The following is a 72089-nucleotide window of genomic DNA, read 5'->3' as shown; positions in this document are numbered from 1 at the left end:
CACACACAAGGAATTAATCATATCCTTACCATATCGATTCGGTCTACTATCAAGCTACTCCATCTATCAAAATTTCCTTCTTATTCATCTTCAACTTGATATTCTCTCTTGCTGTAGCACCAAAATTCCTCAACCCAGGATTACCACACGAGACCCAAGCATACAACTACACTGTCTAAGACTCATAAGCCGTTGAATACTCTCTAAAATATTCCCAAAAGCACCACATTTGAAATACTTTGCTCTGAAGAACTTTCTGTGAATCTAAATCTATTACCTCCTGATACTGATACATAGAATCCCACAATTAATATAGAAAACACCACAAGTCTTGACATCTTCTAATGAAACGCAGCTTCTAACCACATATGCGACTTTGGAATACTCAATTGATATAGGCAGACTCTTGAACACATTAGAATCATTCTCGCAAGTCATCCACTCTCCTCAAACCGCAATTAGCCTGATCAAACGAACCGATCAATCTGTGCCTCATTAGCACTCCAACACCGCAGAATGTGACATCATTCCATTACAACCAAGCAACTTCATGCTCTTTGCACCGAGCATCCTTTACCAATAACAACTCAAGACATTCCGTGATTCTTACACACTTATGAAGCATACTATATACCTTGTTAAGAATTTTTTTTTTCCTTTACTCGAGCCATCCTCGGTCTCAATTCCTGTAGGCCATAACTGATTCACCCGCACGCCTCAAACTAGAACCAACATAGCACCTAACCGTGCAATCAACTGCTCACAGCAGATTCCCCCACTTGGCTTGAAGCCATAGATCAAATTACACTCAATAACTCATAACTTCTATATTACATTGATGCCACAATGCTATAGTGAGATTAAACTCGAATCCTTTGTAAGCTTGTGAAAACACAGATCATCTAGTACTTAAATCTTCGGCAAACCTCGCACTCATTCTTGCAATAGTTAAGCCCACTCTCTTAAGCGACCCAAAATTCAAATTTCAACACTTACATTTCACTTGCACATGAGATCTTCTAACAGTCACATAAGGGTCACACAACCTCAGAATTTTTCTCAAGAGATAACCCACCTGTTTTGCCTTCAATTAACATTTTTGTACACCTTCCACCGTCATAAACTGTACGCAGTCACTTAGTCTTCCTCAGTCTGAACTCATACCGCAACATGAAATCTACTCCACTCCTAACTAGAAGACACGATAAGATTCTTCACACACCCATAGTTCGGGCTACACCTCGAATCACAATGGAATTCAAGCACCTAATAGTTCTTCTATCATCCAGCAGACCCCTCTCGTCGCTTCCGAAACATATGGATACTTCTCGAAGTACTAAAATAGTCATCACATAATTATCCAGCCGTTACTTCCACTAATTGTGACAATACTGAACATATAAGTTCGAAACACTCGCTTACACAATCAGCACCTCGGTGCTTAAGCCATATGCAAAGATCCAGCCTCAAGTCTTTCAGACTGGCCCAACATCAAACTCACAGAGATCACATCTCGCCCCTCGATCAGGGAATCACAAACCATCAAGGAACATCTGATACTGAGTGCTCATGCGTGCATGCGAACGCGTGGGAGGAATTTCAAGAGTTACTCTTCAAGCTGAATCAAGGACGCACGATAAGAATTCAAGAACGTGAAGTTTTCCTAAAGGTTCTACAGCCTCTCGAGGATAAATACAAACGTCTCCGGTACCGATACGCGAGACTCTACTAAACCTGCTCATGACTCATGAGACCTAAGTAACCTAGGCTCTAATACCAACTTGTCAAGACACAATTCCTGAGCCCGGTCGTGATGGTGCCTCTCGTGAAGACAAGGCCAGCCAGACTAAAATGGAACACTTCTTTTCAATGGTTAAATATCATAAACAGTTCTAAACATGATATAATAGCCATAATTTGCGGAATATAACAATGACAGAAGAAGAAACCATCCCGACACAGCCCAAACCAGGGTGTCAGAAGTCACGAACATCTATTAGGGTATAAATACGACTACAAGGTCTAAATTATACGAAACAGGAATAATGAACAAAGGGGAGAAAAGAGGTGCTGTGAACGCTGGCAGCCACCTCACTAAACTCCGATAACTCTGCCTCTGATAAACCAAAACCCGCTACTGGGTGTATAAATCTCTGCATCTGCACACAAGGTGCAGGGAGTAATGTGAGTACTCCGACTCAGTGAGTAATATAGGTAAATAAAAACTTAGCGGTAAGAAATCACGTAAAGCAACCAACATGCTGTATAGAAGCAGTGAAAAACCCTTTGAGAAAAATAGTGAAGCTGTGAAATCTTTAGAAATATCTTAGCTCAGTTTAAACCTCTTTTGAAAATGACTTTCTCAACAGTTACGCAAATGAGTGCAAACAAATAGTGCAGATAAGCACGAAAATCCGCCCCTCGGGCAGAATACTTAATTAACAGATAATGCCAGGCAATCAGATAGATATCACATGAAGTAGCATAAACAACAGATAATGGCAGACAAATGAAATAAAGTAAACACATAAAACAGTACCAACACCGCTGCGGCGTGCAGCCCGATCCATATATTGCTGCGACATGCAACTCGATCCATATATTTCGTCGACGACACTCACTGAGGGTGTGCAGACTCCGGGAGGGGCCCCTTACGGACCAAACGCAATATCAAGCCATCTCGTGGCGTATATATCTCAAGCTCTCGGCCTCATAATCAATCAGTATCTCACTGCTGCGGCGTGCAGCCTGATCCAAAAGTACCCTCACAATACAGGCCCTCGGCCTCACTCAGTCAAAAATCACATAAGCCTCTTGGGCAGTAGTAAAACATGATGCTCAGCCCAAAAATATTATTGGAAATATCATTTCAAGTGTTAAAGCGAAATAAACATGGCTGATTTTTGAAAACAGTGGAAAATACATGACTGAATTCAAGTATAAAAATCAAACAGTGAGGAAATATCAACAACAGTCCCCGAAGGGTTCAAATAACTGGCACGAAGCCCAAATATGGCAATCAACCCAAAAACATAATGATAACAAATAAGTCTCAGTCAAATACGCGGTAAAATCATCAATCGGGATGGACCAAGTCATAATCCCCATTAGTAAAAAACCACACGCTCATCATCCAGCGTGTGTCTTGCCTCAATATAGCACTACGATGTGCAAATTCGGGGTTTCAAACCCTCAGGATATCATTTACAATCATTACGCACCTCGAACCGGCTACAACTCTAGCTCGCAATGCCTTTGCCCCTCGAATCGGCCTCCACGCGCGTCGAATCTATCTAAAAATTAGAACGAATATATCACAATATGCTAAGAGAACAAAACCTAAGCAAAAACAATCGAAAAATATCAAAAATCCCGAAATTAGCAAAACCCGAGCCCGGGGCCCACTTTCTCGAAACTCAAAAATTTTCACATCATTAGATTCCCTATAACCCCACGAGTTCATAAATACCAAAAGTTCTCAATTCCGACCTCAAATGGTCCCTCAAATCCCAATTCAAAAGTTCAAAATCCCAAGCCCTAGTTCTTCCAATTTTAGCTTAAATTTCATGAATTTCTAGGTAAATTTCACAATAGAATCATGTTTTTGATTCATAAAATTTACCTCCAATCAATTATCCTTGAATCCCTCTTCAACATCCCTCAAAGAGATCTCAAAATGATCAACTATGGTGGAAAAATGGCTCAAAATCGCGGAGGAAATGTCTTATAAACTTTCTGCCCAGTTCTGATAATCCTTCTTCGCGAATGCGGTCAACATTTCGCGTTCGCGAAGCATAAAATTACATTGACCAAATTTTGCCCTACGCGAACGCGTCACCCTATCGCAAACGCGATGTTTCATCCTCCTACACCTTCGCGAATGTGACAACCTTACGCGAACGCGATGAACAAAATGCCTTGGACGCCAATTTGCTCTACGCGATCGTGAGTGCCTTATCGCGAACGTGATGCACTGCTTCCCATCCTTTTGCGAACGCGAGGCACGTCTTGCGAATGCGAAGGCTTAATTTTGGCCTTCCTAAAATCCTTCTACGCGAAAAGAGAAAATTCTTCTGCAATAGCTGAATAGCAATTTCTGCAACTCTCAAAGCCAAAAATAGTCCGATTGACCATCCAAAACTCACCCGAGGCCCCCGAGACCTCAACCAAAAGCACCAACACATCTTAAAACCTCATTCAAACTTGTTCCAATCATCAAAACACCTCAACAAAACACCAAATCCACCAATTCACATCGAATTCAAGCCTAAGTTTTTCTAAAACTTCTGAAATACGCTTTCGATCTAAAACCCAATCAAAACACGTCTGAATGACCTAAAATTTTTCACACACATCTAAAATGACATAACGAAGCTACAAAAACTCTCAGAATTCCATTCCGACTCTCAGATCAAAATCTCACTTATCAACTGAAAATCGCCAAAATACAAACTTCGCCAATTCAAGCCTAATTCTACACTGGACCTCCAAAACCACTTCCGATCACGTTCCTAAGTCAAAAATAACCCAAAGAAGCTAACCAATCATAAAATTTCCGTTCCGAGCTCATATACAAATAAGTCAACTCTTGGTCAAACCTTTCAAATTCAAAGCTTTCAACTGAGATTGTTCTTTCAAATTCATACCGATTTCCGTGAAAACCAAAATAAATGATTTACATCAGTCATAATACATCATACGGAGCAAGTCATGCCCGAGAACTGGCAATCAAAGTGTAAAATCTCAAAACGACCGGTCGGGTCGTTACACTTTGGCTCGAGGTCGATATTGCCTAGCAACACTGATTTGGTTTACTCATTCCTTTTATTTATACGTTATACTTCTTGATTATTAATTAGTATTGAACTAAATCACATATCTTTAAAACCAAAAATCAAATTTAATTGTTACTTATATTTTCGAGGTAAATAGTTTGGCGCCCACCGTGGGGCTAAAGATAATAGTGGTTAATCTAGTACTGATTCTAATAACACGTGTTATTTTCACACTTGTTCTTGTCAAAGATTCTTTGTTTTCAAGTTAAAACATGTCAAACTCACAAAACGCGCCCGTGCACAGCGATGACGGTCTTGGATTTCATGGGAAAAATGAAAATGTAGCTGCTTCGGGAGTCGGTGTACCACCAATTAACCTAGGAGAAGTGCCAACTGTGAACTAGTTGATTTTAGTTCACACATTGCTTTAAATGCATATTTAGGAGCAGACCCCGGGGGAAGTGTACGCAGGGAAGTAAGATCTGGTGGCCAAGGAACACAGGGTATAAGATACGGGGAAGTTAGCCTCCAAGTAATATTCGAGATGCTACAAGCTCAATAGATTTTCATCGCTCAACTTCAAAGTCAGAATAAAACTCCAAGTGTGGTCGAACCAGGGAACACTCGACGTACTGAGCCAGTGCTAGAGAGATCAAACAGTAATGTCTCAGGGACTAACCCCACGATTATGAGGATGCTCGAGGAACTCACAGAGAGGATTGAGTCCGGAGAGAAAAAGAATGAGGATAACGACAAAAAGTAAAAACATACAACTCCCGGGTTGACCAGATACTAGGGGCACCGCCGATATTGGAAGGACTAGATTCTAAAAAGTTCGTGCAAAGTCCTTTCCCCCTAGTGCGGTTCCGAAGCCAATCCCCAAGAAGTTCCGTATGCCCGAGATTCCCAAGTATAATGGGACGACCAATCTGAATGAACATGTCATCTTGTGTACGTGCACCATAAAAGGAAACGACTTGGAAGATGACAAAATTGAATCTATATTGCTGAAGAAGTTTGGGCAGACTCTATCCAAGGGTGCCTTAATATGGTATCATAAGTTAATCCCTAATTTTAGTGATTTGTTTGCTATGCTTGCAGATTCTTTTGTAAAAGCACATGTCGGAACCATTAAAATTGCAACGAGAAAGTCCGACCTTTTCAAGGTAAGGCAGAAAGATAATGAGATTCTTAGGAAATTCGTATCTCGGTTCCAAGCGGAGAGAATGGATTTTCCTCCGATCACCGATGACTAGGATGTTCAAGCTTTCACTCAAAGTCTCAACACTTGGAGTTCCATAGCTTCACAGCAGTTGAAGCAAAGTTTACTCGAGTACCCGGCTATTACTTGGGCCGACGTACATAACCAGTATCAGTCGAAGATTAGGGTCGAGGATGATCAACTAGGGACTCCTTTGGGGTCCGTTTATCCTAGTAGTCCTATGGATAGGATCAAAATGGACATAGATCGAGAGTCAAGGTCGAATAGAGATCGATATCAACCGTATAACGGAGACCGCAGAGGTAGTGGGTCTGGGCAAAGCTTCACGTTAAATGAGAGGAGAAATGATCGAGGTCAAAATTCATGGCGGTTTGATTCCAAGGAAGATCACATTAAATATCCAATATCTGAATAAAGGTACTAACCCAATCCAATCTTTTCTATTTTTTCGACTAACACTTGCAGGTTTTCGACAAGGATCGGCACAAAGCTTTGGACCTTAAAGCACGCGTTGCACTCTTTTTCCCCTAGACTGGTTTTTGTCCCAAATGTGTTTTTCTAGCGAGGTTTTTAATAAGGCAACCATTGTTCATGTTAACTTAGAGCAATTCAATAGTATCCGAGGTCCCCAGCAATAAGCCACGAGTACTAGAGGGCATTGCCCTCGAATGTCTACTTTGTTGCAAGGAAATCACTTCGAGACATCGGGTCTCGATAGGAAAACTTTATAACGGGCCAAACGGTCAGATGAACTATGTCCGTATAGAATAGTTGAGCCCCGATGACAAAATATGTACGCATATATCAATTATCCAAAGAAGCATTCTTTCTATATCAAAACACTTTGTGTCTCAAAGAAACTTGCTACTATATGAACATCATACTTGTGATTCCACGAGAAACGGCTCAAGGGCTGAAACGCAAATACACCTCGAATAGTCGGGGATTATCATCGACAGTCAACACATTCAAGTATCTAAACTCAAATTTATAAGACCTCAAAGATGCATCCTTCGATACAAGGGCCAAGGCCATCATACTCGGGGACTAGCCTTTCGGACAAGTTCGAAAGGTTATCGAGAAACAAGTCCAAAAGACACACCCGAAGGTTACAGTCATATTAAAGACTACGGTTATATAAAAAAGGCTACGGCCAAAATCTTGCGGCTCGGAGATGTACGACTTCCGCCATAAGTTAAAGGCCTTCAAATACTTTGAAAAAACGGTTAAACAAGGATACCCTCGGCAAAAGCAAATAAAAAAGGACGTCGATAAAATCAGCCTTCGAATAATTTAAAGGCTTCGATAACATCAGCCTTTGAAAAAGCCTCAAGAGGTATTAACATGAAAGGGTTCTGATTGATTGAACCCTCAAAAAACCCAATGGGTTCAAAAAAACACATGCTAAGGCATAAAGAAATTTCACTAGGTCATTTAGCCGAAAAGAGGGAAAATTATAGCCGTCTTAGAGGCTGAATTGGACCAACTTAAAGAGCCTAAGGGCCAATATAAGAAATCCTAAGTGCTAACTTTACTTCGAGTTCGAGCAAATACTCACTCGACTACTAAGCCCAAGGGCTACCCGAGTTCGAGAAAATTCTCACTTGGGGACTATCTATGAAACCTAAGGGCTAACTCTACTTCGAGTTCGAGCAAGTCCTCACTCGACCATAAAAACCCAAGGGCTATTTATCCCGAGTTCGAGCAAACCCTCACTTGGGGACCATCCATAAAGCCTAAGGGCTAAATTTACTTCGAGTTCGAGCAAATCCTCACTAGACTATAAAGCCTAAGAGCTATTTCATTTCGAGTTCGATCAAGTACTCACTTGACTATTTATAAGCCCAAGGGCTACTCGAGTTCGAGAAAATTCTCACTCGGGGTCTATCTTTCGAGCCCAAGAGCCACCTCATCTCAAGTTCGAGCGTGTCTTCACTTGGCCTAAGGGCTATTTTCATTTCAAGTTCGAGCGTGCACTCACTTAACTATCAAACCCAAGGGTTACCTTACCTCATCGATTGTTGAGCCTAAGAGCTACTCAAACTCAAGTTCGAATGGTCACTCGGAGTCCATTGATCGAAAACGTTCGAAGGCAAAACTTATTGTCGGTCATTACCATCTCAAACTTTAAACATTCAAAAGGATTTTTATGCTAAAGCACTTTGACCCGCACAAAAAGAGTAACAGATTCAGAAGCCATGGAAGGAAAAAGGCTTTGTATAAACCTTTTTACAAGAGCTATAGGTCACGATCAAGAGTTCCTCGCAAGGGCCGATCAGCCTCAAAAGCAAAATTACTAAGAGCATAAAACCTAAGCATCACGGTCCTTATCGGCAGAAGTGTCTTCGCCCTCAGAATCTTCTCCGCCACCGGACTCGCTGAAGTTCTCGGAGTTTTCCTCGGGAAAGGACAACTTCCAAGCTTTTGTTTCCTATGTCTCTTACGTCAGGATGATAATGTTGTGGCAAATTGGGGTAAAGATCAAGGACTCAACTCATTTCTTGTTGTTATACTCTAAGAAATGCGGGGACTATCTATATACGGTCGAAATCAGGTATGCCCGATTTCACGGGCTTGAGGGATCGCCTTAAGCCAGAGTTCAGAATGAGTCGAGTTCTAGCTCGATGGACCAAGCTCGAGCCCGATGACAGAGTACAAGGTTCGAGGATCGAAGTATGCAATGAGTATCGAAGGTGAGTATACCCAACCCCGAGATGATGCCGTTATGGGTTTGTAACAGAATAAGCAAGATTCCTGCCACATCCCTAAAATCATGGCATAAATCCCGAGATAGATTTGTACAAATTAGTATTAATCCGTACTAGGCAGTTAGATAGTTGTCCCAATAAGATTCTTTATTGTAAATAGAAATGTACCTTATTTAGGATTCTCCTATTATATAAAGGGGACCCCAATCATTTATAAAGATCATCTAATCATTAGCAAAGAATATACTCTCTTACTTTTTCGCTCATTGTTCATCAGAATTATCCTTTAGCTTTGTTATTCTTGTTTTATTGTTCTTGATCCATCTCAAGGTCACTTTGGCTCGAGGTCGATATTGCCTAGCAACACTGGTTTGGTTTACTCATTCCTTTCATTTATACGTTATACTTCTTGATTATTAATTAGTATTGAACTAAATCACATATCTTTAAAACCACAAATTAAATTTAATTATTACCCATATTTTTGAGTTAAACAAATATACACATGTATTACAAAAAATTATTTAAATTTACCTTTTGTTTAACTATTTGGCTTATTCAGGTACTACCATTGTACTATGGCACTGATATGCCCTCTAATTTTGACTGAGGGATACATGGCATTTCATAAATGAATAACCCAGCCCCAATTTAGATACCCAATTCTAATAAAAACCCACCCCTAATAGAGTCATTACTCAACCCAGTTCCTTCCAAGAGCACGTTCGTGTTCAACAATATGTTCTTTATTGTAAAAGAATTCTATAATTATATATTAAAGCTCTAGAAGAGAAGATAACAATAGACAGAGGAGAAGGGTGATTTTATTTCTTTATATTTCCAGTTATCTTTCGCAAGAGAATAGCACATTATTTATAGGTTACAAAGAGTGTCCAAAAATTACAAGAATTGAATGGATTTATTCATTTGGTACATGAATTGCCAAAGTGTTACAAAATGGACATCCATATTCAATGGATTTATAACACTCCCTCTTGGATGTATAGTGTACCTTGTAAAAACCTTACTAGGAAAATCTGAAGGAGAAAAAGGCTGGTGAAGGAAAAAGAATACACAGATCTTCTAATACGCATTGTGTGCTGCCTTATTAAAAATCTTTCCAAAAAAATCAATTGGAAAAGACCTTAGTAAAGCGAAAAGAGTACAGTGCGTATATACTCCCCATTATGAAAACTTCATCTAATATCTCAAAGACGATACAGTCCAATCTAGTATCTCAACTTCTCAAATGTTGATGTTGCCAATGCCTTTATGAACAAATCCGCCAGATTATCACTTGAAGGGATCTACTATCTCCCAATTCTCTTGAGGAACATGCGTGATGGTGAAATGTGTTTTGTTCTATCTTATTTAATGCTTTCTTGTAACGACCCAACCTATCATTCTTAATATTTGCATTCCGTTTAGTTGTTTGAAGTCTTGAGTTGATTCATTTGATGTAATATGACTTGTGTGAATCGTCGGTTTTGATTTTCAGGTGATATGGTATTTATTTAGAAGAATGATTCTCAACTTGGAAGCTTTAAATTGGAAGAGTTGACCAAGTTTGATGTATACGACAAAAATCGGCGGTCCGATTTTACGGTCACCAAGGCGCCTCAAATAAACTACCTCCCAAAGGCTCGAAGCTTAGCTCGGGGTTCCAGCCTCGAGGGTTCTCAATAATCTACTTCGAGCAATGGTCGGCCTCGAGCCAGGGTAAATCGGGGGCGTCGGTGGATCGGTGTGAGGTTCCCAAGACACGTGACTAGAACTGACAAAGTCTATTAAGCTAGTCCAAACCTGTACCATAGCATGAAAAGTTTGTACCAGCCTCATATCTTTGTAATGTTGGAATTCCCCCTAATATAAAGGGGATCCTTGTCATTTTGTAGACATCTGATGCTCAATATTAAACACACAAGAACATTCTCTCTGCTCTCTAACATATTCTCTTGCTCTTATTACTCCCATTTATTGCTTATATTTATTGTGTTCTATTTATTATTCATCATTTATTGCTTATCATTGATCATAAAGAGCCACCGCCATAGCTCTCACAATTGTTAATCTTCCCTCGATTGCTCTAAGCCGGCCACCTGACTCGACCTCGAGGCCCCATATACGCAAGCTCGAGGCCCAGATCTCCAGCCATTTGGTTTGACTATCATATCGTTTTAAGCTATAATCTTGCCTTCTAATCTTTTACTTAGCATTCATTGCCCAACAACTAGCATAAATATAGATCACGTATTTTTATAACCACAAAATCAAATTTTATTTGTTATTACCATTTTCACGGTAAACAGTTTGGCACCCACCATGGGGCTAAAAATAATAGTGATTATTTTCTTGCTGGTTTAACTACGTAACGCGGGTTGCCTTTCACATTTTTTCTTGTCCAAGATCTTTGATTTCAGGTCGAAATGTCTAACTCAGTAAACAATAATCTTGAAGACCATGGAGAGAATGGTGTGGATGTTCCAGGTGTTGGTGTACCACCACGAAACCCTGAGAATGCACCAGAACCAATTCCTGTGGACGCGTTCTCACGCGACGCCCAACACGTCGATATAAGCTCTCACACTAACAAGAGAGTACATTAAGGAGATCAACAAGAATCCAAAAACACCCCAGCTCTGGAGGAACAGTAGGTCAGTCTTCACGTTATTTTTGAGATGTTGCAGGCACAACAGCTGGCAATCGCTCAGCTGCAGAGCCACCAAAGAACCCCAAGTACAGTAGCCCCGGGAACAGCCCATCGGACTGAACAGGTACAAGAAAGATCAAGCAACAATGGGTCGGCAGTCGACCCCGCCATCGTAAAGATGCTCAAGGACCAAAGAGGATCGAGTCAAGTGAGAAAAACATAGAAGCCAACGACAAAAAGGTCAAGACCTACAATTCCATGGTCAACGAAATTCTGTGCGCACCCCCGATCCTGAAGGGTGTGGATTCAAAGAAGTTCGTATAGAAACCGTTCCAGCAGGAAGCGGCTCCAAAACCCATCCCGAAGAAGTTCAGGATGCCAGACCTTTCAAAGTACAATGGAACCTCAGACCCCAACGAACACGTTACTACTTACACTTGCGCAGTGAAGGGCAACGACCTAAACAACGATGAGATCGAGTCCATCCTACTAAAAAAGTTCGGAGAAACGCTTTCAAAGGGGGCAATGATGTGGTATCACAACCTAGCCCCAAACTCAATAGATTCATTTGCCATGCTGGCAGATTCTTTCATAAAGGCATATGCTAGTGCCATCAAAGTAACAACAAGGAAATCCGAAGTTTTCAAGATCAAGTAGAGGGAGAATGAGATGTTGCGAGAGTTCGTATCTCGCTTTCAAATGAACGAATGGAATTGCCACCCATTTCCGATGACTAGGCAGTGAAGGCCTTCACTCAAGGTTTGAACGAACGAAGCTCGGTGGCTTCGAAACAGCTGAAGCAGAATTTGGTTAAATACCCCGACGTGACTTGGTCGGATGCCCACATACCGATACCAATCGAAGATCAGGGTTGAGGATGACCAATTAGGAGCCCCCTCGGGCTCGGTATACCCAAGCAGGTTCTGGTGAATGAGCCAAAGCCAAACAAAGAAAGGTACCAACCATACACCAAAGACAAGAGAAATGCCCCAAGGCGTAACATACCCTGGAATGATCGAAGAACAAACCGAGGGCAGAACCCTCGGGGACTCATCAGCAGAGCCGGGTTTGATAGACACGCAGGGCCGATGGAGGCACCCCGCTTGTCGGAATACAACTTCAATGTCGATGTTTCAGACATGGTATTCGCCATCAGTAAAATCAAAGACACCAGGTGGCCTAGGCCTGTACAATCAGATCCTTCGCAAAGAAATCATAACATAGTGTGTGAATTTCACAACACGCACGACCACAGGACCGAGGATTTCCACCAGCTCCGGGAAGAAGTAGCCTGACTACTCAGCAAAGGTCACCTACGAGAATTCCTCAGTGATTGGGCCAAAAGTCAGTTCCGGGAAAGAGAGGCGACCAAAATAACGAAACAAATGAGCCACAACATGTCATCCACATGATTTTGGGAGGCATCGATGCCCCACAAAAACCCATGATCAGAAGAACAAAAGTATTCATCACCATGGAAAAGCGAACTCAAGGTTACATACCTGAGGATGCTCTTACATTTAGTGACTAGGACATCGACACCTTGTGTCAGCCTCACAATGACGCACTGGTAATCTTTTTCCTTGTAAATACATTTCAAATTAAACGTGTACTTGTGGATCCATGTAGCTTGGCCAACATTATCAGGTCGAGGGTGGTAGAGCAGCTCAGACTGCTTAACCAAATCGTGCCCGCCTCTCGAGTCGTCAACGGATTCAACATGGCGAGCGAAACATCGAAAAGGGAAATCACCCTCCTAGTGAACGTGGCTGGCACAACCCAAAAGGCCAAATTCCATGTCATCAAAAGAGACATGAGATACAATGCGTTGCTCGGAAGGCCATGGATGAGAGCAGTACCATCAAACCTCCATCAAATTATGAAGTTCCCAACAAAGGATGGAATAAAAACCGTATACGGGGAACAACATGCAGCAAGGGAGAGTTCACAGTACACGACGTGGCGCCGATACCAGTACTTCCACCTTCGAAGGAGCCAAAGGATAAGCAAACAGTAAAATAGCGATAACAAGCTACACTCTAGGCTACCCTCGACTAAACAAAATAAAGGATCGTACCGAGTCCTCATAACAAACGATTGAATCGTATCAAGATCCAATGTGCCGTCAGCACTAAGGTATGGCCATCTCCCTTTTTAGTTACATTTTATGCTAACCTGAATGTAGGTATCCGATCGAAATGGCTGAAGCACTACCCAACTCGAAGGTCTTAGGTTCCAAAAGCATGTATTGCACTATTTTCCTTCAACTGGGTTTTTATCCCAAGAAGGGTTTTACCGGCAAGGTTTTTAATGAGGCAACATCTATATGATACCTAAGGAAGACTCAACAAGTATTCAAGGCTTCTTTTGCAATCAACCTTGAATACTGGGGGGCATCCCCCCGGAAGGTCACCTACTTAGAGAAGCCAAGATGCACTAAATGGGGTCTCGATAGGAAAATAATGTACCGGGCCAAACGGTCGAACGAACCGTGTCTACATAGAACAACTGAGCCCGTAACAACAAAAACGTGTATGCTTGTACCAAGTAATCAAAGAACACTTTCACCTTCATCAAAACATTTCTCATTTCAAGGAAGCTCGGTATTTTTTGCAAAAAATGGCCCCAGAGCCAAAAAACGTCCCGAATACTCAGGGAATGGCGTCAAGTCGTTTGACCCCCGGGTCGAAGCTTCAAACTTATAAGCCCTAAATAAGGCAACATCAAGATCACAAAACGGCTCCAGAGCCAAAAATGTCCCGAACACTCGGGGACTGGCATCGAAAACTCAAGGCCACATGACCTCCGGGTCGGAAACTCCGAAATCGTAAGCCCTCAAAGAGGCAATACCAAGTTTACAAGTAATGGCTCCTGAGCCAAGAAACCCTCAACGACTTAGGGACTTCCACCAATCGCCACCCCCTTCGACTTATCAAAACCCAAGGTCATAAGACAACATGCGAGCAACCTTGGTCTCGTAAGACCTATGTAAGGCAATAACAATATCTGTAAGACCTCAAGAAAGGCATGAATCACACTTGTACCAAGTGATAATATATGTAAGACCTCAAGCAAGGCATGAACCACACTTATCCCAAGTGACAATATCCGTAAGACCTCAAGCAAGGCATGAACCACACTTGTACCAAGTGACAATATCTAAAAGACCTCAAGCAAGGCATGAACCATATTTGTACCAAGTAGCCAAAACTGTAAGACCTCAAAGGCATGTAAAACTTGTAAGACCTTACTAAAGGCATAAACCTGATCTCAAAGTTAAGGCTATATATCGAACTTGTAAGACCTCTAAAAAGGCATAACCTCGATATAGACGTCGAAACTACTTCACTCGGGGATTGAAAGGCTCCATCCAAACACAAATTACTATGGTTACAAGGTTGTACCAGCCAAACTAACACGACTCGGGGACGCCTGACCATCGCTATAAAATCACAGGCCTTCAATTACTTCAAATCGGTTAAATATGCTACCCTCGACATAGGCAAACGAGCTTCGACAATGTCAGCTCATAACTATAGGCTTCGAGATACTCAGCAACCGAGCCAAACCTCTCGAGGTGCTCGATCATCACCATATAATGACTCACAATTGAGTTTTTAATCGAACTGTCGAAGAGCCAGGCAAAAACAATTTCAAAAAGTCCTTAACGAGGGAAAAATAAAGCCTATATAAAAGGTCGTACCGACCCAATACGTAAGAGCCACTGTCGTCAGCCCATACAAAAGGTCGTACCGACCTAATGCGTAAGAGCCACTATTGTCAGCCCATACAAAAGGTCGTACCGACCCAATACGTAAGAGCCACTATAGCCAGCCCATACAAGAGGTCGTACCGACCCAACGCATAAGAGCTTAAGGGAGAACTTGAAATTCAAAAACTTGAGGTTCGAATGATCTCGAGTTGATACCCGACTCGGAGACTGAACCCAAAATAGTTGATTAAATATGCCTAAGAGCGAAAGCATAAGAGTTCAAATGCTGGCTTATACTAAAAGGTCGTACCGACCAAACGCATAAGAGCCTACGGGCCAGCCCAATGAGCCCCAGGGCCATACCATGAATCTAAGGATCCCTTTTAACTCGAAGTCCAGTTCATCTGGCTAAAAACAAGGCAAAGGGAAATGCATGAAAAATAAAACTGCGAGGCTTCCTTTTATACACATATGTGAGAGAATACAAGCTTCATTTACAAATTTCTCTGAAAGCACTCTACGCAAAACAAGGAAAGGCCTAATCTAATCTATGTCCCCCTCAGGAACTATGGTCCGTCAGCCTCTTTCTCGCCATCTTTAGCATCAGATAGAAGGAAATTAGCATCATATTCTTCCTCCTTCGCCTGCTTTATCTCTTCTGATAGATCGAAGCCCCTGTCATGAATTTCCTCGAGGGTTTCCCTCCGAGATTTTCACCTCACATACTCTTTACTCCTACTACCCTGGTCGGGAGCCCCCCTTAGCTCAGCACAAGCATCGACAGCCTCCTTCAAATAGGCAGCCACCTTCTTATTAGCGTTAGCTCGAATTATTTCGGCTTCAGCCCGGGCATCCATAACTTCGGCCTTCATCTTCAAGAGCTCTGACTCGAGTCTTGGAATCATGTTTGTTCAAACCAAGTTGTTCGTGAGCATTGCGAAGTTGCACTTTGAGGGCGGAAGCCTTGGCCAAAGTATCTTGCTTAGTCGATATCTGGGTGTCCCCCTGAGCCCTTAGCTCATCACGCTCGCGCTTGGCTTGACCAACTTCGTTCCTAAGGCGTTCCGGATCCTCCGTCTTTTTCTACAGCTAAAGTAAACGAAACATTAGCCTTGGAGGATAGAAGAAGAAACGCGCACTCCCTTAAAACAGAAGTTACCTATTCCTCAAGGTAGCTTTCATAGTTCAGTCTGCGACTCGCCTCATACCGTAAGTGTGCCAATTCGTCTTCCCTTTCATCGCAAAGAAGCCTAAGGGATTTCTCCCCATCTACGGATTTTTGTAATTCGACCTCACGACAAAGCAGATCAGATTTGAGCTTGTTAAAAGCCTGTGGAAGAGAAATGCGGTAAGAAAGTGAAAATTACAAACTATAAAACCCGTACGAATGGCTAAAACCTGCCTCCAAGTAAAGCCGTTGAGCTTCTTCGAAAGTTGAGTGCACATCTACTAGTCTGGCTCCATCTACCCCGATAGAACCGCCCCGATTTAGGACACGATCGCCCAATATACGCGCCCCTTGGCGTCGAACATTCCTCGAAGTACCTTCGTCGGTAAAGGAAGATGGCTACGGAGGAGGGACCGTTTTTCTAAAGCGAGAGACCCCGGGTGCTACAGGTTCGGCCGATACGCCCTCTCTGAGCCTCCGAACCGGACTCGTCTTGCTACAATCACTATCGTCCTACAAAGGCCTTTTCTGCTTATTGTTATTATTATCACCCCTCGGTCCTGGAGCCGGCGGTCTTTTTCCCTCTACTAGAGGGCACGACCTCACTTTAAGGGACTCCCCAATGCCTACGATGATAGAGTTAGTACGCAAAAAGACAAAGTGCCCTTCCGAGAAAAATGAGGGGGGAGAAAATCACATTGAACTACCGTGGTATTTTGCCTCCCACCTATCCTTGGACAAAGTTCGCCACTTACGCTCATTATAGGCTGAGTGGGTTGCCAACTTCCGAGCCCAATCTGGCAGATCGGGTACCTCGCGCGGCATCCTTAAAGTTGTTGCAGAAAAGGAAGGCATATTTATGGAGCCCGCCTTCGCCATAAGCAAAACTACGAAGGCACGAGTGTACCACTTACGTGTAAAATTCCATTCCTCCGGAAATGGCAGAAACTTCACAGGGATAATATCGACAGATTGTACTTGGACGAATCGGCTCATCCATCCCTGATCTCCGTATTCTTCGTCGTTAACGGCGAAAGGCGTGGTGGATCGGCATCGCAGGGTTACCAGACCTCGATGGTGAAAGGGTCGGTACAGCCTGATGAGATGACTAAGAGTGATTCAAGACCTGCTTTCTCCACAAATAACCTCATCATCAATATTATCTGCCAAAATGACGGATGAATCTGCACCAAGGTAACCTGGTACTTTCGATAGAAGTCGAGCACAACCCTATCAAGGGGGCCCAGCGTAAAAGGGTACGTGTAAACATTCAAAAACCCCTCAGCATGGTCCATGATGCTTTCTTCTGGGGAAGGTACCCGCAGTACTACCTTTTCCCCCCATCCACAATCCTTTCTCACCGACTCAAGAAGATCCCCCCTCGAAACAAAATGCCTAGAGGCGGAACTTCCTTCTCCCTGCCGAGCGGACCCTGACATAGCAGCCATGACTATGGTAAAACTAGAAATTGGAGCGGGAATTTGAGCAAAGGCGTCAAAATTAAAATGATGGAGGACTTAACGCAGGAAAGGAGAACTCTATAAAAGAGGATAACTAGTCAGAATTGCGGAATCTTCAAAAGGGAGAAGACAACCCTATATATGGAAAAAGCGGTGACTATCCGCCTACCTCAAAAGCCAATTAAAAATACTAGCTAAAGCTTTTATCGCGTTAGGAAAATGTGCCAGCGGGATTGCCTCGGTCATTTCGTAACCATGTCATACACTTGATGCTGCCATATGACATTTTGGGGTCAGAGACCCCCACATCAACCAAACATCGATATGGTACCCGATCTCGAGGAGCTCCGTCAAAAAGAAAAAAGGCTCTAAGGAGCCATCAATATCATTATAAGCCTCGAGATGGTACCCGATCTCGAGGATCTCTATGAAAAAGAAGAAAGGCTCTAAGGAGACATCAATATCATTATAGGCCTCGAGATGGTACCCGATCTCGAGGATCTCTGTCAAAAGGAAGAAATGCTCTAAGGAGCCATCAATATCATTGCAAGTCCCGAATGGTACCCGATCTTGAGGACCTCCACCAAGAGGAAGAAAGGCTCCAGGAAGCCAATGACATCACTACAAATCCCGAGATGGTACCCGATCTCGAGGACCTCCACCAAGAAGAAGATAGGCTCCAGGAAGCCAATGACATCACTACACGTCCCGAGATGGTACCCAATCTCAAGGACCTCTACCAAGAAGAAGATAGGCTCTAAGGAGCCATTAATATCATTATAAGACTCGAGATGGCATCCGATCTCGAGGACCTCTCTCAAAAAGAAGATAAGCTCTAAAAACCTACTCATGTGGGCTTGGCCTCGAGGTACCATCTAAACCCGGGTAATCCCTCATCCGAGATCTATCTACAATGCCTTAAGGCTATATACACTAAGTTCAAAACAAGTTTCTAGGTAGCCTGAGTCGAACGAACCCCCACTCGGGGATTGCTCCTAAAAGCCTAAAGGCTATCTTTATTCTCAAGCATCCAAGCAAATCCCCCAATTGAGGACTATCGCGGGGTCTAAAAGGCTAAGTCTTGTACTGAAAGTTCGAAGCCCTACTCTCATTCAACTTGAAGTCAGGGATCCCGATGACCCGAGTTTATCAATCCAATCCGGGCTTGATCCAGGGAACAACAAAGGGTTCTACGGGGAATCGTGTTAATCAATTAAGAGCCAGAAGAAATACTTGCATCCGGGCTCGATATTTGCACCACTCGATGGAGTCATGCATTCAGATTCTTTGACAAATTGAAGAAACATCTTTGTATTCATAAGCACATGATTACAAAAGCCCACTAAGGGTCCTTACATATGATTACAAAAGTCCACAAGGGGCCTTACACAAAAACAAAGAAGCAAAAAGTATATATATAATAGAAGCCAAGAGTCTAATCTATTCTCGAGGGTGCATCCTCGTCGGCAATATCTTCGAGCACTGTTTCCTCGGTGGCCTTGTCTCGATCTTCCAAAATAGCATCTTCAAGGGAGAATATGAAGAAGAGGAAAGTGATGCGGAAGAAGCAGAAAAAGATGAAGAAAAAGTCGTAGCCCGCCAAAGAGCAAAAGCTTTTACCAGGCCATGGAAATCATGGCCCGATAGAAGACTTGGCAAGCGTTGGCCTTACCTGCACGGATACTTTGAGTCCACTTCTTGGGACATTGAGCCATGCAAGTTAGCGGCCAGTAGTTCCACTTCACCCCACGGAAAGCAAAACGGATGAAGTGCCACACCATGCCAGAGTAGGAGGTGAGCAGTAGTGTAAAGTTCGAGCATCCTCTTGAGCAGTAGTGTAGTATCCAAACATCTTCTCGAGTCAGAAGAAACCGACACCCCTATCTCGTTGCCTCAGGCCAACGACAACAGCAGTGGTAACAATAACAACAATAAGAAGTTAGTGCAATCCCGCTCGGAGAAAGACATCTTTGAGAAAGGGCCATTATGTAGCCACTGAAAACAATGCCGCATGACCCTATGGCCACAAGCGTTAGGCATGAAAAATAAATTTAGATGGGAGCGATGACAAGAAAGGAGTTGGAAAATGGTGAAGAATAACTGAGCGAAGTTTGATTTGAGAAAGCTTTCATTTATAGAGAAAGGGTAGTGCAACCGACAGGCGCAATCAATACTCTTTGGAAAACGTAACCAACAGCACCATCAATGTCTTTGAAAGACATACCGACAGGCGCAATCAATGCATTTTTGAATTGGACCGGCGACAATATTATCGCTTTGGAGAGTAAGAGTCGGCAGTGCATTGAATGATTCTGGAAAGATAAATCGATGGGACACCTCAGTTATTACAAAGGCTTACGTCATAAGTATGACATCATCGTGGGAAACACGGAGAGATGGATATCAAAGTCATTTCTTATCGTTTCACTCTAAGAAACGCGGGGACTATCTGTATATGAAAAAAATCGGCGGTCCGATTTTACGGTCACTAAGGCATCTTGAAGAAACTACCTCCCGAAGGCTCGAAGCTTAGCTCGGGGTTCCAACCTCGATGGTTCTCAGTAATCTACTTCGAGCAATGGTCGGCCTCGAGGCAGGGTAAATCGGGGCATCTGTGGATCGGTGTGAGGTTCCCAAGGCACGTGACTAGAGCTCACAAAGTCTATTAAGCTAGTCCAAATCTGTACCATAGCATAAAAAGACTGCACCAGCCCCATATCTTTGTAATAAATGCATTTGTACTATGTTGGAATTCCCCCTCATATATAAAAGATATCCTTGTCATTATGTAGACATCTGATGCTCAATATTAAACACACAAGAACATTCTTTCTGCTCTCTAACATATTCCCTTGCTCTTATTACTCTCATTTATTGCTTATATTTATTGTGTTCTATTTATTATTCATCATTTATTGTTTATCATTGATAATAAAGAGTCACCGCCATGGCTCTCATAATTGTTAATCTTCCCTCGATTGCTCTAAGCCGGCCACCTGACTCGACCTCGAGGCCCCATATATGCAAGCTCGAGGCCCAGATCTCCAGCTGTTTGGTTTGACTATCATATCATTTTCAATCTATAATCTTGCCTTCTAATCTTTTTCTTAGCATTCATTTCCCCACAACTAGCATAAAAATAGATCACATATTTTTAGAACCACAAAATCAAATTTAATTATTATTATTATCATTTTCACGGTAAACATTTGACTTTTATATATTTGATCTCGAATCAGAGTTTTGATAGTTTTGTTAGGTCCGGATGGTGATTTTGGACTTGGGCATATGTCTGAATTCGAATTTGGATATTTCTAGAAGGTTTCAGCACTATTTGGTGAAAGTTGAAAATTTGAAGGTTTGGAATGTTCATACGTTTGACCGGGAGGTGACGATGATGATATCGGGTTTGGATTGTGGTTTTCGAGAATTGGAATAGCTTTGTAATATTATTTGGGACTTGTTTGCAAAATTTGAAGTCATTCCGACTTGATTTGATATGGTTCGGCACGAGTTTTGAAAGTTAAAAGTTCAAAAGTTCATTAAGTTTGATTTGAGGTGCGATTCATGGTTTTGATATTTTTATGTGTGATTTAATACCTCAAGTAGGTTCGTGTTATGTTTTGGGGCTTGTTGGTATATTCAGATGGGGTCCCCAGGGGCTCGGTTGAGTTTCGGACGTGGTTCGAATAGTTTTGGATCATTTTTGGCTATGTTGGTTTGGCAGGGGTCCTGGTGTGATCGCACATGCAGAGCTTTAGGCAAAGGTGTGGTGTCCGCAGGTACGGAGAAGAGGCCCCAGAAGCAAAAGGGGCTGAGTTTGGGAATCTCCGCAAATACAAGAATATGGCCACATCTGTGAAGGCGCAGGCACGATGAGTTGGGGGCACAAAAGTGTGAAGTATCACAAAAGTGTGATTTGTGCCTCACCTGCGTTGTTGTAGAAGCGGACTCTTTTCCGCATGTGCTAAGTATCGAGTTTCCAGTTATCTCCGTAGAAGCATGAATCTTATCGTAGAAGTGGTTGTATGTTCGCAAAAGCGAATGCCTGGGCATGTTCTTTATATTCGAGGGTTGCATTGTTTTATTTATATTTGGAGCTATGGAGCTCGGATTTGGGTGATTTTGGAGGCGATTTTCACCATATGGATATGGGTATGTATTTTCTACTCGGTTTTGATTATTTTTATGATTCCATCTTTGTTTTTGGCATTTGGATTATGAATTTTAAAGAGAAATTGGGGGTTTTGTCTAAACTTTCCTAAAGTAAATTTTTGAGTTTTGAACATTGATTCAGAGTCGAATTTGAGTGAAATTAGTATGGTTGGACTCTTAATTGACTGGGTTATCGGATTTTATGAGCTTTTTGGGTTCCGAGATGTGGACCCGGCTTTGACCTTTTGATTGACTTTGGGTTTTTGATTAAAGATTGAACCTTTATCGATTGAGTTTGCTTTCTTTGCCATTATTTGATGTTTTTGAGTTGTTTTTGGCTAGTTTTGAGTTGTTTGGAGGTTGATACGCATGGGATGGCGTTTCTAGAATTTTGTTTGGCTTGCTCGATATTGAATTTGACTTGCTCGAGGCAAGTAACATATCTAAACTTGGATTTAAGGGTATTTAACCTTAGGAACTATGTTATTAGAGAAGTATTGGGGTGACGCATATGATAGGTGATGAGCGTGTGGACGTGCAACGGGGTAATCATGACTCAAGTTGACTATTAGACTATGACCGAACTTGTTTTGTTGTTATATCTTGTTCTATTTGTGCAATTCCTACTTGTTAGAGTAATTAAGTTGTGATTCATGTTAGAAATCATGTTAGGCTATGTGGTAATTCAGTTGAGACATAGTGAGGCTTTTTCTATTATTTTGAGTTATCTGCTCTAACTATAATTATATACTCAATTATGATATAATTATAGTTATATCATGACTCAAATACTCTACCCTACACAGATTTTCATCATATTACTACTAATTGAAAAAGAATAAGAGAAAGTACCAAAGCGAGGACATGGGCACCGATAAGTATGACCACCAGAAGAGGTACTGTTTCAAGATGACCCTGTGTTTGTTGCCGATTCGCCATTTTTGAAGAAAGTGAACCTATGGTTCTTTGAATTTATTTATAGTATATCAAACAAATGGGTGTGACTCTATGGTAAAACCCTTCATTCCCAATTACTCTATAGCTTCATTTTACATTTTTTTATTCAAGGTTGAATTTCTATTTTTGTATGTACACTATTTTATTTTATTTTGTAAATAAATATTAATGTTAATGAACTACACCTCCAATTATGATAATTCTTTTATTTTCTTGTTAATTAATGACAATGCATGTTTTTCAATATTGGTCATCGATTTACTTTCTTTATATAGGAACGGGAAGCATAATTTTTCTAATCTTTCTGATGGAATAAGAGAATAGTATTTTTTAAGAGAAAACCTCATATTATTTTATTCATTTTATTGATAGACCGGTAGTCCTAAACTTCGAGTTTCAAGCTCAAAAGTTAAGGATATGTAGTCCTGAATTTAGAGTTACAAGTTCAAAAGTTAAGGATAAGTAGTCATAAACTTAGACTTACAAGCTCATAAATTAAGGACAGCTAGTCACTTACGGTAACAAGCTCATAAGTTAAGGATACTTGTAGCCCGTTTGGCCAAACTTCTAAAATCAGCTTATTTTGAGAAGTGTTTTTCTCAAAAATACTTTTAAAAAAAGTGTTTTTGGTAAGAAGTAGTTTGTGTTTGGCTAATTAATTTGAAAAGCACTTTTGAGCAGTAATTAGTGTTTGGCCAAGCTTTTGAAAACTGCTTCTAAGTGTATTTTTCTCAAAAGTGCTTTCGGAGATAAGCTACTTTTTTCTGCTTTTCCAAAACTGCTTCTGCTTCTCCTCAAAAGCACTTTTTTTCCTTCCAAAAGCTTAGCCAAACACCTCAATTTTTGGCAAAAAAAAACACTTTTGGCCCAAAAAAGACTTGGCCAAACAGGCTATTGATACTCAACTTTACGAGCAGAAGGGTATTTTCGTCCAGGCGAGTAAAATTTATTAAAATAGTAGCTAAAAACTAAAAATATTTTAAATAGTGCCTTAAAAGTAAATACATTTCTCTATTAGTGGATAAGTGTGCACTCACCTGCCATCCAGCAGACTTTTTTAATTAGTGTGTTCAATTTTATAATTGCCACTTTTATTAAGTTGGTGGTTTGGCAGCCTATGTGGAAGACAATCCCACTGTCCAATTGCATCTAACCACGGAGAGCATGTAAATGGCGTCAAAGCTTTGGTTTCTACACAATTTGCACATTCCACCGCCGGCATCGTGTTCTCCTCGCCGCCAAAATGTCCCAGCGGCCTCAGCAATTAATTCAGCTAATACAATACTTCAACATCCGAAGTTATTGTCGAACATTGACAAATACATACCGCTGGATTTCCCCAAGAGCTCGAGGAAGTTGAACCGCTCTGTTACTACTATCAGATCCCAATTGAATTTTCCCATCATTTCACCACAAGATCAATGGGGCACCTGGACCGCTCTCTTCGCTACCGGCGCTTTTGGCATTTGGTAATGTTTTTCTCCCATCCCATGGGCCATGCGTGTGTATGTTATTTGTTACTTAATTTAATTTTTGTATATAGAATCATTGGGCGAATAAGTTGAGGTGTCAAGATTTTATGTTACACAGTTTGTTGATATTTGGTTTATAAAATTGAAGGTCGGAGAAGACCAAGTTTGGGGGTGCACTAAGTGGTGCACTAGTAAGTACACTGGTTGGTCTTGCAGCAAGTAACTTGGGCATTATAGCTTGTGAAGCGCCTGCATATAAAATTGTAACAGGATTCTTGCTTCCACTTGCTGTTCCCTTGCTGTTGTTCAGAGCGGATATGCGTCGCGTACTACAGTCCACTGGAACACTGCTCTTGTCGTTTTTGCTTGGATCAGGTAGAGTGGGGTTCTCGATTTCTTTTCTTTTTTGCTAAATGAATTTGTGACACATTTACGGCAGGTGTAATCATGCAAAATGATGATTTTCTGCGCCGCAATGCTTGGGATGACCAGTTCAAGTTTTTATCTTTGGGAGTGCTAAAATTATTACTATGTCGTTGAAGTCTTCCGTGCTCTACAGTTAGGTTTAGTATGACCCATATTTCTTTAATTTGATGATTAGAGGCCCATTAGCTATGTTTGTATTTGTTCATCGGGTAATGTACATAATGACCTTAGCTGCCCCACTTGTGGGAATTCACTGGGTTTGTTGTTTGGCCTTAGCAGGCAATGGCTTTGGCTAAAGTTCATAGACTGGTTTGTTCTTTCTTTCAATTGCTATGTGAGAATAGAGCACCAGAACAAGACTTATGCATAGGGTGGAAGCTAACAGGATATATTTCAACTTCTTTACCTTATATTTTCTATTGAAGGAGGTGTAACCTGAGTTAGTTAGTATAACTAGAGTTAGTTGTGTCTGGTTAATTATCATATTGGTTAGATAATTGTCACAATCCAAATAAACCAAAGGTCGGGATGACACCTAACCTCCGAGACTAAGTAAGCCAATCACACTAATAACATCCTATCATCAAAGCATGATATAATAAGCCTGAATTATCATAAATAGTGGAAATAGTAATCAACATAAGCCAAAACAGCGATGCATAATACCAACTCCCAAAACCAGGTAGTATTGGGTCATGAGCTCTAAAGTCCAACATATCCATATTATAAATGTCGTTGAGGTGCGCATGTTAAGATGGATTGCAGTCACACAAGATTAGAATAACCACGTTCAACAGCAGGTGCAAGTAGCACACATTGAGGATAAAATGAGGGAACGCCACTTGAGATAGATTGTTCAAGTCCTGTGTCGACGACCAGATGCACCGATCTATAAATATGATGGCATAGTGAGTAAATGTATTATAAGGGGATGAGGTAGACTTAAAATCACATAAGTTGTCTTGAAGGACTTGCAATCTTTTGCAATTCACGTAAACCTAGCGAAAAATAGGGCATACGGGAAGAAAAAGACCTGCATAGGTCGATTTCTTTTAGTTGACATTAGGTTTTAGTCATGTTAGTACATGTACTTCAGGTTTTATGTTTTTTAGAGTCTTTTAATCATATGTCAATAAAAAATGTAGAGAACTTCTAGTACTTTATTGGTATTACTTATTATTGTATAATATAGGTCTATGATGAGATTAATTAGAGCGACATGGTCATTGAGGTTATATAGCTAACCCCAACTTGCTTGGGTAAGTTGGGTTCGTGCATAGTAGTACTAGTTGTTGTATTGTCTGAATGTTGAGAAGTACAGACACATCAATTTAGCTATCAGTAGAGAGGCGAGCCCATGTGGAAGGAGTGTTAGCATTAAATTCTTTGCGCTCAAAGCATGAGTGAAACTCAAACGTGATCAAGTGGCTTTTTTTTTCCGGACCTCTATTTTGTTTCCAAGTTGTTTTATATTGTTATTACTTATTATCAAATGAAATAGTTAGAGCTAGGAGTTTGTGTTTATACATATAATTAAGGGAAAAACAGTGAAAATGTTGGTTTATGTTTAGTTAACAATGACATGCCAATTGGAAGAGTTGTTGGAAAGAGTTGGTGTGGATGCTAGGAGGAAGTTTCCTCCTTTGATGTCACCCATGACATCAAGAGGAGGTAGTTTGATGTCACCAATGACATCAAGAGGAGGTCTTTACCTCTATAAATAGATGCACTCCTTCACTTGTAGAAATCATCCCAAAATAATACAATACATTGTAGTGAGTAGAGAGTTAAGAGAGAAATTCTCTTAAGTGTAATTGGGAAATCTCCCCTTCCTTTGTTAATATTAAAAGGGCAATTGTTCTCTGGTAGACGTAGGATTATTTTGATCCGAACCACGTTAAATCTTGTGTTCTTTCTTTTACGTTTCCGCTAACAATTGGTATCAGAGCGACAGGATTCTTTAACGATCCAAGGAGAAAGAACAAGCAAATATGAGTTCCATGAAGTTTGAAATTGATAGATTCAATGAACGCAACAACTTCAATATCTGGAAGATCCAGATGATGGCGTTACTGCGGAGGGAAGGTTCAATCCATGCTATTGACGGAAAGTATCCTACGGATATATCAGCTCCCGACAAGGAGAAGATTGAAGGGGATGCATTGAGTGCAATCCAACTATCCCTTGCACCTAACGTGCTTTGTGAAGTGAGTACGGGTACCGAAGAGACGGCCAAACAGTTGTCCGATCAGTGACAACAAGAATGTTGTTACAACGGCATCTTCACACATTTAAGATGGGGTCAGGTACTTCGTTACAAGATCATTTAGATGCATTTAATAAACTTGTCATGGACTTACAGATTGCAGGAATTAAAAGGGAGGAGGAGACGCTTGCATGTGCTTTGCTATTTTCATTGACTTCAGGATATCGTGATATTGAGAATTCAATGATGTATAGCAAGGAGCCTATCAAGCTTGAGCAAGTGCGACAGGCACTTAACTCTAGTGATGTGCGGAGGCACATTGAAGGAGATAGAGATGACCAGGCAAGTGGGCTCTTTGTGAGAGGCCGGACTAGCCAACAGGGAAAAAGCAAATCAAAGCACAGATCAAAGTCTCGTGTGAATAAGAAGAATACAGAGTGTTGGCGTTGTGGCAAGAAGGGGCACTTTGAACGAGACTGCCCAATGTCAAAGTCCAAGGAAAAGGCGAGTGCATCCACAGTTGAACAGGTACATGATTTTGATAATGATTATGTACTAACAACATCGTGTAATAATAATAACAGTTATGAAAACAAATGGGTGTTAGACTCTGCTTGTACTCTGCATATGACGTTCCGAAAAGACTGGTTTAGCAGCTACGAGAAAAGTGGAGGAACCGTAGTAATGGGCAATAATGCAACTTGTGCAATAGTTGGCATTGGCTCAGTTCGGGTTCGCTGCCATGATGGAATCGTGAGGACTATTACACAAGTCCGTCATGTTCCTGATTTGAAGAAGAATTTGATCTCCTTGGGTACTCTGGATGAACAAGGCTACAGGTACATGAGCGAAGCAGGAACTATGAAGGTGACTAAAGGTTCTTTAGTCATGCTGAAAGGCAAGCTGGAGAACGGCCTTTACACATTGGCCGGAAGCACCATTGTTGGCTCTGCAAATGCATCTACAGTGTAGTTATCTAATGATGACAAGGCAAGACTATGACACATGAGACTGGGTCATATGAGCGCACGTGGGCTGGAGATGTTGAGCAATCGTAAACTTTTGGAAGGTGAGAAGATCAACACGCTTGACTTCTGTGAGCACTGCATTCTAGGGAAGCAGAAGAAGGTCAGCTTCAGCACTGGCAAACACAAGACAAGAGGAGTGCTAGACTACATCCATTCAGATTTATGGGGTCCTTCTAAACTTCCATCGAAGGGCGGAAAGAGGTATCTTCTCATTTTTATTGATGATTTCTCACGAAAGGTTTGGGTGTATTTTTTGAAGGCAAAAAGTGATGCTTTTGAAGCATTTAAAGAGTGGAAGATTTTGATTGAAAATCAAATGGAGTGGAAAATCAAGTATCTTCGCACAGACAATGGCTTGGAGTTTTGCAATGAAGAGTTTAATGAATTCTGCAAGGTTCATGGGATCTCAAGACATAGGACTATCAGGCATACCCCACAGCAGAATGGAGTTGCCGAGAGAATGAACAGAACTCTTCTTGAAAAGGCTCGTTGTATGCTCCTACAAGCCAAAATGTCCAAAGTATTTTGGGCTGAAGCAGTTCACACTGCTGCTCATATTGTCAATCGATCTCCAGCATCGGCAATTGACTTTAAGACTCCGAATGAGGTATGGTCAAGTGAACCCTCTAACTATTCATACTTACGAGTATTTGGGTGTCCAGCTTATTATCACGTTAATGAAGGAAAGCTTGAACCAAGGGCTAAGACGGCCATATTCGTAGGGTATGTGGATGGAGTAAAAGGGTACAAACTTTGGTGTTTGTCTTTACTCAAATTTATAGTTAGTAGAGATGTCACCTTCGATGAATCCTCTATACTTGATCCCCGTAAAGTTTCCGTGGAGTTTTCGGGAAACAAGAACAACGAGCAGGTGGAGCTTCCGGTGGAGCTTGCCAAGGAAAAGGATCAAGAGACTCAGGTTAAAGATGAGTCAGAAGATGTAGGCGTTGAAGAACTTGCTGTCAATGAACCATACACAATTGCGAAGGGGAGGGAGAAGAGGCAGACACGAGAACCGGAACGCCTTATAAATCAAGCAAACTTGATTGCATATGCGTTCGTAGCTGCACAAGAAGAGATTAAAGATCTGGAGCCCTCCTCGTATATTGAAGCAACTTCTTGCAAGGATGCCGCACAATGGCGGTTAGCCATGACTGAAGAGATGGAGTCTCTTCACAAGAATCAGACATGGGTCTTAGTGAAAAGACAAAAGGGGAAGAGGACAGTTGGATGCAAGTGGGTCTACCGAAAGAAAGAGGGAATTCCTGAAGTGGAAGATGCTAGGTTCAAGGCGAGATTGGTTGCAAAAGGTTTCAGCCAAAAGGAGGGAATTGACTACAATGAGATTTTCTCTCCGGTCGTGAAGCATAGCTCAATTCGCGTGCTACTAGCATTGGTTGCACAATTTGACTTGGAGCTTCAACAGCTTGATGTCAAAACTGCTTTCTTACACGGTGATCTAGAAGAGACAATCTATATGGATCAACCTGAAGGTTTCCTAGCTGAGGGAAAAGAAGATCACGTATGCCAACTAAAGAAGTCTTTGTATGGTTTGAAGCAATCCCTTAGACAGTGGTACAAGAGGTTTGATGCATTCATGACTACACATGAATTCTCAAGGAGTGCATTTGATAGTTGTGTGTATCACAAGAAGATGTCTGGTAACTCAATGATTTATTTACTGTTGTATGTTGATGATATGCTTATTGCTGCTAACAACATTACAGAGATAAATGCTTTGAAGAAACTATTGAGTAAGGAATTTGACATGAAGGATTTAGGAGCTGCAAAGAAAATCCTTGGTATGGAGATTTCAAGAGAAGACGATGTTGTACATCTTTCTCAGAAGAGGTATATTGAAAGGGTTCTCGAGAGATTCAATATGCAAACGTGCAAGCCTGTAAGTACACCATTAGCTCCTCATTTTAAACTTTCAGAGTCACAAATGCCTCAGTCTGAGGATGAGGTGGAGCATATGTCAAAGATTCCTTATGCCAGTGTAGTTGGTAGTATTATGTATGCTATGGTATGCACACGTCCAGATATTGCTCAATCTGTAAGTGTGGTAAGTAGATACATGTCCAACCCAGGAAAGAGGCATTGGGAAGCTGTCAAGTGGATATTGAGATATCTCAAAGGAGCTTCTGGTGTTGGTCTTACCTTTCGAAAAAGTGGTACAGGTATTTCAATTCTCGGTTATGTGGATTCTGACTATGCAGGAGATCTTGACAGAAGAAGGTCCACAACTGGATACATCTTTACCCTCGTTGGCAGTGCCGTCAGTTGGAAGTCGACTTTGCAGTCGATTGTCGCTTTGTCTACGACAGAAGCAGAATACATGGCAGCAGCGGAGGCGGTAAAGGAAGCTATCTGGTTGAAAAGTTTAGTAGCGGAATTGAGTTTGGTTCAGCTGGAATCAACTCTTAGATGTGATAGTCAGAGTGCTATTCATCTAATGAAAAATCAGAGATTTCATGAGCGCACTAAACACATTGATGTCAGATTTCATTTTATTCGAGATGTTATTGATGAGGGAACTATCAAGGTCGTGAAGGTTATCACAAACGATAATGCTGCAGACATGTTGACCAAGATAGTCCCGCTCGCTAAGTTTGCACACTGCAAGGACTTGGCGGGGGTGTGCATCAACTGATGCAACTCCGAAGAGAACAGTTGCTAGGTGGAGGTGGTATGTTCAACAATGGTTTGATTCTTCTTGTTTCTTACAACGGGGTTGCCCAGTAAGCTTAGAAGTTTTGGCCAGAGTTGTTCACACGCTCGAAACGCAAACCAAGGTGGAGATTGAAAATGTTGGTTTATGTTTAGTTAACAATGGCATGCCAATTGGAAGAGTTGTTGGAAAGAGTTGGTGTGGATGCTAGGAGGAAGCTTCCTCCTTTGATGTCACCCATGACATCAAGAGGAGGTAGTTTGATGTCACCAATGACATCAAGAGGAGGTCTTTACCTCTATAAATAGATGTCACCCATGACATCAAGAGGAGGTAGTTTGATGTCACCAATGACATCAAGAGGAGGTCTTTACCTCTATAAATAGATGCACTCCTTCACTTGTAGAAATCATCCCAAAATAATACAATACATTGTAGTGAGTAGAGAGTTAAGAGAGAAATTCTCTTAAGTGTAATTGGGAAATCTCCCCTTCCTTTGTTAATATTAAAAGGGCAATTGTTCTCTGGTGGACGTAGGATTATTTTGATCCGAACCACGTTAAATCTTGTGTTCTTTCTTTTACGTTTCCGCTAACAAACAGTATTGCCCCGGGCTTTGGTTTAGTGATAAGGCGTATCACATTATGTGTGAGTTAGGTTCACACCACGGGTTTGAAAGCTGCCGTAAACAAAAACTTGGTATTAAGTGGAGAAAGGTAGAGAGGCGAGCCCATGTGGAAGGAGTGTTAGCATTAAATTCTTTGTGCTCAAAGCATGAGTGAAACTCAACCGTGATCAAGTGGCTATTTTTTTCCAGACCTCTATTTTTTTTTCCAAGTTGTTTTATATTGTTATTACTTATTATCAAATGAAATAGTTAGAGCTAGGAGTTTGTGTTTATACGTATAATTAAGGGAAAAACAATATTGCCCCGGGCTTTGGTTTAGTGATAAGGCGTATCACATGATGTGTGAGTTAGGTTCACACCACGGGTTAGAAAGCTGTCGTAGACAAAAGCTTGGTATTAAGTGGAGAAAGGTAGAGAGGCGAGCTCATTATCGACTGAATTTCGAACTATGATGGCCCTCAGGGATTTCTCGGTAAAAAAAGGAAAAACAACATTTTTCTTAAAATTGTCCTGATCATGTCATGTCCTTTTTCTTAAAAGATATGTCAGGTCACCCTTAGTGTTGGATTTTGTGTGTGTGTCCCATGTTCACTTCCATGCTTCATTGCCCTTACATTATCAGAGTGTTAAGCAAGTCTGTGCTTTTTTACTTCATATATTTTCTCTCCATGAGAGCTCTGAGTTCTTTTTGTCTTTTTAATCAGTTATTTTCCTCTTATTCTTTGCAGTTGCAACTACTATCGGGACTGTGGTGGCCTTTTGGATGGTTCCGATGCGATCACTTGGTCAAGATGGGTGGAAGATAGCTGCTGCTCTTATGGGAAGACACATAGGTGGAGGTAATTTGATGGACACTTGTTTTCTTGTGGACTTGTACAATTTTGCCGTAGGATCATCCTTCTGCATCTGTATTTTCCAACCTGCCTTGTTGATTGTTTTTCCGACTAACATTCATGGCAAAATGCACTATCCTTGATAATGAACTTCCTGCAAACCCAATGAGTTGAAAAACAACCAATTGAGTCCCATTGCTAGAAATGGTCGGTTAATGGCATGGATGCCAGTTTTAAATCCTCTTTTGTAAAGAAGGTTAGGGAAGTTAACACTTAAAACCTGCTTGATAGTCTGGTAGTTCTAATAGTCATATTGATCATGATCAATATCTTTCCCAATAATACACCTGGAAGGTTATGTTAACTGTGACATTTCTTGTGGTCTGAAGTAGAATCAAATACATTTAACTTTTTAAGCGTTAGTTTGGTTCAGAAACTAAGTTGGGAACATTGTACCATTTAAAGATGATTTCAGTTTCAACTTTGGATCTTTATATGTGGATTCAGAAGTGGTTCTCCATTTCAAATTTCAGGTACCTTGTCTCCCTTGTTTGAGATTATATTCTGATCACTTTATCATTAAAGACTTCCTAGAAAATCGTGCTGTCTCTTTAACAACAAAGACTAAATGTTTCCATGTAAAATAAAATTCCTTTTCCACCATGAAATTTACTCTTTGGCAACCTTTTCATAATATTCAAAATAACGAAACTATGGGAAGTATATCAAAACTTGGTTTTTAAACTTGGCAGCTTTTAATGATGTCTGAACCTGTAATTGTGAGGGAACTCTTGTTTTGCCTTGGAAGACAGTAATTTACTGAACTATCATGTTGCATGCTGAGTTATCACAGATGAGATTTTGTTAATTCATTTTATCACGGATGAAAAGACTGCTGACTCTCTTGCAGCTGTCAATTATGTGGCTATTTCCGAAGCTCTGGAGACATCACCTTCAGTTGTCACTGCTGGATTGGCTGCTGATAATCTTATTTGTGCAGTATACTTCACAACATTATTTGCATTGGCTTCCAAAATACCTGCTGAGGCTACTCCTTCAGCCACTGGTATGTAGATAGCTGCAAATGATGAAATATTCCATGGTTCCTTACCTGTTAATTAGTGCTTGCTAAATGCTGTTCCATCTGTTTTAAAGTAGTGAAATTCTATATTCCTCATACTCGGGTGCGGGTATCTGATACGGGTGCGGATCTAGGGGTCGGATTATGCATCACATAAATTTTAGGATCCGGGGATTTGGATCTAAGTGCGGATACGAGAGCTTGGATACGGCTAATAAATATATAAAAAATAATATATATGACAATTTGTTATTCAAGATTATTGAAAAATAACCTATATTTTGATTAAGGCGATCTAAATCCAATATTGTTAATTAAGTTAAATTAAAAATAACTATTATATAAATATAAATTGATAAAAGAGTAGTATTTTTTATCTTAGGATTCAGGGATATGGTTGGAGTATAGGTACGAGTGTTAAGATACATCGAGTAGACATATATAAGTTTTCCGAACAGATACATGGCTGAGCAAATTCTGCAAGGAGATTGGAGATGGAAAAAGTTCAAGCTTCATCTGGAATGGTGGAACTACACTGCTAGATGCATTCCAAACTCTCAAATTGTGGAAAATGTTGGAGAGCCATGGGAATTCCCTTACATTTGTGGTCACAAAAGATCTTCAAAGAAATAAGAGGTCTTTGTGGGGGATGGATAGCTACTGAAGAAGAAACTGATCTAAAAAATCACCTTAAGTGGGCTAGAATTCAAATTGTTCGTGATGGCAGAAAGATTCCTAATGAGATTGGGATTGAAAGGGAGAGGATCAAATTTTTCATTCCAATTTGGGCTGAAAAACAGGCAAGATTTGAGCTGAAGTCGTCGGAAAACACACATAACTTTGGAGCAGAGAGAAACATGGGCGACCAAGTGGGATGCACCATATTGCGAAATAATAATAAGGGAAAGGCACGGGTGCAATATACGCAAGGTCCAAGTTCGACAAATCTGAGCATTAATGCCGCGAATAATGAGTTGAAATCATATGAGTCTGATTTCGCTGCACAAGTCATTTTTAATGATCTCGCGTGTGAGGCCACTAAAGAAATTAGGCTGAAGCCTTATATTGAGGAACTGGGGTGCACCTTTTACTTGAAAGTCAAAGAATCCAATCCAGGGGATCCAATTCCCATTGCAAACCTTGAAATTATGCCACAGGCAACACATATGAGTTGCGATCAGCCAGAAGGTGAAGCGGAGATAGGAATACTGGGACAGAAGGCAGGGGAGCATACCATAAACAAAAAGATGGGGGAAGATCAAGTTGAAAATGCATTGGAGCACCAACAACAGCTAAAGCACTTCAACTCTATCCAAGATTGGGAAATCGAGGAGGTTACTCCTATATCAGTACAACAACACAATCCAGTAATGGATAAAGAGATGGATGCAACACTGTGGGTCCATCAAAATATGATCAAATTGGGGAAAATGTTTGGAGTAGATTTTCAAGGCCACGAAGAAGAAGCATTGGAGTTACTAATACAAATTGACAGTTGCAGACAAGTTAGAAGAGTGGAGACAGAGATGGAGGTGAAGAAACAAAGGTTCAAAGGCTCACTGGAATTAAAAGGATTAACCTCCTTTGATGTCAAATTCAAGAGTGATGGGAAAAGGAGTAGGGGAAGAGATCTATTATTGCAATATGAAGATCAATTTAATTTCATGGAATGGTAGGGGATTAAATGACAAGAAGAAAAGGGAGATCATAAAAAGTCAAGTGCTGAATTGGAAGGCAGACATTATCTGTATGCAAGAGACAAAAGTGGAGGGGGATATCAAGGAAATAGTCAATCAAATTTGGGGTGGGAGATGGGTGAGGTACGCATGTTTAGAAGCTAGCGGCACGAGAGGGGAGATTTTGTTACTATGGGATTGCAGAGTATGGAAAGGGGAGGTGTTACAGATTGGTGCATACACTTTGACATGCAAGCTCGAGGCTCTTTTACAGAATTTTCAATGTCATATAACAGGAGTGTATGCTCCAAATTGCAGAATAGAAAGAAGAACAATATGGAGAGAAATTGGTGCAGTGAGAGGATTGATGGAAGGTCCTTAGGTAGTTTGTGGTGATTTTAACGTCACAAGGTACCCTTCTAAAAAACGGGAATGCTCGAGGAGGTCCAGAGAGATGGTGGAATTCTCGGATTTTATAGAAGACATGGAGTTGATAGATCTTCAACTCGAAGGAGGCTACTATACTTGGTTCAAAGGGGTTAATCATACAACCGCATCTAGAATTGATAGATTTCTCATTTCAGAAGAATGGGATGAAAGCTTCAGAAATATCAAGCAAACTCTCCAACAAAGGCTGATTTCTGACCATTCACCAGTGGCTCTATGCTGTGATGCCTGAGAACAAGCTAAATTGTACTTTAAGTTTGAAAATTGTTGGCTGAACGTGGAAGGTTTTGATGACAGAATTAGAAACTGGTGGACATCTTTTGAATTTTCAGGAAGACCAGACTATATTTTAGCTTGCAAATTAAAAGCTCTCAAAGCCAAGCTAAAAGAATGGAGCAGAAGTTGTAAAGGAAATCTGGGATTGCAAAAATCAAAATTGCTGAGTCAATTGGCAGGTTTTGAGGCAACAAAACAATTAAGAGCTCTGACAGAGGAGGAATCAGTGCGGAAGGCAGCTACCCTCATGGAGTTCGAGGATCATCTCAATAACGAAGAGAGTGCATGGAGACAGAAATCAAGAGCTCTGTGGCTCAAAGAAGGGGATAGGAATACAATGTTTTTCCATTGTACTGCCAATGCACATAAGAGAAACAACAATATTGATCAACTAATGATTCAAGATGAAGCAGTTGAGGAGCCAGACAGAATAAAGAATGTGATCATTGAATTCTACAAGCGGTTATACACAGAACCTGAAGAGTGGAGACCGACAGTTAATTTCGAAAACAGTCCAAAAATCTTTGAATCAGAGGAGTCTTTACAGAGTAAATTTGAGGAACAAGAAGTCCTGAGCTGTCTGATGATGTGTGCAACTGACAAGGCCCCAAGTCCAGATGGATACACAATGGGTTTTTTCATTAAGTGCTGGGATATTTTGAAGCACGACATCATGGAGGCCTTCAACAACTTCCATTCCCAGGAGATGTTTGAGAAAAGCTTCAATGCAACATACATAGCCTTGATTCCAAAGGAGACAGGTGCGAAAGAATTGAGAGATTTCAGGTCAATAAGTCTGATAGGGAGTTTCTACAAACTGCTCTCAAAAGTCTTGACTGAAAAACTTAAGAGAGTGGTAGGAAAACTAGTAGATGCTCAACAAATGGCTTTCATCAAAGGAAGACAAATAATAGATGCAGTGTTGATTGCTAATGAAGCTGTGGATTCAAGAATCAAAAAGAAAGAACCCGGAATCCTATGCAAACTAGATATTGAGAAGGCTTATGATCATGTCAACTGGAGCTTTCTACTGAAATTGTTAGAACAAATGGGTTTTGGGTAGGAATGGATCAGTTGGATGAAATTTTGCATATCTACTGTTACATTCTTCGTTGTTATAAATGGATCTCCTGAAGGTTTCTTCCATGCACACAGAGGTCTAAGACAAGGTGATCCTTTATCTCCCTTTCTATTCATTATAGCCATGGAAGGACCAAACAACATGATTAGCCAAAGTCAATGGATGGGTTAAAGGTTTCGAGGTTCACAGGAATGGGGCAAACAGTGTAGAGATCACATATCTTCAATATGTTGATGGTATCTAGTCTTCTGTGACGATGAAGAGGAGCAACTTAGGTTTCTAAGGATCATCTTGGTCTTATTTGAGGGAATTTCGGGACTACACATCAACTGTAGAAAGAGCCATATTTATCCCATTAATGAAGTTAATAACATGGAGCAACTGACACAGATAATGGGAGGAGAAGTAGGGTCCCTACCAACTGTATACCTTGGGATGCCTCTTGGTGCAAGATCCAAATCCAAAGAGATCTGGAATTCAGTCATTGAAAAGTGTGAGAAGAAGCTGTCAAGATGGAAATCGCAATACCTATCAATCGGGGGCAGGCTAGTTTTAATCAACTTAGTATTAGACTCACTTCCTACTTACATGATGTCTTTGTTCCCAATTCCTGCCGGAATCATACAGAGACTGGACAAACTGGACAAACTCCGAAGATCTTTCCTTTGGCAAGGGAATAAGGAGAAAAAGGTCTTTCATTTAGTTAAATGGAAAACCCTCCTAATGGCCAAAAAACAAGGTGGTTTAGGAATAAGAAATTTGAAGAATCAAAGCAAGGGTCTTAGAATGAAATGGCTATGGAAATATTCTCAAGAACCTCAAACTTTATGGAGCAAAGTGATCAAAGCTAAGTACGGTGAGGAAAATAACTGGGTGTCAAACAAAGTCAGCACATCATATGGAGTTAGTGTGTGGAAATCCATCAGAGAACTTTGGCCTATAATGAAGATTCACTCTTCCATAAGGGTGAACAACGGAAGGAACACATCATTCTGGAATGACAATTGGTTGGGACATGGAAGCCTAAAGGAAAGATACACCGATATGTTTGGTTTGGCACAAAACCAGCATAGGACAATAGCTGATATGTGGAGTTATCAGGGATGGGAACTCACTCTTAGAAGACAGCTGAATGATTGGGAGATAACAAGATTAGCTGGCCTCTACAAAGAGCTAGAAGCATTTAAAGGATTACAGGAAGGGGTGGATTCACTTTGGTGGCAGAGGCACAACATAAGGGTCTATCAGGTAAAGGATGCATATAAGATTTTGAATCAAAATGATCTTCGGATAGATGCTTGGCCATGGAAGCATATATGGAAAACAAAGATTCCATATAAGGTAGCATGTTTCTCTTGGCTACTAGCAAAGGAGGCTGTATTAACCCAGGATAATCTCATAAAAAGAGGAATTTCTTTGTGTTCAAGATGTTTCCTATGTGGGGAAAACGCTGAGACTGTTAGCCATTTATTTCTACATTGCAAAATAACAGACCAACTATGGAAAATCTTTATTAGTCTTAGGGGTATTTCATGGACAATGCCATGCAGGATTAATGAAGTTCTTTATAATTGGGAAGAAGCTGGTGCTGAAGCAACTAACAGAGATAGATGGAGGACTGTCCCGGCTTGTATCTGGTGGACAGTTTGGAGGGAAAGGAATGCTAGATGTTTTGAAGATAGAAGCAACCCAGTACAGAAGATCAAACTCAATTGTATTCTTCTTTTCTGTTTTTGGTGTAAACAGATTTACACAGAAGATACATTGACAATCGTAGACATACTAGGATCTTGCTAGGTTGCACACCAGCACATCTACTTACCACCTACTTGTAAATCTGGTTTTCAGTACAACCTATGTACTGATGATATTAATATATACAAAAGTTATCAATTCAAAAAACATTATATTATGAGTTAACACTTAATATATTATTCATAAGTTATGTGTATATAGCAAAGTGTTGTAGTACTTTGTCCGATGTATGACATAAACCCAAAATCAATCAAATACCCAATCAACATTTACTTCTTGGCTATAGGTGTAGTCAAATCACCCAAATTAGGTTGACAAAATCCGGTGTGCATCCCACACCCATACCTGCACCCATGTTGGATAGACACAGGTGCAGCAAGAATTACAATGGTCCGAGCAACATAGGTGAAATATAAAATATGAGGAACTCTTTTTGAATCTTCAGAATGGAAAACTCAAATTAGAAATTTAGAAACTCTTGATGTATGGTTATGTTGAGATTTCCATCTCTTTCCAAGTAGTAGAATGATTTAATTATTTATCTGAAATACCTCAGCTTTTGGTTTAGCTGCCGAATCTCCTTTGTCTTATCGGTATCTTTGAGAGAGGACAAAAAGGTTTACAATGACTTAATACTAAAGAAATCATACGAAAGGGCCTCCAAAAACGAGAGGGATCTACATTGTCTAAATGAGCACCTGAATAGCTATAGTTCAACAAGAGGAGCTACATCAGATGCTTTCTTTTCTGACTTGTTTGTTAACCTAAAAGTGCTCTTTCTGTAGGAGGGTTCTTATCAAGAAACCAACTTGGTTTCCCATGACAAGCATTAGAGCCAGAAATTATGCTTGCTTTTGTTTTCGTCTTTTGTCTTCATTTGTTTCATTTTGTATCATATATTGGATTATCAATGTAATTGTAAGACCACTTAGTAGATCTCCAGTAGTTGGGGTATGATAAGATCCCTCATAGGACGTTGAATTCCTGTGATTGCCAATTTTGGAATCTGAATTATTCTGATTTTTTCCCACAAAAGAAAAGACAATGTGTAAATGATATAGCTAAAGATGAAAATCTCTAACAGAAGTTGAAACTCCTTTCAGATGACAAGATCGATGGGAAGTCAGAATCTGGCAACACGCTACCTGTACTGCAGAGTGCTACTGCTCTTGCTGTGTCCTTTGCCATATGCAAAGCTGGAGACTTTTTGACTAAGCATTTTGGTATTCAAGGAGGTACCCTTCCCATTATTACAGCCATTGTTGTCATTCTAGCAACTTCATTTCCCAAGCAGTTTGCTGACCTTGCGCCTTCTGGTGAGGCTATGGCATTGATTCTGATGCAGGTAAGTTCCCACAGTATACCTGAATGTAAAATGCCTGTTTGACATAGCCAGTCTTTCACTGCTTATTTTTTAAAACTTGAGATGTTCTTGCACTGCTGAATTGTTGTGAACGCAAGCTTAGACGCTAAATTAGAATTAAAATTGCTAGACAATCCTTAATGTAATACCCAAAAACACAAAATTCAGCTTGTTATTAAATTCTTCAGTGTTAACAAACTTAAAAGTCAAAAGATTTTTTTTCCTTAGCCCTAATTTTTATTCTCTCTTCGTCTTCTACCGGGTAAAGGTAAAAATAATCAATTTTCAAAGTGCATAGCAAAAACACATCATCCTTCATTGCTGGCTCTGGTTCAATGCTTATGTTGTAAATTACTTCCTTACTTTTCTTTCTTGTTAAGTTTCTTTGCTCTTTCAAGTTAGTTTAAACTTTCTACTCCATTTTTTCCTGAAGTCTGATTAGTTTTTATTAGATGAAGCAGTTTTGATTAGTTTTTAGTGAAATGTTGTCTGATTAGCGTCTAAGATAAAATGTGTTATATACATTGCCACTTATTCTATTTTTTTTCTTGAAATTTCTACAATTTCTATGTACTTTTACCTTCTTTTAATATTTATTTATAAAATATTAAAAATTAAAGATTGTGGGGCTTACGTCTAGTGCCCCAGGCTTGCCTCGTATCACGTAAAACACCTCGCCTCGCGCCCGCGCCTTTTAAAACACTGATTTTGAGTGACTCCCAAAAGAAATTATCATTTGCAGAAGTTATTGACGGAGAATAACGAAATAAGAAAGTAATTGAAACTAACAGAAAATCGTTTTACTCTCATCTTCAATCTTATTATTGGGAAATTAAAGAAAAAAAAACAAGGAAAAAGACAGTAGCAGATATATTTAAGAAGGATATTTGGCAATAGAGTGAAATCTATCTCTATTTAACTGAGTTTCCAGTTAAGCAAGATTTGTAACAGATGTGCAAGGAACCCAATATGTTGGAAACAGAGACAGATACATATAGAATAATACATGGATACATCTTTTTGAACCAATAATATCATGCTTTAAATATCAAGAATAATGCCAGTACTGAAATAGAAGTTTCAGAATTGGTCATCTCCCAGCAGATGGAAATCATAAGGAACAATGGAAGGACAATAGTCGATCTTCAATTATATAAAACTGGCAGCAGACTCGGGGGAAAAGAGTCATTGGCAGCAGACCTGCACCCCGTCCTGCCCGATCTTAAATTTTTAGAATATTGTTTTCACCTGCCCTCCACAAGAGCTTCTCTGCCCGCCCCTGTCCTAATAGAACTTTCTCTATGTTTGTATAACCCTAACCTTTTTCCTGTATTCTTTTTTTTGGGGCAAAGATTAGTCTGACTTAGTTCTCTTTGCATTCATCGAGTAACAGGTATTTTTTGCATTCATTGGTGCCAACGGGAGCATATTAAACGTTATCAATACAGCACCCAGTATTTTCCTGTTTGCTTTAGTCCAGATTGGGGTCCATCTGGCGGTGATACTCGGAGTTGGGAAACTGCTCCGATTTGAACTGAAACAATTGCTCATAGCATCAAATGCAAACGTAGGAGGCCCAACAACAGCTTGTGGTATGGCCACTGCCAAAGGATGGATTTCTTTGGTTGTTCCTGGCATTCTTGCTGGTATTTTTGGTATTACTATTGCTACTTTTCTCGGTATTGCTTTTGGGCAGCTCGTCCTTAAATTCATGTAATTTTGGATACTAGACTTAACTGTTATCATAAACAATCAAAGTTATACTTGGAACATCTGCACAACAAAACATATCATGCTTCATACCTTATGCTTTTATATATATTTTTAGGGAATTATTACTGACTAATCTCTTCAAGATATAACAAAGCCACTCTATTCTGTGAACATAGGTCGACTATTCAGAGAATGTTTAGATTTATAGATCTAAAAAAAGGCTATTCAAAGTAATCATCTTAGATTTTAAAATTTAAATTCAAGTTTTATTAGAACTGAATTTATGCCTTTATATAGGGAACAGTCTCCCTGTCATATATCGGGTTGTTCAATTAGGTTAGGTTTTGTTTGGTTTGGAATTGAGTAAAACAATTCTAACCAAATTGACATATAAGTATCTTTAAAATTTTATATACGATGTTCTTTAAAATATGTATCGAAATATTTGTGATCCTCCCATGGAATCTATTATTTAATAGAACTATAAAGTGCATCCATTCTACTTTAAAGAATGGTTGATTTTACCTTGTATTATCCTTTTCTTGTCAAGTGTTGTTGAAATGTGTCAATTTTTTTGTTTTTTTCATATTCACTAGTCCCACGTTGCGTGTGCACCCTATTTCGATGGGTAATAGATTTTAAAAAATTACATATAAATTATTGAGGATTATCTATTGAATTATAAAATAGAAGTTTAAAAAGTAATTTAAATTCCTTTAAATGATGGATATTGATTCTACTTAGCAAACTCAATAACGGAAAAAATATTATTCCACAGAAGTCCTCAACTCAAATTATTTACTAACTTTTTTTTGACAGAATATTTTATTTATTCTAAGAGAATGATTGAAGTCCTAATGAAAATATATATACTAATTATCTCTACAGTGTGTTTGTTAAAGTGGATTTATATTTAGAAAATTCTTTTAGTATTAGTTAATTTCAAACCTTAAATATTTTTTCCTACAAGTTTTGGACTTTGAACGTGATGGAGGCTTGGGGAGTTCAGAATGGAGAAATTCAAAAATAGCCAGATTTACAAGTAGTCATTCAAAAATAGTCACAGTTTCAAAAGTAATCGAAATTTAGTCATTTTTCATGTAAAGATAAATCTGAACGAAAACACTGTTCAAAATCCAGAAAAATACTCCAGTATAATATACTGGAGTTCCAGTATAATATACTGGAGTTCCAGTATAATATATCGGTCCAACATAATATACTAGAGATTGGAGCACCGATGCTCCATTCTCCAGTATATTATTCCGTATTGCAGCAAAATAGTGGCTATTTTTCAATGACTTTGCAAACGCTGGCTATTTTTAAATGATCAGTCCGAAAACTAGCTAACCCGTGCTATTTTTACCGTATAATATTAGTAGACTATCATTTCATGTACTTGAAAACTATGATAGATATTTATCAAAAATTAAATCAAAAGGTACAATAGCTAATTTTGCAAACAAATCTCTATTTTTTCCCTTATAAATATAGTTCTCGCAAAGAAGTATTTAGTTGAACATATAATATGTACAAACATGTTGTTTACCCTCAAAATCAGATAACAATTGAATTTGTAAATGGTTTTAAGGATACATAGATTAAATTGACACAAAGGGATAAATAAGAATTACAATTGAAACGAATAATGATAAAGTAAATTCAAACCGCACAACTTGAACGGTTATAGCCTTGGAAAGTCAGTCACATTTGAACTGGATGCAATTTGATCGATATCAAGATACAGAAGAACAAGAGCTTAAAGAAAGAAATTAACAATATACTGCTTTGAAATGCATGTTAAAGTATCCTCTACAAGTAATCAGACTCCTTTTATAGAGTAGGGGAGTCCTATATTAGGTACAACTCTATAAAAGGTAAAAATATTTCCCTAATTAACTGATTGCTTATCTCACATCGATATATACCGAGATCTCCGCCGTGATATTCGATCGGTTACGGATATCATGGCCTTCTGTTGGTCTAGCTTGACTTCCTGACAACGTTCTTCAAAGTTAATCAAGGCCAGGACCGATCCAAATCATGTCCCTGATATCTTCGAAGGCTGGTTTTATGGTCCGAACTCAAAATAGATGAGATCATTGCCTCGGTCTAGGCCCCCAGTTACCATATCTCGAGCTTGGTTTATCATATCAGAGACCGGGATGTACTTTGAGACCGGTTTTACCCATATACAGATAGTCCCCTTGTTTTTCGGAGAGTAGAACGATGAGAAACGATATGAGCTTCCGATTCTCACCTCAATACCCCGCATTAGAAACGATAAAATGAACGAAACATCTTGTCAGTCACGTCTTAATGGCATTAAATGCTTGTCAATTGCCGGTCGGCCACTCCTGGTTGCGAACTGTTGTTTGAAAATTATAAATACCCCCTTCTTCATTCATTCAAACTTTACATTCAAACCTTCTACCCTTGTTCCTTGGAAATCTCTTATATTTTCTGGCACTTGTATTCTAGTTTTTTGAGATGTTTGTGAGAACTTTTGCTCGTATTCATCCCAAACCATCAAGTGTACTCCTTTAATTTCCTCTTTTTCCTCTTTTCCCTTCCATTTCAAAAGAAAAATGGCGAAGACTTCAACAATAGTTCCCCAAAAAGAAACCCCTTCTACATCGCGGCCGACTGCCGAGGAGACCGTTCCGCGTACTACCGGCGAGGAACCAGTAGCGGAACCCCCTTGAACAGGTTCATCCCTGGTAGATGCTCGGTAACCGCCGATTTCAAGGTTAAAAAACCTCCTTCCGTACCTGACCGATGAGAAGGTCTCGAGATACGTATGCTCGATCACTGAAAAAATCCTCCCCGCGGTCAAAAAGGATTACAACTGGGTTGACAAGCACATGGTGTTTCCCGGAACCGATGAAGATATCACCATCCACGTCGAGGGATACTTAAATGTTTATACTTATACCTTTACGTTGGGCCCATTGGATCCGGTTATCATCTACTTCTACAAAAGATATGAGGTATGCCTAGGTCAAATTCACCTTTCATTCTAGAGGATTGTGATTCTTTTTTGATTCTTCGTGAGAAAGATCAATGGATGCTCGTTCACCGTCGACCACCTCATGCGCCTATACAGTCCTCGACTCTTTCGGGGGGACTGATCAAGCTTGTGCGCCGGGCTAGTAAAAACCATTCTCGAGTATCGATGAAGATCGAGACCGAGGCTGGCTAGGCCAGTTTGTCCGAGTGAGGACCTCGAACCTGATCCTAGATGAGTGCATGCCATTCCCCGAGAAGTGGAATATAAAACATAAGTAAAATTTCGTTTTCAAAATTTTATTTTACTTTTTTTTTCTTCCTTCTTAACGGTGTTTGGTGGTAGTTTAGCTATCGCTCGGGTCCCGAATGCAGTCCCTCGGCTCAAGGAGTGGGTCGAGGGCATTGTGTTACAAAGGCCATATTCTGACGCGCATGGCACGAACTTTCGAAGGGTCGGTGGGAGACTCGTTCTCATGGTGAGATTCCTTTCCCGAGTGAGTAATACTTGGGTTTCTTTTGTGTTGCTAAGTTCTTACTTGTTTTGTTTCCCTTTGTAGGTTTATCCAAGGACGTCGTACTGAGGCCTCCATCCGGTGACGAGGATTGCCCCATCGAGTCCCCTGCTTTGAGACTAGCTGATGAGAAGAAAAGAAAGAGGGCTCCGAGCTTAGAGAAGAAGGAAACGAAAAGAAAGCTAGTGTGCAGGCCCAAAGAAAATACCAGCGCTCGAGCCCCACCTTAGGATTCACTCTATCGGTCGAGGGACGAATCCAAAGAAGAAGAAGAAGAAGCCTCTGAACTGGTGGCCTGCGTGCGGTCGCAGTTCGAGGGACGATGGACCTCCAAATTAGAGAGAGGTGAGGCCGATCTATCTCGAGCCAGGGAGGCCGATGAGTAGGTCGTGGTCGGGGCCAATGTGGAGGTCGTGGCCGAGGCCTCTCGGGATGTGGGTAATGCCCCGAAGGATGTACTCGGTGTGATAGATATCACTGAGTCGCCTTTGTTCACATATTACCATCGATTCATAGAGGGTTTCTCTTTTATTGTTGCACCTATGACCAAATTGACCCAGAAGGGTGCTCTATTCAGGTGGACTGAGGAGTGCGAGCAGAGCTTTCAAAAGCTCAAGACTGCATTGCCCAGTGTTGGTGTTGCCCATGGGTTCAGAGTCTTACATTATATACTGTGATGTGTCGCGTATTGGTCTCGACGCGATGTTGAAGCAAGACGGTAGGGTGATTGCCTACGCGTCTAGACAGCTGAAGGTGCATGAGAAGAACTATCATGTCCACGAACTTGAGTTAGCAACTATTGTTCATGCCTTGAAAATTTGGCGGCATTATTTGTACAGTGTCCCTTGTGAGGTCTATACCGACCACCAGAGTCTACATCATCTGTTCAAATAGAAGGATCTTAACTTGCGTCAGCGGAGATGGTTAGAGATGCTTAAGGACTATGATATCACCATTTTATATCATCCCGGAAAGACCAATGTGGTGGTCGATGCCTTGAGTCGCAAGGTAGAGAGCTTTGGCAGTTTAGCAAATCTATTGGCAATGGAGAGGCCATTAGCATTGGATGTTCAGGCCTTGGCCAACTAGTTTGTTATATTAGATGTTTCGGAGCCGAATCGAGTTTTGGCTTGTGTGGTTTATCGGTCTTCTCTTTATGATTGTATCAGAGAACGTTAGTATGAAGACCCTCATCTACTTGTCCTCAAGTACACGGTTTAGCACAACGATGCCAAAGAGGTCACTATTGGGAATAACGGTGTATTGCAGATGCAGGGCAGGATATGTGTGCCCAATGTAGATGGTTTGCGTGAGTTGATTCTCCAGGAGGCTCACAGTTTGTGGTACTCCTTTCATCCGGGTGCTACCAAGATGTATCAGGACTTGAGACAACACTATTGGTGGAGGAGAATTAAGAACGATATAGTGGAGTATGTAGCTCAGTTCCTAAATTGTCAACTGGTGAAGTATGAGCATCAACGGCCAGGTAGATTGCTTCAGAGGCTAGATTTTCTAGAGTGGAAATGGGAGCGGGTTACTATGGATTTTGTTGTTGGACTCCCACGGACTCAGAGGAAGTTAGATGCAGTATGTGTGATTGTGGATAGGCTGACCAAGTCGACTCATTTCATTCCAATGGTGACTACTTATTCTTTAGAGCAGATGGCTCAGGTCTATATTCATGAGATTGTCAGACTTCATGGCGTGCCGTTATCCATCATCTCTGACCGGGGTATGCAATTTACATCGTAATTCTGGAGGGCCGTACAACATGAGGTAGGCACACGGGTTGAGTTAAGTACAACATTTCACCCTCAGACGGACGGACAGTTCGAGTACACTATTCAGATATTGGAGGACATGTTTCGCGCATGTGTGATAGAGTCTGGGGGTTCTTGGGATCAGTTTTTGCTGCTTGCGGAGTTTGCCTACAAAAACAGCTACCAGTCGAGCATTTAGATGGCTCAGTGTGAGGCCTTTTATGGGAGACGGTGTCGGTCTCCGATGAGTTGGTTTGAGCCAAGTGAGGCTAGGCTATTGGGTACAGACTTGGTTCAGGATGCTTTCGAAAAGGTTAAATTGATTCAAGATCGACTTTGTACAACCTAATCTAAACAGAAGCTTTATGCGGATCGGAAGGTTTGTAATGTTGCATTCATGGGTTGGTGAGCGATTCTTGCTCCAGGTTTTGCCCATTAAGGGTGTTATGAGGTTCAGGAAGAAGGGAAAGTTCAGCCCTTGGTGTGAGCACGTGATTTTTGTTTCGCACGACAATCGCTCCAAAAAGAAATAAAAAAATAATAATTGGCCCTGTTGTACAATTTTTGGATTTCTGTGCGGCACCTTGTTGATTTATTTGTGACTTCGGCCCATTTTTATTTATTTACTTTATTAAAACAAAATTCAAAAAATATATGTGTCCTGCATAATTCGAACCGTAATCCGGTCGTTAAATAGAAAATCATGAATAGGCATCTTCGTCCGTGATTTTATTTTGTTTGACTTTACCCGGTTTGAAATATTTTAGTGTGTGTGCAAATAATTGTATTGAGTGTGTATTTAATTTTAATTTGATTTTTTGGCTTAGTTTTGTTTTAAAATAAATAAGAAAAAAATTAAAAAAAAATATAAAGAAAAGGACCCTGCCTTCCCGGACTTGGGCCAATTTTAATAAATTGGCCCAAACAAACAGCCCAAAACCCAGGCCTGCCCGGTCCAGACTACCTGATGCCCAGAGAATCCAAACAACGTCGTTTTGGTACAGGTTGATCTGGGCCGTTGATCTCAAATTGATCAACGGCCAAGATCAATTCCCCATAACCCACCAATAAACCCGACCCGTCTCACCCGGGCCGACCCCAACCCTTTACCCTTGAAACGACACCGTTCCACTTAAGCTATCAGATCCAGACCGTAGATCTAGATTGATCTAACGGTCGAGATCAATCCACCCATTAACTATATAAGACCATAATCTTACCCTGCCCCCTATCTGAACCCCAGCCTTCGTCTCCAAACAAACAGCCCTAAAACCCTAGCCGCCCTTGCATACTTTCGCCATGAAAGCCGGCGGCATGGATGCCGGTGACCTTCCCCTTAACACCCTAGAACGCCCTTGCCATCCTGAACCCAAATCTATCAACCAGGTAGTTCGAATCCCTTCCCACCTTCTCGAATCTTCATTTGAAGATTCGAGTCAAAACTCGATCTACACGGTTTAACCCTAAAATCATACCAGACACTCCCCAGACCCCCCTCGTGACCAAACCATACTTGGTTTGGTCCGAATCAGATCAGGGAAGCATGAATCCCAGATCTGAGTTTTGAAGCTTTGAGATCCTTCGTCACTGGTCCGTGTTTTGTTCGAGCCAAAGAATTTAAGGCCTAATGGACCTTAATCGAGGTGTTTCTCATCTGAGAAACACTTCGATTAAAGTCCGTTCAGCCTTAAGAAAAGTTTGTCCAAATCCGAGTTCAAACTTTTAACTTTTCAAGTTTTAAGGTAAGTCTGCTTTCTTTCCTTTATTTGTTTTAGTCCGTGTGATTGTTTTAAAAGTCTGTTCATATTTGTTTTGATTTTATCAACTTTTGTTTGTCCACTTTACTTAAACCTCTGTGTTTGTCTAAATCCCCCCCTCCTATTCTGATAAGGCCTGTGTATTGGTTGTTATTCCAAATTTGTACTGACTAACTGATTCCTCGAAGTATAATTCTGTTTAATCAGTATAAGTCGAGTCATGTGTCCTATACTTTTGAATGTCTGATTTTTGGCTACGATTGTGTATGTTAATGCTAATATAGTCGAGTCGACAAGTGTCGTCAATTAGTTTCAACTGTCTGAGCAAAGTAAATCGATTTGTTTCTGTTGAACATTTGTTGAATCAATTAAGAACCAGTTTTGTTTACTTATAGCTGTTGAATTGGATCAGTAGTGCTTAAATTCTGAATTGGGAGGCATGTGCACTCGTGCACAGCATGTGCATTGGTGCACCTCATGTGCTTTGTGCACAGCCTGTGGCCTGCATAAAGGTCTTTGTTAAGTTTTAAACAATTTGACAGCATATGCTGTCAGATACATTCTACTGCCCATACTTGGCTTTAGTTTAAAGAAGTATTTAAACCTTTTAAAAGTTAAATCTGCCAGGGAATGTTGATGAGGTTTAATACTTAATTAGCTAAAAGTTGGAATTGAAAATGGAAGGCACATGGGAGGGGTATGGTAATAGTCTAAACAGGCTGTTAAAAGGGGTAAGGAGGGCTTATAAAAGAGGAGGACCTGGGAGATAAAAGATAGAGATACAGAAGAGGGACATAGACAGAATTTAAAAAAAAAAATAGACAGACTGTGAGGAATTTCTGAAAGAGAAAGCTGAAATACAAATAGATACACAGGGGGGGATAGAGAAAAAACCTGAAGAGCTAAAAAAGAAAAACACAAACACAGATAGAGAGAGGTTAAGGGATAGAAGGTGTACAATCAACAATCAGAAACTGTTTCCTCCTATTATTGTTTGGGTTTCAGCTGTTCAATTTGTTCAAAATCAATTCTGATTCTTTGAAGTTCCAGTTGTGTCTACTAGTCGAGTGTTTTCATTGGTTTGCTACTGTTTTGGTCTGTCTGGAGTCTTGATTCTATTCCACTGGGTATGGCTGTCATTTGGCTACTACTTTCTATTGGCCATAGTTGCATTTCTGCACTCGAGCCTGTTCTTGCTGTATTGCTTTGTCTGCTGCTATCTTGCCTTGCTGCTGCTGCTATTTTGTTCCCTGCTGTTGCTGATTTCCCTATCTATCTTCCTCTTCTCTTTGGCATTTTCAGTTGTTTCCAGGTACACATCTCAAGTCTCACATTGGTGTTAGCTGAATGTAACATTGAAAAAGCATGAATAGAAAGATTTGAAGGAGTTATAATCACCCGTTTACTGACTGCCTTTTCATAAATGTTGTTAAGTTTATGTAAATTGTAGTTTATAGCTGATAGGGAATACATTGTTAAACTTGTACTATGTTGATTTGAACTGTGGTGTTCGATTCGTTTAGTGGCATACAAAATGTAAATAGAACTCTTGGAATGTGAAACTATTTAATGTGATTGTTAAAATTAAATTCACTCTTTCAGCATGTATTGAATAAGTAAGGGCAAATGGCTATTAAACCTAGCCAAATATAATGTGGTTTTGAACCTGCCCGGTTTTTGATTTCTTTAGGCCTTTATAGGATTAGTTTTGAATGTTATCGGGGGTATTCTTCAATAAGGAATTCTATTAACCCTGTTTAAGCAAGTTAATCTAACTTTGACCTAAAGATGTTTGTTCGGATTAAGTGTCGTATTTCATTAGACTAAGCGGATTTCTTCTGTCAAACTAAAGCAATTTTCCATTGAAGTGTAGTGTTTTCTCTACTTTGTAAATAATTAATCAGAAATTGATAAGAATCCGGATTAGGCAAAAGCATATAGTTAAATTAGCATGTTCTTTTTTTTTCTTTTAGTTTTAGGGACAAACGTAATAGAAATGTAGCCACTGTAGGGTTCCCTTCTAAAATAATGAGACGAGCCTCGCCAAATAAAAAGCAAATTGCGGGGCCCTCAATAATTGATCATGATAAATACTTAGAATTTGGGACGAACGGTTTAGTGAATACCACCGCCCTCCCTAAAGAGAATAACGCGTTAGATTCTTTAGGCGCGACTTTAAGTAAATTATATTCTTAAATTCGGGTGCACATTGATGTGACCCAAATCCAAATCTCAACGAAATCCAAATGTGTCGACGATCATGGGTGCATTGATTGTGACGTGGTTCGAGATGCATTTTCATGACGTTGCAATTCTATAAAAATAATTGATAATAATAAAAGCGGTTTAAACTTAATAAAAGCACATAAGTCACAACATGTATTTAAATCAGATATTTAGCTATTATAACAATTTAAGCGACCGTGCTAGAACCACGGGATTCGAGGGTGCCTAACACCTTCCCTTGGGTCAACAGAATTCCTTACTTAGAATTTCTGGTTCGCAGACTTCATTTGGAAAAGTCGAAAATTTCCTCGATTTGGGATTCAAGATAAACCGGTGACTTGGGACACCAAAAGCCAAACCTTTCCCAAGTGGCGACTCTGAATTAAATAAATAATCTCATTTCAAATATTGTCACTTAAATTGGAAAAACTCTCTCGCCGCGCATTTAACCCTTCGGGGACGGGCGCGCAAAAAGGAGGTGTGACACTTGGTATATCGGATCTTTCGAGATTCTTGAGAGAATTGGAGAGGTGGCCTATAGGCTTACACTACTACCTAGTCTAGCTGCAGTTCATCCAGTATTCCATGTTTCTATGCTCTGGAAGTATCACAGTGATCCATCTCATGTGTTGGATTTCAGCTCAGTCCAGTTGGACAAGGATTTGTCTTATGTTGAGGAGCCGTTGGCCATTTTGGACAGGCATGCTTGAAAGTTGAGGTCGTAGAACATTGTTTCAGTGAAGATTTAGTGGAGGGGTCAACCAGTCGAGGAGTCAACTTGGGAGACCAAGCATGATATGTGTAGTCGTTATCCGCATCTTTTATCCACTCTATGTATGTCTCTATACTCGTTCTAGGACAAACGTTTGTTTTAAGAGGGGAGGATGTAATGACCCGGCCGATCGTTTTGAGTATTTTAGCCCTGATCCCCTATTTATTGCCTCCTCTATGTCGTATCATGATTATGTGACTTGTCGGGGGTGTTTGGTTTTGGTTCGAGTGAGTTTCGAAGAGAAATGGGACACAGTCCCTAAGTTGGAGGTTTAAGTTGTAAAAGTTGACCGTAGTTTGGGTTTTGTGTAGATGACTCCGGAATAGAGTTTTGATGGTTCCAATAGCTCCGTATGGTAATTTTATACTTAGGAGCGTGTCCGAATGTTGATTTGGAGATCCGTAGGTCGTTTCGGCGTAAGTTGGTGAAAGTTGAAAAGTTGAAGGTTTGGAAGATTTGGGAAGTTTGACTGGGAGTAGACTTTATTGATATCGGGGTCGGATCCCGACTCCAGAAGTTGTAATAGGTCTATAATGTTATTTATGACTTGTGTGCAAAATTTAAAATCAATTGGAGTTGTTTTGGTATGAATCGGCATTGGTTTCGGAATTCGGAAGTTCATAGTTCATAGGCTTGAATTTGGTTGTGATTCGTAGAATCGATGTTGTTTGATGTAATTTTTGGCCTCGAGTAGGTCCGTTATGTGTTTTGGAACTTGTTGATATATTCGGACAGGGTCCCGGGGCCCCTGGGAGTGAAATAGATTGAAACCGGATCGAATTGGACTTATGCAATTGCCGAAGTTCTAGCCTTCTAGTGTCATCGCACTTGCGGAAAGATTGGCCACAAGTGTGGACTTCGAAAAGCGAGCAATAGCGGAAGCGAAGCTAACTTTGCCCAGCTGGGATCGTAGGTGCGAGGATTTATCTGCATCTGTGAGTCCGCAGGTGCGGACGAGGCTGGCCTGGTCTATGGTAAGCGGGGAGTTCTCCGTAGAAGTGGGCTCGCAGGTGCGAGTCATGGTCCGCAGAAGCAGAATTTTTGGACTTAAGTGGATCCACAGCTACGATGGTTTTTCGTAGGTGCAGCGTAGCAGGTGTGACCCCCGGCTCGTAGAAGCGAATTTGATGGGCAGAAAATGGGAATTTTCGAGGGTTTGTTTCATAATCCACTTTTTGACTTAGAGAGCTCGGTGTGATGTAAATTTCCAGGAGATTTTTAAAGAGGTTATTGGGATAAGAATTCCTAACTCGGTTTTTGTTAAATTACACGAATCTATTGTTAATTTTATTATTTAATTAGTGGTTTGAGTTGCAAAATTGGGGGAAAATGGTAGAAACTTCCTAGACTAAATTTTTGAGTTTTGAAAGGCGATTTGAGGTTGGTTTGAGTAATTCTTATATGGTTGGACTCGTTATCGAATGGGTGTTCAGATTTTATAATTTTGGTCGGGTACCGAGATGCGAGTCTGGGTTTACTTTTTGAGTTGACTTTTTATTTCTTTGTAAAGATCGTAATGTCACTGTTTGAATTAGTTTCTTATAGTTTGTATTTATAGTATGAAGTTATTTTAGCTAGATTCCAGTCGTTCGGAGTTGGATAATCGAGGGAAAGGCATACTAGTGGATTGAGTTAGCATGAATTGAGGTAAGTGGCTTGCCTAACCTTGTGTAGGGAAATTACCCCTTTGGATTTGTGTTGATTCTGATATGTGAAAGGCGCGTACGTAAGGTGACGAGTTTGTACATGGACTAAATATTTTAGCTATGTAGATTCCTTTCATGCCTTAGTTGAGTTACCTTAACATATTATAGTCATTATTTCTAGCCTATTTTCACATGTCTACTTGTTTTATTTTTTACTTGCTAATTGCTCTACATATTTAGTTGAGGTTCTTGTTTCCTTTATTCCATATTCATTATTTAACCATTGAACTTTTTACTTGAAGTTATTATTCTTGGAATATCTTATTGTTGTAATTGGTATTGAGTTATAAAGGCCGTGATTTTATATTGAGGCAAAGTATTAAGTTGTGAAATGCTACTATTGTTGAGTTATTCACTACCAGTTATTGTTGTTGAGACTCTCGTGTACATTGTGGCTGAGCCATTGGATCTTTATTGTGAAAACACTGTTATTGTTGGTTTATGTGGCAAGTTGTGATATTGAGAACTTGAGGTGCGATTTGCATTACGTTGTGATATTGATACACATGCAGTTGTATAAGGTTTTGGGTTTGAAACGCATGCAGTGAGATAATGTGGGCTTGATATGCGTGGCTAGTAGGGGAACTACTAGAAGCCATGCGGAGTGATAAGGTGAGTTAAAACGCGAGATGTTATTTCGGAAAAATAATTTTCAAAACTAAATTCAAGACTCCCGTTGTGATATAAGGAAAGATTGTGACTTATTCTTATGATTTGAGACTACGGGGCGGTACTTCGGTAGTGACTCTTGTTGGTATTTCTCCATTGTTGCACTTGTCTTTGGTTGTTGTTTCTTTAGCATGTTATTATTTGTTTTTCTCCATGTTGCACTAATTGCTTTAGTTCCGTGTAGCTAACTTTGATATGCTATTTATTGTTACAATTTCATTGCTGCAAATATTACACTGCCTTACACTTGTTCAGTCTTTTATTTATTCTAGTAGGGCCTTGATCTGACCTCGTCACTACTCTACCGAGGTTAGGTTTGGAACTTACTAGGTACCGTTGTGGTGTATTCATGCTACGCTTCTGTACATCTTTTTGTGCAGATCCAGGTACCTCCTACTAGCCCAGGCATTAGCAAGAGTTTAGCTATGGAGACTTTAAGGTATACCTGCCGGTGTGCGAAGGCCTCAGAGTCCCCCTCTACCTTGACTATTCTATGCTTCCTATCCTTTTATAGATATTGATGTATAGGATCATGCGGTACTTCTATTTAGAGCTTGTGACTTGTATTCACTGGGTCTCGGGAGTTGTATATACTGAATCACAAAGCTTTTTTTATTATAGTTGCTGAGTTTTGAAACTTATATTTATCATTTCAGTTATTTTTGTATGAATATTAGGTTTACCCAGTCTTAGAGATTAGGTATCATCATAACATACTACAAAATGAAGCGGGGATCGTGACACTATCGCGGGTTCTAACTTCTAACCCTAGTACGAAGAAAGAGAATGGCACCATGGACAACACACTTTGTATTTTTTTTGTCTCTTTATTTTAAGGATGCCACGTGTCTTTTATTTTATTGTTTATTGTCTCTTTTCAAGCGTTTGAATAGCACGCACGTTGTATATTTGTTTCAGCGACTCAATAGACACATAATGTACTGAGTTTAAGAGGCCAATAGGTACAAGCACTAACTAAGGTATCTGAATGAAAAATACTGCCAAGTTAAAGGGCTGCTTATGTAATTGGCCTTCTATTTTATTTTTATTTAAAAAAAAAAAAACCACATACCGAATGGGATTAGTTGGTTTTTAGTTTCATCTCCCACTTTTCCAGAATTAATAGAAGTTGCAAGAAAAAGACAAAGAGAAAGAGATGCATTATCTATAAGCACAAGTGAGTCCTCAAGTTTGAATAGCATAGCAGCCGGCTACTGCTAATGGCATTTTCAGTACTGCCATTTCAGCCCTCCTTTTGCTCTTCCCCGTTGGCGCAGCGAAGAACATTTAAAAATCCTTCTTTTCACCAGCTCGATGTCTCTACTTGTAAATCCCTCAACAGTCATTTCTTCACCAGAAAAGATGGTAATTATTCAATAATTGTAAAATCTACTTTGAGTTCCCCTATAGTGTCTCCGGAGGACCACTGGGGTACATGGATGTCTCTTTTCACAATTGGCGCTTTTGGTCTGTGGTAAATAATCCTCCTTTTTTTTCCTTCGGATGATGGCTTTATACCAACAGAAACATTTTTATGAATATCCCCATTGTTGAATTCTTGGAAAGAACAAATTTTTAACTACTTCCTCTGATTGTTTCTTCATTTGACATTTTTGGGGGGTGTTCATATATATATTTGAACCTATCATGTGTAACCATTTTTTGTTTGAATTGTTACAACACGCATCTCCCATTTCCCCTTTTTGTTTTTGTTAATTTCACATAATACACGATTCACTCTGAAGGTCAGAGAAGACTAAAATTGGGAGTATGGTTAGTGCTGCACTGGTTAGCACATTGGTGGGGCTGACTGCAAGTAATATGGGGATTATTCCGTATGAAGCGCCAGCATATTCAGCTGTATATAAGTACCTGCTTCCATTGACAATCCCACTATTGTTGTTCAGAGCAAATTTGCGCCACGTGATACGCTCTACCGGTCCTCTACTTTTGGCTTTCTTTCTCGGATCAGGTCTTTTTTTTGCTCATATCTCCGAAATTGGTTTATATCCCTTTGCCTGATTGCTGAAATTAATAGAGGTGGTTGTTTCGTTTATTTCTAGTGGTGAAGGCACTGTTTGATGGAAGCTAATTGGATAAGGTCGCCCATAAATTGATTAATCAAATATGATTTCTTCTTTTACTTTGTAAGATCATTCTCTGTTTGAGTAGTTAGCATTGCTACTTGGTATTATTTCAAACAGGAATGTACTTATAGCTGCACCTGGCTTTATGTGTTTATTATTGTTCTTGCATTTCTTTCATAACTTTGTAACTAAAAGGAATGCATCATTTACCACAGACCAAAAGTGCCCACTGCGAAAAGAGACATCCATATATCCCACTGATCTTCTGGAGACATTATAGAGGAACTCAAAGAAGATTTTATGATTATTGAATGGTTACCACCGAAAAAGCAATCTCTTTTGGTGAAGAATTGACCGTTAAGCAATTTAGAGGAGCACAGACAAGTAGAGAGGTCGTGAAAAGAAAGATTAACTGCTCTTCTTACATACATATCAATCTTATCAATATAGGCAGCTCGGTGCACAAGGCATCCCGCGTTCACGCAGGGTCGGGGAAAGGGCCGTTCCCCAAGGGATGTGATGTAGACAGCCTACTCTAATGCGAGCATTAGTGGCTGCTTCCATGGCTCGAACCCGTGACCTGTAGGTCACACGTGTATAGCAAAAACAAGCACAACTCTTCAATTTCTTGAAATGCCATATTAAGTGAGATTTATGAAATGCTTTTCTAATATCTCATAAAGATGTCTCAGGTTATTTTGAGAAGCTCCATCTCGGACTTTAGAACTAATATATTCTTGGGTTGTTATCATGAATAAATATTTACAGCTAAGTGATTATATGCCATAACTTTTCAAATATTGGGAGTTCTAGCCACTATATGGGCACAGATTAACAGATTAATGCTTGTGTTATCTTCTTTTTATGTATATGCTTGTCATTCTACTAACTTCAACTTTCAGCTAGTGTGAAAGCCTTTCTGTTGTTTTCATATTTTGTCTTCCAATGTGACAGCCGGGACGGTTATTGGGACTGTAGTGGCATATCTGATGGTGCCTATGAGATCTCTTGGTCAAGATAATTGGAAAATAGCTGCTGCCCTAATGGGCAGTTACATCGGTGGAAGTAAGTCCTGTAGTAAAACTAGTTCTTTTTTTTTTGGTTAGGAGCTCCATGCAGGTGTTTTCTGGATATTTCATTTGTATTCTGGTCATGCACATATATTTAATTGGAATTGATCCACGGCACAAGATGAAGATTAGGTTAATTGAACAAATAAAGGAAAATTTTGATATCTGGTTCAATGTCTTTGATGCCTTACTTTGTGGTCAATGGAAATATTTGGTTTTGATGATTTTAAACTGGCAGAACTCTCCTACTGTTGCATATGTCATTTTGAGTAGTAATTACAGAAGGATTTCTGATGCTGGAATGACAGATGCCCAAGAACTTTATTCACCAAGAATGAAAGAACTCAGAGTTTGCTATTCGAATTGTAAATTTCTGGACAAGTTTTTTCATTGATTTCTAAAATCAATGAGAAGCACATCCTGAGGAAACCAGTACGAGTGTTCCCTTTAAATTCAGTTTTGTTTGCAAAAAACTAAAAAAAATTTGGGATATAGATTTTACACCTTTGACTTGTCATAGCCAAATTTCCTGTTTGATGTTTTAAGTAAGCTATTTGTGAGCTTTTTGATTGAAAACGGTCTTGCAAACCTAAATAATCAATACGAAGTCCTTTAAACTCTAGAAACAAAGCTGGACATTTTCAAATTCTTCCTAATCCTAAATTTGCCGTGTGGGAATCATGTGAAATGTTGTGCTTATATTTGATGTTGCATGCAAGATTTGAGACAATCATACACATACATGCGCACATAAGTTTATGTATATATGTAAACTACTTTCCGTTGGGTGGGAGTTCTAGTTTGCGCATTATTAATAGTCTCTTAGCAGATAAAGTACTTTATCCTCGCTACATGCGCTTTTGCTGCTTCGTTATTATCTGAGTGATGTTCTACCTATGGTTTTGCAGCGATTAATTATGTTGCTATCTGTGAGGCACTTGGCGTGTCTCCATCAGTTATGGCTGCAGGTGTTGCTGCAGATAATGTAATTTGTGCAATATATTTTATTGCACTGTTTTCATTGGCCTCCAAAATACCTTCAGACGCTTCAGCATCAAGTGGTGGTAAGTGATATTTAGGGAATAAAAAATTTATGATACCATGAGATGTCTAAAACATTGTGTATGCATTTCCTTTCATATTTTGCTAAGTTGTTCTGCTTATATCAATTTTGTTCTGGTCAAGTAGTTTTTATTCTAGGTTTTGCGGTTCACCATCACTGTTGTCATGACCCCGGTTCGCCCTCCGTGAACCATCGTGACGGCACCTAGTCTCTACGACTAGGTAAGCCTAAATTGCGGAAGATAAACCAAATTGCGGAAATTAAACGATTTTAAAACAGAATTAGAGTAATAAAACAGTGTTTAAAAGTGTTGCTCGGCATGCACAATATTTAACTCTCAAATCCAATATATATCTCTCCCAAAACCCGGAAACCCATGAATCACAAGCTAAGGATATTACATAGTGCTCTAACTCCAGAATCGTCTAAAACAAGTAAATACAGAAGGGCTGTAACTACAAGAGAGAATAGAGAGAGACTCTTCGGTCTGCAGACGCGGCAGATATACCTCGAAGTCTCCGAAGGGTCGCCTCGCCTCAAGGATGGTAAGTCTGAGTCAAGGTACCTGGATCTGCACATGAAAAACATGCGCAGAAAGGGCATGAGTACACCACAGCGGTACTCAGTAAGTGTCAAGCCTAACCTCGGTCGGGTAGTGACGAGGAAGGTCAGGGCCCTACTGAGATAAAATAAAAATATAAGATATGACAGTATAAGATAAGCAGTACAGTCGAAAAAACTAACACTAAGAATTTAATACAGGAAAACAAGGAATTCAATAGCTGAAATAGAGGCAAAAACAATCACAAGGAAATAACCGGGGATCTCTCAGTATCCCGAGGATCTCTTAGTACCCTCAATATATGTCAGGGATCTCTTGGTATCCCGAGGATCTCTCGGTATCCTCAATATATGCTAGGGATCTCTTGGTATCCCGAGGATCTCTCGGTATCCTCAATATATGCTAGGGATCTCTTGGTATCCTCAATATACGTGCCATGGATCTCTAGGTATCCCGCACCTCAATTCAAATCATAAATACCCACAGGGGATCTCCCGGGATGCCGTCTCGTAGTCTCAAAGTAAAACACACAGCAGCAACACAAGAGTACTCAATTAAGCTCAATTTCGTATCAAGTAAACATGTACTTCTAATCTAACAACAACAACAACAACAACAACCCAGTATAATCCCACACGTGGGGTCTGGGGAGGGTAATATGTACGCAGACCTTACCCCTACCCCGAAGGGTAAAGAGGCTGTTTCCAGGAGACCCTCTACTCAAAAAGCAACAGAAGCCGATATATTAGTACCATAAAAATGCATAATAAAATAACAGCAATACAATAATAGCAATACAATAGATATGAAATACAGAATACGACATACGAAAAAGATGACTGGTATAGTAAGACTAGCAGGTAAAGCCCTGCATCAATAGATGACCAATGACATTCTTAGTCTAACTCCTAACTGGCTAGTCTCACTCTATTGTGATGTAGAAATATTTACAACTCTCCCCTAACCTACAACTTTAATACTCGACCTCCATAATTCCCTGTTAAGGGCCATGCTTCATATAATTCAATTAAGGCATTTTAAGCAAATAAACAGTTAAGTCAATTAGACATGCTTTTTTTTTTCTAAGTTAACAGCAGGTTTAAATTGCAAGTGAAATGAAACAGGAAAAGGAACACAATTGAAATTACTTAAAGAAAACCGGATTTTCAACAATTAGCTCAAGTACGCACTCGTCACCTCACGTACAAGGCATTTCAAACATCAAATATACCAAATCCTAAGGGGAAGGTCCCCCACACAAGGTTAGACAAGCCACTTACCTCGAAGCGGCTCAAAATCAACCTGAAACCACGTCTTTGCTACGAGTACTCGACTCCAAATGGCTCAAATCTATTCAATTCAATTGCATAATGTAAATAACATTTCAAGTAACTGATTCTAAAATTAAATTCTAAGCTAATATGCGAAATTAGGTAAAATGACTAAAACGCCCCTCGGGCCCACGTCTCGGAATCGGGTAAAATTCATATTTTCAGAATACTCATACTCTCACGAGTTCATGCATACCAAAATTATCCAAATCTAAGGTCAAATTACTAATCAAAAGTCGAATTCTAGGTCTAAGAACTTTCTTCCAACTTTTCCCCAATTTTCATCTCCAATTCGAAATTAAATGATGAAACTAACTATAGATTGATAGAATATAACTAGAAAGGGTTAAAGAATTGTTACCCAATGATCTCCTCTTCAATTTCCTCCCAAAATCGCCTTCTCCCGAGCTCCAAATCAAATTTCCAACTTTTGAAACTAAACCCTCGAAATTTCATATTTCTGCCCAGCTGTTACCGCATCTACGGTCCCGTTTTTGCGGAACACGGGTCGCATCTGCGACTTCTCACTTAAAACTAATCTTCCGCATCTGCGACTCCCCATCCGCAAATACGGTACCGCTCCTGCGGAAATCCTACCGCTTCTGCGGAACCTGCCGAACTTCCCCATTTCCGCTTCTGCGATAGATCTGACGCTTCTACGGCTCCGCACCTGCGGTCCCACACTCGCAGGTGCGGTTATGACAGAAGAATAGCTGAAGCTGCAACTCTAAAATTCCAAAAATCTTTCCATCAACCATCCGAAATCATCCCGAGGCCCCCGAGACCTCAACCAAACCTACCAACATATCCCATAATTTCATTCAAACTTGTTCCAACCTTCGGAACGTCCAAAACAACATCAAAACACCTATTTTTCATCGGATTCAAGCCTAAGAATTCCAAAAACTCTAAAAATACGCTTTCAATCAAAAAGTCTATCAAACCTCGTCTGAATGACCTAAAATTTTGCACACACGTCACATTCAACACTACGGAGCTACTCCAACTTCCGGAATTCCATTCCGACCCTCGGATCAAAATCTCACTATCGAACCGGAAACTTCAAAATTCGACCTTTCGGCATGTCAAGCCTAAGTTAGCTATGGACCTCCAAAACACAATCCGAACACGCCCCTAAGCCCGAAATCACCCAACGGAGCTAACGGAACCATTGAATTTCCATTCCGAGGCCGTCTTCACACTGTTCCGACTACGGTCAACTTTCCAACACTTAAGCTCTCATTTAGGGACTAAGTGTCCCAAAACTCTCCGAAACTCAAAACCGAATATTCCGGCAATCAACATAGCAGAAATAAACACGGCGAAAGCAGTTAATGGGGAATCGGGGCGTAAATTCTTAAGACGACTAGCCGGGTCATCACAACTGTAGATCTATCTCATATGAAGGACGCATTCTGATTTTCAAAATCAGACAAGTCCAGTTGCTGATCGAGTAGTTTACTCTTGTATTATTTTGCAGATGCTTCTCAAGTTGACCCTAGAAACAAACCTGTGCTGCAGATGGGCACAGCAGTTGCTGTTTCCTTTGCCATTTGTAAAACTGCCACTTCTTTTAGTCGATTTTTCGGAACTCAAGGATGTGATCTGCCTGCTATTACAGCAATAGTTGTTCTTTTAGCAACAGCATTTCCCGCTTATTTTAGAAACCTTGCAAGTGCTGGTGATGAAATTCCGATAGTGTTAATGCAGGTAATTTTTTATTCTACTTGGAAAATCATATCTCAAGTCAGATTTAGATGACCAATCAATTCAAACAAAAAGATAAAAGTTTTGATACTTATCAATGTGCTGTGTGAAATATCTGATAATTTTAATTTAACAGTACGTAAATGGTTATGATAAGGAAGCTTGTGAAATTTTGAGTCCTATAAGTTGCATGACTGAGCTTACTTTTACTTCAAACTTTTGTTGGAGTAATTATTCCTCTTTGAAACAGGTTTTCTTTGCTGTAGTGGGTGCCAACGGGAGTATTTGGCATGTCATCAATACGGCACCTAGTATTTTTATGTTTGCTTTAGTTCAAGTAACAGTCCATCTTATTGTGATTCTAGGCTTAGGAAAGCTGTTTGGTATGAACCTAAAGATGTTGCTTTTAGCATCCAATGCTAATGTTGGAGGTCCTACTACAGCTTGTGGAATGGCCACGGCAAAGGGTTGGGCCTCTTTGGTTGTTCCCAGTATTCTTGCTGGGATATTTGGGATTTCCATTGCAACGTTTCTCGGGATTGGATTTGGAATGTTTGTTCTCAAACACATGTAACTTGATGGATTGTTGTGGGTATCATTTTCCCATATTTCCTTATATAAAATGCCTATACTAACCAAATGTATTTAAAAAGAATTATTCCGATACGCCAGTATATGTATTACTTGTTATAAATATATTATATTATGGAAGTTCATTTAGTACTCTGTTGTAAATAAGCTTTCTGGAGAAGCTTATCCATATGGGACTCCGCCGTAAATATTGTTTGTCTATTTAGTACTCTATTGAAATAAACCTCCTGAAAAAGCTTATCACTTCGATACTCAGTAATGGATAAACATTACCCCCGGTAGAAGATTATTCATACCTGGTACAATAAGCTTATCCTTTCGATACTCTGTTATGGATAAATATTACCCCCAGTAGAAGATTATCCATACCTGGTACAATAAGCTTATCCTTTCGTTACTCTGTTTTGGATAAACATTACCCCTAGTAGAAGATTATCCATACCTGGTACAATAAGCTTATCTTTTCGGTACTCCGTTATAGATAAACATTATTATTAGTAGAAGATTATCCATACCCGGTACAATAAGCTTATCCTTTTGGTACTTTGTTATGGATAAACATTACTCCCGGTAGAAATCCATACCTGGTACAAAAGTAGCTTACACAACAGCTTGCAATGGCAGTGTACACATCAACTTCATTTCTTCTATAAATAGAGGAGATTTCATTTCATTATGTACATCAGTTTGAAGTTGAATAACATATCAGTTTCTCTCTATACTTATCTTTACTTTATAGTATTTATTTTATAACACATTATCAGCACGAGACTCTGCCATCTCGAGCAAATACTTTAATAGTATCAGAGATACGAACTTTCTTTTTCTAAATAATGTCAAATCTTTCTAAACTTGAATTTATAGCCTTGGATATATCAGGCAAAAGCTACATGTCTTGGGTGCTTGATGCGGAAATTTATCTTGATGCGATGGGTCTGGCAGACACCGTCAAGGACAAAAATCAAGCATCAAACTAAGAACGTGCCAAAGTAATGATATTCCTACGCCATCATCTTGATGAAGGCGTGAAAATGGAATATCTCACTGTTAAAGATCCAGTCATGCTATGGAATAATTTGAAAAATATATATGACCATATGAAGATGGTCGTTCTTCCACAAGCACATTCAAGAACAAGCACATTATGATTGGACTCATCTAAGGCTACAAGATTTTAAATCTATCAGTGAGTATAATTCTGCTATATTTAGAATTATTTCCCAATTGAAATTATGTGGTGATAATACTACTGATCATGATATGTTGGAGAAAAATTTCACCACTTTTCATGCCTCGAATATGCTCCTGCAGTAGCAATATCGAGAGATGAGATTCAAAAAATATTCTGAACTTATCTCACATCTTCTTATAGCCGAGCAACATAATGGGTTATTAATGAAAAATCATGAAAGCCGACCTATTGGTTCTTGTCCATTCTCTGAAGTGAATGAGATGAACTTCCACCAAGCTAAGCGTGGAAGAGGTCGTGGCCCCAGCCGTGGTCATGACTGTGGTCAGGGAAGAAACTCTAATCATGGTAATAATAATGCACCAAAGAACCCTCCTCACCACCAACAGTGAAAAAGGAAGGAACAAAAGCATGAAGCGGTGCAAGCAACAAATGCAGAAAATGCACGCTATAGATGTGGAGGAAAAGGTCACTGGTCACGTACCTGTCATACGCCAAAGCACCTAGTTGAGCTTTATGAAGCCTCCCTGAAGAAGACAGAAAAATGTTGAAGCAATTTTATTTCTAAAGATAATTTAGACTTCATGCATTTGGATGTAGCTGATTACTTTGCACTCCCGGAAGAAAAAACAAGTCATGTGATCGGTGATGAATCTGTAAAAATATAAATATTTTAATTTTTGTTGTTTGTAGTTGATAATATGGTTATGTAATAGTTGTACATAAATAAAAATTGTATTTTGATAATGATGTTTACTATCATATTTATTTTGCTTATGTCATTTTGAAGAATATGGATAATTCTCAAGTTATGTTTGGATCAAAGCTAATTATGAAGATATTTATGCAATTGATAGTGGAACAACTCATGCCATATTCAAGGATCATAAATACTTTTCTTATTTGCATAAGGAAAAAACAAATGGTTCAACAATTGCTGGTAATTTAAGTTTGATTGAAGGCTCCGGAAGAGCCACTATATTTTTGTCTAAGGGAACAAAACTTATTATAGACAATGCATTATTCTCCTCCAAGTCCGAAAAAACTTGTTGAGTTTTATAGATATCCGCCGAAATGGGTATCATGTTGAGACGATAAATGAAATGAATATGGAATATCTTTGTATTACGAAGAATGTTTCTAACCAGAAGTGCATTGTAGAAAAATTACCAACTTTATCTTCTGGCTTATACTATTCAAAGATTAGTACATTTGAAGCACACTCTATCGTAAACCAGAAGTTTACTGATTTAAATATTTTTTTGCTTTGGCATGGCCATTTGGGCAATCCTGGATCAATAATAATGAGACGAATTACTGAAAATTCGAGTGGGCATCCTTTAAAGAACCTGAAGATTCTTACAAATAATGAATTTTCTTGTGATGCTTGTTATCAAGGCAAAATGATCACTAGACCATCACTAATGAAGGGTGACATTGAATCCCCTGCCTTTTTAGAACGTATACATGGGAATATATGTTGACCTATTCACCCAACAAGTGGGTTGTTTAGATATTTTATGGTCCTAATAGATGTATCTTCAAGATGGTCTCATGTGTGCCTACTATCATCTCGCAACCTGGCGTTTGCAAAGCTGTTAGCCCAAATAATTCGATTAAGGACACAATTCTAAGATTATCCTATAAAGGCTATTCGCCTTGATAATGCTGGAGAATTCTCATCTCAAGATTATGATGATTATTGTCTATAATTTGAGATAAAAATTGAACATCATGTAGCTTATATTCATACTCAAAATGGCCTTGCAAAGTCATTTATTAAATGCTTGCAATTGATAGCAAGACCACTACTTATGAAAACAAAATTGCCCACCGATGTTTGGGGCCATGCTATCTTGCATGCATCATCACTTATCCGTCTCAGACTGACACATTATAATAAATATTCTCCGTCACAATTAGTTTTTGATCATGAACTAAATATTGCCCATCTACAAAATTATGGATGTGTTGTATATATGTTAGTAGCACTACCACAGTGCAGTAAGATGGGACCACAGAGAAGGTTAGGAATATATGTTGGGTTTGAATCACCCTCTATTATTTTCTTTCTTGAACCATTGACAGGAGATTTATTTACTGCTCGATTTGCAGATTGTCGGTTTGATGAAACAAATTTCCCACAATTAAGGGGAGAGAAAAAGGAAATCAAAAGAGAAATTGCGTGAAAGTTTCATCATTATCTCATTTTGATCCACGTACCCTTATAGTAATCAGGAGGTTCAGAAGATCATCTATATATAAAATATAGCAAATCAAATGCCAGGCACGTTTTCTGATTTGAAAAGGATAACTAAGTCACATATCCCTGCAGAGAATGTGGCTATCCGATTTGATATTCCAGCAGGACCATCTACTAGCATGAGAGCTAATGAATTTAAAGTACGCCTAAAGCGTGGTCGGCCTTTGGGTTCTAAGGATCGAAATCCTCGTAAAAAAAATCGACAAATGATCAAAACAATACTATGAAGGGATCTCTTGAAGAGATCCAAGATCTGATTAGTTTTGAGATTCCTGAAGAAATCAATGAACCCGAGGCTCAAGTGAATGAGGAACTTTTAATAAGTTCTACCGGTGATGGGACTAATTTAAATCGATCCGAAATGGTGGTGGATAATATTTTTGCATATAATGTTGCACTTAATATTATGCAAGATATTGAGGATCTTGAACCTCGATATGTCGAAGAATGTCACCAAAAATCTGATTGGCCAAAATGGCAAGAGGCAATTCAGTCAGAATTGAAAGCACTTACCAAAAGAGAGCTCTTTGGACCAGTAGTCCAAACACGTGCTGGTATAAAATTAGTTGGTCATAAATGAGTTTTTGTGTGAAAAGGAAATGATAAAAATGAAATTGAAAGATGCAAAGCTCTCCTTGTTGCACAAGGATTTTCACAACAATCTGGAGTCAATTTTGATGAAACATATTCACATGTTATGGATTCTATAACATTTCGGTAGCTCATCAGTTTAGCACTACATGAAAAGCTTGAAATACATCTAATGGATGTAGTTACAACTTATCTGTACGGTTCACTTGATAATGAAATTTATATGAAAATCCCTGAAGGATTTAAAATGCCTGAAGCAAATTCAAAATTTCGGGAAATGTATTCAATCAAATAACAAAGATCTTTGTACGGTTTAAAGCAATCTGGGCGCATGTGGTATAATGCCTTAGTGAATATTTGTTGAAAGAGGGTTACATAAATAATGTTATTTCTCCATGTATTTATAAAGAAAATGGCATCAGAATTTGTTATAATTGCAGTTTATGTTGATGACATAAATTTTGTTGGAACTACAGAAGAGCTCCAAAAGACAATTAAATATATTAAGAAAGAATTTAAGATGAAAGATCTTGGAAAGACAAAACTTTGTCTTGGTCTGAAAATTGAACATTTAGCTTACGAGATTGTTATCCATCAATTTGCCTATAGCTTTTACATGGACAAAGCGCACCCATTAAGTACACCAATGGTTGTTCGATCACTTGAAGTGAATAAGGATCTATTCTAACCTCCAGAAGAGGATGAGGAACTCCTTGGTCCTGAAATACCTTATAATAGTGTAGTTGGTGCACTTATGTATCTTTCTAATGCTACAAGGCCTGACATAACATTTTCTGTTAATTTACTAGCAAGATATAGCTCTTCTCCTACACGGAGACATTGGAATGAGATTAAGCATATATTGTGATATTTAAAGGGAACTCTTGATATGAGTTTATTTTATGCTAACAAAGGTAGTGCAAATCTTGTTGGTTATGCAGATGCATGTTATTTATCTAATCCACATAAAGCTCGATCTCAAATCGGGTACGTGTTTACATATGAAGGTACTGTCATATCATGACGCTCCACAAAACAATCCATTATTGTTACTTCTTCAAATCATGTTGAGATAATAGCTACTCATAAAGCAAGTACGGAATGAGTATGGTTAAGATCAGTGATTCATTTTATTCAAGGAAAATGTGGTTTGGAATGTGATAAAAGATCCACAATTTTATACGAAGACAATGATGCATGCATAGCCCAATTAAAGGGAGGATTTATAAAAGGAGATAGAACGAATCACATTTCACCAAAATTATTCTACACACATGATCTTCAGAAAATTGGTGACATTGATGTGCAACAAATCCGTTCAACTGGCAATCCAGCAGATTTATTCACTAAATCTTTGCCAACTTCAACTTTTGAAAAGATGGTATCAGGAGGAGTAAAATACGTGTTATACTCTTTTTCTCTTACTAAGGTTTTTCCCACAGGGTTTTTCTTATAAGGTTTTTAATGAGACAACTAGTTATGTGTATTACTAAATATGTGTACTCTTTTTCCTTTACTAGGATTTTTTTTCACGGGATTTTCCTGGTAAGATTTTAATGAGGCACATCTTTTAATAAACATCCAATGGAGAGTATTATAAATATATTATATTACGGATGTTCATTTAGTACTCAATTGTAAATAAGCTTCCTGAAGAAGCTTATCCATATGGGACTCCGCCGTAAATATGTTTGTCTATTTAGTACTCTATTTGAAATAACCCTCCTGAAAAAGCTTATCACTTCGGTACTCAGTTATGGATAAACATTACCTCCGGTAGAAGATTATCCATACCTGGTACAATAAGTTTATCCTTTTGATACTCCGTTATAGATAAATATTACCCCCAGCAGAAGATTATCCATACCTGGTACAATACGCTTATCCTTTCATTACTTCATTATAGATAAATATTACCCCTAGTAGAAGATTATCCATACCTAGTACAATAAGCTTATCCTTTTAGTACTCCGGTATAGATAAACATTATCACCAGTAGAAGATTATCTATACCTGGTACAATAAGCTTATCCTTTTGGTACTCTGTTATGGATAAACATTACCCCCGATAGAAGATTATCCATACTTGGTATAGTAGCAGCTTACACAACAGCTTCCTTTCTTCTATAAATAGAGGAGATTTCTGTTCATTATGTACATCATTTTGAAGTTGAATAACATATCAGTTTCTCTCTATACTTGTCTTTACTTTACAGTATCTATTTTATAACATTACTTTACTTTACTACTATATATAAACGAGAATAACTTAAGTTTTATGGATCTCTTCTTGCCCCTTATTAGGTTACCTTTTACATTATTTGATCTTATACATCGCAGTAAATTTAGGCCGGTATGGAGCCAAATTTTTCTCCATGAGAACAATTCGTGAGGTTTTACTACACATTTAGACATGTCCCACGTCATATGTTCCTTTCCATATTCTTCTCTCTATTTGTTCTAAACCTCCAAAGTTTTGCTTCTTTAGAGAGCTCATATATGTGCTTATAAAGATTTGTCTTAGAATTATTTTTAGGTAATTCTAAAAATCTTTTATTTTATTAGTGTACTTGAATTATTATTTATTAACACACTTATAAGATTAGTTATTAGGTTAATTTATGTAAAGACTCTAAATAAAGTGCTAAGTAATAGAATAAACTTAAAGTCATTGAAAAGTTTACTGGCATTATTTAGATGTCACGACCCAAACTCGACTATTGTGATGGCGCATATCGTAGAACTAGGCCATCCTCAACTCAACAAGACCAACACAACAACAATAAGTTTGAAGACATTAACGGAAGCTTTTAACATTTAAAGAAAACTGTTTGAAACATAAGAAATTCCAACATACGATACAATCCAACCCAAAACCAGGGTGTCACTGGGCGAATGAGCGTCTAGAGAGGAACATAGTCTATTACAATGTCTAAAGGAACAAACTGAAATACATCTGGATATAAAGAAGGAGAGTCGAGTCCCGTGAACACCGTGCAGATACCTCGATAGTCTCCTAAAGCCTGAAGCCTCGATCAGCGACTGCCATTGGGACCAAAAGTGCCTGAATTTGCACACAAGATGTAGGGGATAACGTGAGTACACCAACTCAGTAAGTAATGAGTCCAAACTGTGGACTGAAATATAGTGACGAACTCAATGACATCAGATATAAGAGAAATAACATACAGAAACGTAGGCATGCTTTCAGTTAAATAGACAGCTCAAAGCAGTAAGGTAAATACATATCAAAATAGATTAAGGTATATAACTCAACTATCTCTACATGCCAATGCACAGACTATATGAAATGCATAATGTGCTCTCACTCTCAAGTGCTCAACCACTTTGTACTGAATATGGCCATCCGGCCTAGGGAAATCCATCCCGGAACATATATACAATACTGACTGTAAGTCATCCAGTACTGAGAAAAAAGGGCAATCCAACCGTGTGGAGAAATCCATCTCCAAGTATATATAAATACTCACCCACTCTATACCGTATATGGCCATTCGGCCCAAGGAAATCCATCCGGGAACATACTCAACACTAACTATAAGTCACCCGGTACCGAGGAAAAGGGCAATCCAACCCTGTGGAGAAATCCATCTCCAGATATCAATACTTTGGACAAATCCATGTACAGGGAAATTCATCCCTAAATAATATCATCCGCGCTCACTGGGGGTCTGTTACAGACTCCTGAGGGGCTCCTACAACCCAAGCGCTATCACAAATTAATATAACCACTACGGCATGTAGCCCGATCCCATAACTATCACTCATAGTCAAGCTCTCGGACTCACTCAATCATCACTCTCAAGTCTCACCCACGGGCTCACAATGTCATGGAAACTAGCCCGGAAACAATGATACGTTATGCCAATAATAACAATTGAGACTGAGATATGATATAAAATGCATGAATATGACTGAGTACAAAATAATAGTGAAATCAGTGAGATGACAGCAAGAAACGACTACTAGGGGTTCGAACACTACCAGAGTAAAGCCTAAACATGATATCTAGCATGGTTTACATCTCATTTACTTATCACATGATAAAAACATGGATATCAACAAGATAGAGTCACAATACGGTGCCATGAAATGAACCAGGTCACAATCCTCACGGTGCACACCCGCACGCCTGTCACTTGGCATGTGCGTCACCTCAATACCAACACATAGCACATAATTCGAGGTCTCGAACCCTTAGAACCAAGTTTGAAAGTGTTACTTACCTCAAACCAAGCAAAATCCTACTCCGCAATGCCTTTGGCTCTCAAATCGGCCTCCAAACGTCCCGAATCTAGCCACAAGTAATACAATACGATCAATAAAGGCTAAAGGAATCAATTCCACAAGAAAAATACCAAATTATAGCCAAAATCTCAAAATCGGCTCACACTCGGTCTCCGGACCCACGTCTCGAAATCCGACAAAAGTTACAAAACCCGAAAGCCAATTCACTCATGAGTCTAGTCATACCAAATTTATCAAAATCCGACCTCAAATGGCCATCCATGTCTCCAAAACTCACTCTCCAAATCCCTAGCCTCAAACCCCAAATTTCACCTCAGCACCACACAATCTAGGTGGAAAAAATAATGGGAAAACAAGATTTATGATAAAAAATGAGTACAAGATGCTTACCTGAGAAATCCTCACGAAAATCCTCTCCAAAATCGCCCAAGGCCGAGTCCAAAATGTTGAAATAAGACAAAAATCGCGAACCTTATTTTTAAATATTCTGCCCAGGATTTTCGCATCTGCGGTGAAATCTCCGCTTCTGCGGAAGTCACTTACTCCGGTGAACTCTGCTTCTGCGGTTACTAACTGCATCTGCGCATGTCGCAGGTGCAGAAATCACATCGCACCTGCAGACCTAAGCTCGCATCTGCGCCCTCCTATCCGCTTCTACGTCCATCGCATATATGTGGGAAAGCTTCGCACCTGCGGACTCTGCTCCACTCGCCTCAAGTCGCATCTGCGATCCAAGTCCTATTTCTGCGGGCTCGCACCTGCGGTTCCCACTCCACAGGTGCGATTATAGCAGTAGCAGCAGCACTTCAGCTGCAATTCCCTTAATTCCAATCAAGCCATCAACCACCCGAAACCATCCCGAATCCCCTGGGACCTCAACCAAATATGCCAACAAGTCTAATAACCTGATACGAACTTAGACAAATCATCAAAACACCTCGAACAACATCAAAAACATGAACCACACACGGATTCAAGCCTAATGAACTTCGAAACATCCAAATTCTACAACCGACGCCGAAACCTATCAAATCACGTCTGATTGACCTTAAATTTTACATACAAGTTAGAAATGACACCACGAACCTAATCCAACTTCCAAAAATCTAATCCGAACCTGATATCAAAATTTTCACTACCGACCAAAATTGCCAAAATTTCACCTTTCACCAATTCAAGCCTAAACCTATTACGGACCTCCAAATCACATTTCGGGCGTGCTCGTAAGTCCAAAAATCACCTAACGGAGCTAACGAAACCATCAAAATTCAAATCTGAGGTCGTTTACACATAAGTCAATATCCAGTCAACTTTTCCAACTTAAACTTCCACATAAGAGACTAAGTATCTCAATTCACCCCAAAACTACTCGGACCCGAACCAACTAATCCGGTAAGTTAAAATACAGCTGGAGAACACAAATGAAGCAGAAAATGGGAGAACGGAGCTACAACTCTCGAAACGACCGGTCGGGTTGTTACATGATATGATT

General features: G+C 39.7%; 2 protein-coding genes across 2 annotated transcripts; both read left to right on the top strand.

The window, feature by feature from the left end:
• Positions 1-23832: 23832 nt before the first annotated feature.
• On the top strand, positions 23833-41536 carry LOC107811552 (uncharacterized). The gene is made up of 6 exons (XM_075240683.1): positions 23833-24276; positions 24428-24654; positions 31967-32077; positions 32982-33137; positions 39491-39732; positions 41144-41536. The coding sequence occupies exons 1-6, from the start codon at positions 23978-23980 to the stop codon at positions 41465-41467; spliced, it is 1359 nt and encodes a 452-aa protein (XP_075096784.1). The 5' UTR covers positions 23833-23977; the 3' UTR covers positions 41468-41536.
• A 13498-nt stretch (positions 41537-55034) lies between these two features.
• LOC107761514 (uncharacterized) lies at positions 55035-62415 on the top strand. The gene is made up of 6 exons (XM_075240692.1): positions 55035-55348; positions 55620-55846; positions 56916-57026; positions 57940-58095; positions 61468-61697; positions 61945-62415. Exons 1-6 carry the CDS (start codon positions 55095-55097, stop codon positions 62266-62268), a joined length of 1302 nt encoding a protein of 433 aa, XP_075096793.1. The 5' UTR covers positions 55035-55094; the 3' UTR covers positions 62269-62415.
• Positions 62416-72089: the final 9674 nt, after the last annotated feature.

Source organism: Nicotiana tabacum, chromosome 20, assembly GCF_000715075.1.
Source record: "Nicotiana tabacum cultivar K326 chromosome 20, ASM71507v2, whole genome shotgun sequence".
Lineage (NCBI taxonomy): Eukaryota > Viridiplantae > Streptophyta > Magnoliopsida > Solanales > Solanaceae > Nicotiana > Nicotiana tabacum.
This window is presented reverse-complemented; position numbering and strand designations above follow the sequence as displayed.

Coding starts and splice junctions, on each gene's coding strand:
- LOC107811552 (XM_075240683.1), top strand. CDS start 23,978: ATGGCGTCAAAGCTTTGGTTTCTACACAATTTGCACATTCCACCGCCG. Junction 33,138..39,490: donor GGCTACTCCTTCAGCCACTG/GTATGTAGATAG, acceptor AACTCCTTTCAG/ATGACAAGATCGATGGGAAG. Junction 39,733..41,143: donor TGGCATTGATTCTGATGCAG/GTAAGTTCCCAC, acceptor ATCGAGTAACAG/GTATTTTTTGCATTCATTGG.
- LOC107761514 (XM_075240692.1), top strand. CDS start 55,095: ATGGCATTTTCAGTACTGCCATTTCAGCCCTCCTTTTGCTCTTCCCCG. Junction 55,349..55,619: donor ATTGGCGCTTTTGGTCTGTG/GTAAATAATCCT, acceptor TTCACTCTGAAG/GTCAGAGAAGACTAAAATTG. Junction 55,847..56,915: donor GGCTTTCTTTCTCGGATCAG/GTCTTTTTTTTG, acceptor CCAATGTGACAG/CCGGGACGGTTATTGGGACT.